Source organism: Helianthus annuus, chromosome 2 (assembly GCF_002127325.2).
Source record: "Helianthus annuus cultivar XRQ/B chromosome 2, HanXRQr2.0-SUNRISE, whole genome shotgun sequence".
In the NCBI taxonomy this organism is placed as follows: Eukaryota; Viridiplantae; Streptophyta; class Magnoliopsida; order Asterales; family Asteraceae; genus Helianthus; species Helianthus annuus.
In genome coordinates this window covers 59575028-59647116 of record NC_035434.2, presented here as the reverse complement: position 1 = coordinate 59647116, position 72089 = coordinate 59575028, and the positions used below count along the sequence as shown (strand labels likewise).

At 39.2% G+C, this 72089-nt stretch overlaps 2 protein-coding genes and 1 long non-coding RNA gene across 12 annotated transcripts; 2 read left to right on the top strand and 1 right to left on the bottom strand.

Annotated features, from left to right (window-relative positions):
• Positions 1–32258: 32258 nt before the first annotated feature.
• Positions 32259–37702, top strand: LOC110919260 (V-type proton ATPase subunit a3-like). 10 transcript variants are annotated; one of them, XR_002581571.2, is made up of 11 exons: positions 32259–32972; positions 33358–33743; positions 33833–33855; positions 33938–34107; positions 34326–34404; positions 34480–34909; positions 35010–35092; positions 35180–35299; positions 35720–35811; positions 36136–36271; positions 36475–37702. XR_002581571.2 is itself a non-coding variant. In XM_022163535.2 (10 exons), exons 4-10 carry the CDS (start codon positions 34082–34084, stop codon positions 36152–36154), a joined length of 849 nt encoding a protein of 282 aa, XP_022019227.1. In that variant the 5' UTR covers positions 32259–32972; positions 33358–33743; positions 33833–33855; positions 33938–34081; the 3' UTR covers positions 36155–36456. The 10 variants fall into 10 exon arrangements, 3 of the variants coding, with proteins under 3 accessions (XP_022019227.1, XP_022019232.1, XP_035839977.1); XM_022163535.2 differs by lacking the exon at positions 36475–37702 and having other exon boundaries at positions 36136–36456; XM_022163540.2 differs by lacking the exon at positions 36475–37702 and having other exon boundaries at positions 33348–33743; positions 36136–36456.
• Positions 37703–42410: 4708 nt separating this feature from the next.
• Positions 42411–45137, top strand: LOC110893907 (F-box protein At5g07670-like). The gene is made up of 2 exons (XM_035981087.1): positions 42411–42525; positions 44515–45137. The coding sequence occupies exons 1-2, from the start codon at positions 42411–42413 to the stop codon at positions 45135–45137; spliced, it is 738 nt and encodes a 245-aa protein (XP_035836980.1).
• Positions 45138–55970: 10833 nt separating this feature from the next.
• Positions 55971–57337, bottom strand: LOC110919255. The gene is made up of 2 exons (XR_002581570.1): positions 57264–57337; positions 55971–56774 (listed from the first exon to the last, which is right to left on the bottom strand). It is a non-coding gene; the product is annotated as an uncharacterized LOC110919255 (long non-coding RNA).
• Between the last annotated feature and the right edge of the window lie 14752 nt (positions 57338–72089).

Genomic DNA, 72089 nt, shown 5'->3' with positions numbered 1-72089 from the left:
CTTGTTCTATTTCTCGACGCAATGTGAACTCTATTTAACTCCCGCTCTCCCTCAACACTTGCGCACGGACCAAATACTAGCGCTATGTACTATATAATGCGTTTTACCCCTACTAAGCGTTCTTGAGATAAAGTGCGATAAATGTGCAAGGATCAAATTAATCACGGGTGCACACGGGATTACTATGGTTAGTGTACGGAGATCGTAATGAGTTTCAATGATGCCATAAAAAACATGGTTAAGCGTGGTAGATACGCCGCTGGTACTTCCTATATATAAGCGTCTTGACCATGTCGACACAGTGTGACACCTATTCACGGGGCAGAGGCGTGTGGTTGAAGCATGGTGGATATGTCGCTGGTACTTCCTATATATAAGTGCTTCGCCATGCCAACCAATGTCTTGTGAAGAAAGTGCCATACAAGTTGAACGTTATTAGACCAAGTATACTATTAAATCTAATTTCGACACACTAAACTACATCGCAAGGCGTAACAATCTCAATCGCAACTCAAAGCGTGTCATCGCTAGACTTTTTGTAAGTCAAACACGCTAGCAATCGCAATATCGCTGGAATCTAATTCGCAAACTCAATCGCGTGCTTCACTCAATCGCTTATTATGAGCATCGCGCTATCGCACATCGTGTGTATCGCTCTATCGCTTGCGTATCGCTCTATCGCTTGTGTATTACTCTACCGCTCACCGTGCATCGCTTAACGTTTATCGCTATCGCTTACCGTTATCAGTGTTATGTTAGCACACATGACCTCGCTTCACGAGACAAAATTGATAGGGTTAAAACATGGTGGATACGCCCCTGGTACTTCCTATATATAAGTGTTTTAGCCATATCAGCAGATTTTCGTGGAAATAGGCCATGTGGGGCTTAATGTCAGTTAAAACTTGTGGTGTTGTTGAATCTAATCAAATCGCATATTCCCATCACTTGCAACGCATCGATCATCGCCTATCGCTTGACGGTTATCGCTATCGCAAGTTTCTTATCGCTTATCGCTTTTCGCTTATCGCCACCGTCTTTGCTTATTATGTTTGTGTTGTGCTATCGAATTTACGTGTACCGCTGACCGCTTATTGCACTCGCTCGTATCACTAAACTGAGTTCGAAAACGACTTCATCACTCAGTTCGCCTTTCAAGACTTGAACCAACCCTTTCTCGTTTGGATCGAGTTATCGCAGATCTGTCTGTACTATGTCAACACATATGACACTGCCTCACAAAACGGAAGCCATATGGTTAAACGTGGTGGATACGCCGCTGGTACTTCCAATATATAAACGTTTTAGCCATATTGTCGAACTTTCATGGAGAAGTGCCATGCGGGGCTGACATTAAAAGTTAAATTTTTGGTATTATTAAAAGGCTTTGTTTACACAAAGTTTAAACCGACCTTTTCTTACAAGACATTTTTCTAAAATTTGATCAAAACCTTTGTACAAAACGAGATTATCTTGTAACGTGGGTGTGACAATCGACTCAAGTTAATGCCGCGTGACGAGAAAATTTTATGAAACGAGTTTTAATCACCTTAAAACCTTTTAGTAACCTAATAAAAACTCCTCTCATAGCGCTAGTGTGAACATCGAAACAGTTTAACGCCGCAATGTGGGAAGATTTTTCGTAAACAAGTTTTTCTCCAAACCTTTTCGAAATTAATCAACTTTTCGCGAATTCAAAACACTTTTGGATCTCTTTTCGTGTGTTGCCATCTTTTGTTATGCAAATCACCTTACTCGCCGCCATCGCTCAGTCTTCGCAACGCTCTCGCTCATCGAAATTCGATTGATCGCTCGCTTATATTGACATTTTTATCGCTACTCTCATTCGCATCAACTCTCGCGACCCTTCTTGTGGATAAATTTCGGGACGAAATTTCCTAAAGCAGGGGAGACTGTAACAACCCGCACGTTCGTGCTACTACTCATTATACTTGTTACGCCTAGCACCAGAGATTCGGATTATAATGTAACTATACCGCTTACATCGCTACTTCGCAGTATTTTCGCATATTACGCATACTTTATCGCGATAACACATCACATCGCATGTACTAACACTCACGATGACGTTGAGTGAGGACCTATTCTACCCTCCTCGATAGCCGTGATGTGCCGCAACGCAATGCATATTCGAAACGCGCAACTCGATTATCGCATCACATAATTTGAAATGTGGATATTTATACGTCCCTTTGTGCCAAATTATAATAAATATATGAGTATGGGTATGAAAATGTGTAACCAAATTATCGCAATGATTATCGAACAAAACGAAACACCGAAACACAACTCGCCGGATGCCCTCGATCGGATGACCAACCGATCGAATGGCCATCCGATCGGATTGCCCTCCGATCAAGGTGTCACCTGATCGGATTGCCATCCGATCCATGGCACTCCATCACCTTTCTCCTCTTCACCTATAAATAGCCTTGTCACATCACTGTTCAGGTGATGTGACAACTCTCATTCGACCAGCATGCTTTGGGGCTATTTTCTCTCGATTTCTCGTGATTCTTGTAAGTTTTCAACCTAAATCTTGTACTTCTATGATCTACACACACTTCTTCATCATTCTCTCTTTTGAATCTCAACTTTTAACCATGAAATCAGTGGATTTAAGGTGTTCTAGGGTGATGTCATCATGGAGTTCTTATGAACTTCAAGCTTTAGCCTCACTCCACCAAGAACAACTCAGATCTGAAGGATTTACACAAGAATAAACAATGTTTTCGCATAAAGCTACACATATTCATGGTTAAAATGTAACACCTCGAATTTTTGTGTCCAATAATGTGTTAACACGTGTCATTTGTTTATACGTGGCATCGATATTAAATAAAGGACTAATTTTGACAAACCTTGAAAGTATATAAATTCGAGGGTTATAAATGTCAACAAGGGTAAATATACTGTATAGTAACCCTAAATAACGCTTGTACCTTCAAACGAATAAATCATAGATCGTACGGAAGCGAAACGCGGAAGAAAGTGAGAGATTACGAGCTACAGGGGTTAACTGTGTCAACATGTTTAATTATACCTCTGAGTGACCCTTTAACGTTCCTAAGGCTTCGTAACAGTATTATACGCTCACTAGAATATACTGTATAAATCCCGCGAAGTTCCGCCTTAAAACGAGAGAGTTATACTCAAATTCGTATGAGAAGGGTTAAAAGCGTCAACAGTGAAAGTTAAGGCTTTCCAAATAATTGATAAACTAACCGGGGACTTAATAATGCGGGTAAATAACACGAGGCCCCTATCGGTAAATAACCGAGGGCCAAACCGCAAAGTTACTCCTTCGAACCCGAAAGGTCAGGTAAATCATTACGAAAGATTTCGTTATTAATTACCAGGATTTCGTAATCATGACAAAAGATTTAAAATTTCTGAATTTATAACCTCTCGCGACCCGCGTGAAGGTTAGGGATAAGTTGAGGCGGGCCGCGAGCTTCCTCTATTACGCGTCTGTTATTTGAATCCCAGGCGACCCGCATTAAAATGGCATGGAACTTCCATGCGGGTCGCGTAAAGCGCCCAGATGCAGAAAGTTGTAACTACTTGCCTTTTGGAGCCTTTGAACGATCAACCACCAATGAATGAGGCATGGGCACCCTACACTTGACCCATATCACTTAGGGACACCTGCCCATGATCCATGATCAAATGTAGACTGAGTTGTGATGATCTTAGGAGCTTTCTTTGGCTATAAATAGCAAACTTATGTGCATAACATTCACACAACTCAAACATACATCTCTGATCATTCTAAGGAGCTCCCAAGCACCCTTCTCTGCTCTATAAGCAAGAAAGAACTTCTGTAAGTCGTTCATAACCATTTTGGTCTTGCATTTCCATAGTTTTAGCCTATAAACATGACCGTCGTAACTAACGGTTGTCATTACAATAACTTGCAAATGGTTCAGTCTTATGACGGATCAAAAGTAGTTTTGAGTAGGTAATTATGTGGGTAATAAACCTCTAAAAGGGTTCCCCCTGATCACTACTCTAACTATGTCAAATATCGAGTCAAACGTGCGGTTAAAAAGTCAACAGAAAGCTATTTTAGCGAATTATGCATAATCTGTAATGTACATACTAAGGAACCTGTTTTGATAATCATAAAACATGATAATAAGTATATAAACTTGTTTGCGCTCGTTTGAATCAACCGTTTGCTATATTGAACCGGTTCGGAGCCGAAAGTCGCAAAAGTTTGACTTTTGCTTTGACTTCAGTTCTGACCCGTTTTAGTGAGGTATAGGTATGCCTTAGGACTCTCTTAGGACCAGGTCACATGTTGGTATAAACCTCAGTGATCGGTTCATGAGTTATCCGAGTCTTTTGCGCATTTCCGTCATTCGCCTAAAAGTTGACCGTAACGGCCTTTTGAAATTTAAAACGAGTATTTCGGACACGTGAACGGACCAGAACCTTGCTTATTAAATTATAAGCATGTCCTTAAAGTTTCACGTCAATCCGAGGTCTACAATGAGAGTTATGCTAAATGGCGCATTTAAAGTAAACTTTAGTAATTAACGGCGCAATTAGCATAACACCTATCTAAACCAAGATTTCGTCACCAAAAACTTTTACCCACTGTATTAAAATAATATTTTGGGAATTTTAAAGATTTTTAAATAATTTTTACCTCGCTCATAACCTGCGGTTATGGCTACGGTTCGGTAAATACCGAATATGCCCTTTTCGGCCAAAACATGAGTTCTACAAGGTCTTTTGACCCGATTCCAGTTGCTACTGATTTTAAATAATAAATAAAGTATTTTAAGCTTTATAAGCTGTTCGGGAAACTCAGATTTCCTGTAGAACTCGAAAAAGCTCTTTAAAAGTCTTTAAAATGACCGAAAAGCCCCTACGGGGCATAATATTAACTTAAACTCGTTACGGGCATCACGGGAGGTATCCTACTGATACCACAACCTCTTTAAGGCATATTGACTTAGGAAATAAGCGTACGACTCTCATGGTTAACCGTTTCGCCTATTGCGCGCACGGTTCGGCTTATGAAACTAGTTTTCATAAATTAGCCGATACGGGCCAAATTATATTATTTGGACCCCAAAATCCAGAGTGTGAACCATAAACCCATATAAAACAAGTCTCTGAACTTGTTGGGTCAAAATCGCACTCCATTCTCGGTTTTCGCCTTTTCGCGCGATTAAACCATATCTATATATATCGGAACCAACCGGTCTAGGCTACGGCCATTATAACGACTCGTTAGGATTCTAAGAGGTTAATTAAAACCTTCGTTCCAGATTAGGAGCCCCAGTAAAAGCTATTGGTGATTTAATCCAAATTAAGGAAATATACTTGCAAAGGTAAATACTTTAACTTATTTCCCCTATATGGGCTTGGGTTACGGTATATTAATACCGCTTGATTGAGCATTGTATTCTTCCATCGCTTAGGTGGTTAACTAAATAATATGATCGGCTCATTTAAACAGTTTTGTTTCTTATAAGCCTTTGGGGGGTTTAATGACCGTTGTCCCGGATATCCTTGGCATCATTTTACGAAATGGCCACGACCATCGACATCCCGGTGTAGGCGTACACCCGGTATATATTGTCGACATTTAATTTAAAAGACGTAGCCGTTGGTTTTTATACTACGGTTTTACGCAATGTGGTGTGTCTATAAATCTTTAACCCGGCATGACCCGGGCTACTGAACGCATAAAAGAACATGTAAAACGTTCACAAGATTTTATTATAATTTTCCCAGGTTATAAAAGAGTTTGTGCCTTGTGCATTCAAATCAATTTTAATAAACATTTTCAAATGTGTCAGTTGAATGTATTTACCAGTGTAAACTGACGTATTTTCCCCAAAAAGATTAAGTGCAGGTACTATACGGAATGGGCTGGTATAGGCGTCCTAAGCATCATACATAGTCTCGCAAACTCGATGCTGCAATCTGAATGAACAATATTTATTACTTTTTGATCCGCTGTGGATATATTCAACTTCTGTAATACATTTGATATTACAACCAGAGGTTGAAGTTTATATATTTATCTTAAGCTTCCGCTGTGCATTTATATAATTGTGTGGTTTGACTATATTGTTGCCAACTACGTCACGGTAATCCCCCACCGGGCCCACTGGTAATACACGTGGAAATCGGGGTGTGACAGGTTGGTATCAGAGCCAACATTGAGTGAATTAAACACTATCCTAATGTGTTTAATCTCAATGACACAATTTGCACATACTTGAGTCTAGACAATAACTTAGGACAAATTCGGATTGATACTCCTTTTTGTCTTTATTTCCAATTCGATTTTTAATAAGTTTTGGAGCAGGAAAATGCCACCTGTTATATTCCGAGGAAGAGGAAGAGGAAGAAGAGGCAGAGGAGAAGTCGTGACACATCACGATAATGAAGCTGGACCATCTGGTACAAGACATCCTTCGATGACACGGAGCGAGGAGCCACAACGACGAAGAGATCTTTACGAACCCGCGAGGCATTCCACTTCGCACAGCTCGACGCCATCCTACCGGCACTCTTTTGGACCAAACTCAGAAAATGATCCCAACAACCCACAACCTTCCTTCATACCTCTACAACGTTCGGTATCGCACCGAAATTACGACGACCCTACTCCCTACTACATAGGTCAGTTTAATCCAGCTGACTACATACAGGAACCTTCAGGTTTTGTTCCATTAGGGCCACAAGATCATTTCTCCGAGGACCATATGGATGAAGATACTGATCCAACTGAACCTGCGCGTGGTACGCCCACGCATCCGATAGAAGTCTCTGATGGGTCATCCTTCCATGGCACGCCCTATCAAGGACCTGACAGTTTCCAAGCGATGTTTGACCGACATGAGTGGTACTACACGCCACCTCAACAGACATCTCAACAACCGCGACATCCACAGGATCCCTCTGAGGATTCACGCTTTGAGGCAGTTACGCCACCACCTCCGCCACCGGCGCAACCAGTAATACCTGATCCGCCAAGGCGTAGGAGGACAAATGCTCGTATGTCTACACGAGGAGGAGGGGGTATCCACTTCAGCACTCCTCGACATTCTAGTAGTAGCCACTATCCGCCACTACAAGAAGAAGGACCTTCAAGTCCTATACAGGAGGCGAACTCCGCACCAGCTGCACAAAATTCGCCACCATTTGGGTATGACCAACCCATACCTGCTTACACAGGTCCAACGGCTTACAACCCGTTCGAACCATCACAAGCACAATACAACTACGGCTATGAGCGCGACCCATATGTGGTGTCGGCAAGATATAATGCGCGCTACCCTGACGGAGCACATGGAAACATGGGACCCCCGGACTACTCAGCTCATGGGTATCCAATACCTCCCAGACCTCCAGTTCCGCATCAAGCGCCACAACCACGTTTCTCTCCTCCTGAACAGGAAGAGATACTCCATCGACTAGATCGTGTGGAAAGAGAGTTCGAGGAAGAAAAGAAAAGCCACCGGGGATTTCTCAAAGGCTTGGCAAACCTACTAAAGGGCAAAAAGAAGAAACGTGACCATTAGCCCTTAATAGTTGTACGAATGTAATTTCTACTTTGAAATAAGTCCCTGTGTGGACAACTTATCGTATTTCAGTCCCTGCGTGGACTTATCTTTTAGTCCTTACATGGACACCTATCTTGTATTAGTCCCTGCGTGGACTTGTCACTTATTTTTAAAACCTCTATGGAGGTATGTACTATTTGAAAGACCCGTTTAGGGCAATATGTAATTGTATTTGAGATTATGGAATGTATGTTATGAGTTTTGTTTTAATATGTATAAAATAAATCAAACCCATTCCTTTTATATTGATCTGCCTAGATAAAGAATCTTAAAAGGTGAAACCTAGCTTGGTGTCTTTTAAGATCCAGTCAAGATGGTACGACCTAATTGAAAAGATTCTGATTCCCTGTTAACCTCTGTACGCATGTTGGCAGTCATGGCAGATGTGATTCGTAAAAAAAAAAATTCACGCACGTCATTCTTATACAATAATCCTTTAAGGATTTCAAAACCCAACTAAATGATTTATAAATCGTGGGTTAAATCACCAATGAAGGTGATCAATCTTATTTAAACATCCATTAGTGATGTAGTGCCTACGGGCCAGTATTATCAAAACATCCATTAGTGATGTAGTGCCTACGGGCCAACCTTATTAAAACATCCATTAGAGATGTAGTGCCTACGGGCCAACCATATTAAAACATCCATTAGAGGTGTAGTGCCTATGGGCCGTAATAATTGTCTTATAACGACAAAAGGCAGTGGTGGTCTATGACTCCCTGTCAGGAAGAGATAAAAGAACTACGGTTCAAATCTCTATGCCTTTGATTCTCTGGAATCTCGGCTAAAATTATAAAACATCCTCGTGATTAGGCTTTATGCCACCAATACTATTTATATAGCTGAAATAGGATATATTCAAATCCTAATATGTAATGAAATAATAAGTTAACCAAATATGGTCTCTGTACCATGGTTGACAAATTATCATAAAAGACAATTATATAATAATCTCCTGAATAAAATTTTGTTATCTTCTGTAACAGATTCAAGTTACAATGGCGGATCCCAACGGAGAGAATAGCCATACTAATGAAGATGACTACGACAATACGCCAGTGCAATTGACAGGCGCACAACTGAAGGCTCTGATTGACAATGCTGTTCAGGCAGCTCTTGACCGTCAATATACTGAGTCCCAAGGCAGAACCGTGTCAAAACCACCCTCTAAACCAAAGACACACTCCAAACCACCCTCTCAACCCAAGAAAGATGACGACAAACACTCGTCCACTGAGAACAGCGCTCATCGCGATAGAGAGTATACTGATGCATCTAGTGCTAAGGGTTGCACTTACAAGTATTTTGTATCTTGTAAGCCCCGGGAATTTACAGGGGAGAAAGGTGCTGTGGATTGCATCACCTGGCTAGATGAGATGGACACTATAGTGGACATCAGCGGGTGTGCAGCGAGGGATGTGGTGAAATATGTGTCCCAGTCATTTAAGGGCGAGGCCCTGGCATGGTGGAGGGCGTTGGTGCAGGCATCTGGTAAGTCTGCTTTGTACAAAATGACATGGGAGGAATTTATTGCTCTTATTAAAGAAAACTACTGCCCTCAGCATGAGGTTGAGAAGATCGAGGCTGACTTTGTGTCACTGGTGATGACGAACCTGGACTGCCAGGCATATTTGACGAGCTTCAATACGATGTCTCGCCTAGTCCCATACCTTGTGACACCAGAAGCCCGAAGAATTGCACGTTTCATTGGGGGCTTGGAGCCTGCAATAAAGGCGAGTGTAAAGGCCTCTCGGCCGACGACCTTCAGGTCAGTTACTGACCTCTCCTTGTCTCTCACCTTAGACGCTGTCCGTCTAAGGACACTAAGGAACAAGGAGGCTGAGAAGAGAAAACGTGAGGATGATACCTCACGAAGATCAGGGAAGAAGCACCGTGGAAACGGTGAAGGCAAAAGAGGGTCGGAGGCAAAGAAGGATGGGCAAACTGGTGAAAGGCCCAACTGCAAGATCTGCAAGAAACCCCACTCTGGGAAATGCAGATTTGCATCAAACTCACAGTCGCAATCAAAGACTCCTTCCTGTGGACTATGCAAGTCCAAGGATCATAAGACCGTGGAGTGCAAGAAAATCAAGGATGCAACCTGCTATGGTTGTAATGAAAAAGGGCACATCAAGAGTAACTGCCCTAAGAATGCCAAGAAGGCGGAAGAAACAAAGAAGTCAAATGCGAGAGTTTTTCGCATGGATGCAAAGGAAGCAGTCCAGAACGACAACGTGCTTACAGGTACTTTTCTCGTAAATAATATATTTGCAAGAGTACTATTCGATTCTGGCGCTGATAAATCCTTTGTAGACCAGAAATTTTGCCAACTACTAAATATGCCTATCAAAACCCTCGATGCGAAATACGAAGTAGAGTTAGCAGACGGCACGATAGAAACCGTCTCGACTGTTCTAGAAGGGTGTGAAATGTCCATTAGGAACCATTCTTTTCCTTTATCTCTACTTCCCTTCAAATTAGCGGGTTTTGACATTGTGCTAGGCATGGACTGGTTATCCCGTAATCAGGCCCAAATCATTTGCGGCAAGAGGCATATAGTGCTAAAGACTCCGAGTGGTGAATCGCTTACCATTCGAGGGGATACGCAGTACGGATTGCCCGAAGACGTATCTATGCTGAAAGCTTCAAGGTGTTTGAACAGAGGCTGCGTAATTTACATGGCTCAGGTGATAATTGAAGAACCGAAGCCGAAGATCGAGGATCTTCCTGTCATTTCTGAATACCCCGAGGTTTTTCCTGAAGAACTACCTGGTTTGCCACCAGATAGACAAGTGGAGTTCAGAATAGACATCATTCCTGGAGCAGCTCCGATAGCAAGAGCACCTTACAGGCTAGCTCCAACGGAAATGAAAGAACTGAGGACCCAGTTGGATGAACTGCTGGCGAAAGGTTTTATCAGACCTAGTTCATCTCCCTGGGGAGCACCAGTCCTATTTGTAAAGAAGAAGGACGGATCGATGCGGTTGTGCATCGACTACCGAGAGCTAAATAAAGTTACCATAAAGAACAGATATCCTTTGCCGAGGATCGATGATCTGTTCGATCAGCTGCAAGGAGCGAGCTACTTCTCAAAAATCGACTTGAGGTCGGGCTATCATCAGCTAAGGGTCAGAGATGAAGATGTACACAAGACTGCATTTAGGACTCGCTATGGTCATTACGAGTTCCTAGTGATGCCTTTTGGGCTCACAAATGCACCGGCTGCGTTTATGGATCTCATGAATCGCGTCTGCAAGCCGTATTTAGACAAGTTTGTCATAGTCTTCATCGACGATATCCTTATATATTCCAAAAACCAAGCTGACCACGAGAAGCACCTCCGTTGCATTCTCGAATTACTACAGTGTGAGAAACTCTACGCCAAATTCTCGAAATGAGAATTCTGGCTACGAGAGGTTCAGTTTTTAGGACACGTTGTGAGTGAGCATGGTATTCAAGTAGATCCCGCTAAGGTAGAGGCAGTCATGAACTGGCAAGAGCCAAAGACGCCTACCGAAATCCGTAGCTTCCTAGGGTTAGCAGGATACTACCGGAGATTTATTGAAAATTTTTCGAGGATTGCTGCGCCCTTGACTTCCTTGACCAAGAAGAAAGAAAAGTACATTTGGGGCCCAAAGCAGCGAGAGTCCTTCGAAATACTGAAGCAAAAGCTAAGCAACGCACCTGTGCTGACATTACCAGAAGGTACAGATGAATTCGTAGTTTACTGCGATGCATCACACACGGGCATGGGGTGTGTGCTTATGCAGAAGGGCAAGGTGATTGCCTATGCTTCAAGGCAATTAAACGTGCACGAAAAGAATTACACCACCCATGATTTAGAGTTGGGTGCCGTTGTATTTGCACTGAAATTGTGGAGGCACTACCTTTATGGTATTAAATTTGTGATTTATTCTGATCACAAAAGCCTCCAGCACCTGTTCAACCAGAAAGAGTTGAACATGAGACAGCGCCGTTGGATGGAGACCCTGAATGATTATGTCTGCGAGATCAGGTACCATCCCGGCAAGGCGAATGTAGTCGCCGATGCCTTAAGCAGGAAAGAAGGGGTAAAACCTATTCAAATCAATGCCAAGAGCATTGAAGTCAAGAACAATTTGATTGAGAGGATATTAGCTGCACAGCGAGAGGCCGTGTTGGAAGCTAATTACCCTAATGAAAAGCTGGGAGTAACTGAGGAGCAGTTGACTCTTAGCAAGGATGGAATTCTTAGGCTGAACGGACGTATATGGGTTCCGATTTATGGAGGACTACGAGATGTTGTTCTCCAGGAAGCCCATAGTTCCAAATACTCAGTCCATCCTGGTGCTGACAAGATGTACCAAGACTTAAAGACAAATTATTGGTGGATAGGCTTGAAAAAGTCTGTAGCCGCCCATGTAGCAAAGTGCTTGACTTGTGCTCAAGTCAAAGCCGAGCACCAAAAGCCGTCTGGCTTGCTACAACAGCCTGAACTTCCCGAGTGGAAGTGGGAATGCGTAACTATGGACTTCATAACCAAGTTACCCAAAACCAGGAAAGGAAACGATACAATATGGGTCATAGTCGATAGGCTGACTAAATCAGCTCATTTTCTACCCATTAAGGAGACATATAGCTCTGATATGTTAGCCCAACTTTATGTTGATAAGATTGTAGCCTTACACGGCATACCTGTGTCTATTATCTCCGACAGGGATACTAGATACACATCTCACTTCTGGAAAAGTTTCCAGCAATCTTTGGGCACGCGTCTAAACTTTAGTACGGGTTACCATCCACAGACGGACGGCCAAAGTGAGCGTACTATCCAAACGCTTGAAGACATGCTTCGTGCATGTGCGATCGATTTAGGTGGTAACTGGGATAAGAACCTACCCCTGATCGAATTCTCCTACAATAATAGCTACCACACCAGCATAAAGGCTGCGCCTTTCGAGGCCTTATACGGTAGAAAATGTAGATCACCTGTTTGTTGGGCGGAAGTAGGAGAGGTCCAATTATCAGGACCAGAGATAGTTTTCCAGACGACGGACAAGATTGTCCAGATCCGGGAACGTCTCAAGGCTGCCCGCGATAGGCAAAAGAGCTACGCTGATCCAAAGCGTAAGGATTTTCACTTCGAAGTGGGTGAAAAGGTATTACTTAAGGTGTCACCCTGGAAAGGGGTGATGCGTTTCGGAAAGAAGGGCAAGCTGAGTCCGAGATACATAGGACCTTTTGAGGTCATTGAACGTATCGGATCAGTTGCCTATAAATTGAACTTGCCTGAGGAGCTCAATGGAATTCACAACGTGTTCCACATCTGCAATCTCAAGAAGTGCTTCGCCGATGAATCGTTGGTGATTCCGCATACAGATGTGCATATAGATGAGAGCTTAAAGTTCATAGAAAAACCTTTGTCGATTGAGGATCGACAGGTAAAGAAGCTTCGCAGAAAGCACGTACCGATTGTAAAGGTCAAATGGGATGCTCGTAGAGGCCCTGAATATACGTGGGAAGTCGAAGCTACAATGAAAGAAAAGTACCCCTATTTATTTGAGTAAATCTCGGGTCGAGATTTATTTTAAGGGGGTGAGGATGTAACACCTCGAATTTTTGTGTCCAATAATGTGTTAACACGTGTCATTTGTTTATACGTGGCATCGATATTAAATAAAGGACTAATTTTGACAAACCTTGAAAGTATATAAATTCGAGGGTTATAAATGTCAACAAGGGTAAATATACTGTATAGTAACCCTAAATAACGCTTGTACCTTCAAACGAATAAATCATAGATCGTACGGAAGCGAAACGCGGAAGAAAGTGAGAGATTACGAGCTACAGGGGTTAACTGTGTCAACATGTTTAATTATACCTCTGAGTGACCCTTTAACGTTCCCAAGGCTTCGTAACAGTATTATACGCTCACTAGAATATACTGTATAAATCCCGCGAAGTTCCGCCTTAAAACGAGAGAGTTATACTCAAATTCGTATGAGAAGGGTTAAAAGCGTCAACAGTGAAAGTTAAGGCTTTCCAAATAATTGATAAACTAACCGGGGACTTAATAATGCGGGTAAATAACACGAGGCCCCTATCGGTAAATAACCGAGGGCCAAACCGCAAAGTTACCCCTTCGAACCCGAAAGGTCAGGTAAATCATTACGAAAGATTTCGTTATTAATTACCAGGATTTCGTAATCATGACAAAAGATTTAAAATTTCTGAATTTATAACCTCTCGCGACCCGCGTGAAGGTTAGGGATAAGTTGAGGCGGGCCGCGAGCTTCCTCTATTACGCGTCTGTTATTTGAATCCCAGGCGACCCGCATTAAAATGGCATGGAACTTCCATGCGGGTCGCGTAAAGCGCCCAGATGCAGAAAGTTGTAACTACTTGCCTTTTGGAGCCTTTGAACGATCAACCACCAATGAATGAGGCATGGGCACCCTACACTTGACCCATATCACTTAGGGACACCTGCCCATGATCCATGATCAAATGTAGACTGAGTTGTGATGATCTTAGGAGCTTTCTTTGGCTATAAATAGCAAACTTATGTGCATAACATTCACACAACTCAAACATACATCTCTGATCATTCTAAGGAGCTCCCAAGCACCCTTCTCTGCTATATAAGCAAGAAAGAACTTCTGTAAGTCGTTCATAACCATTTTGGTCTTGCATTTCCATAGTTTTAGCCTATAAACATGACCGTCGTAACTAACGGTTGTCATTACAATAACTTGCAAATGGTTCAGTCTTATGACGGATCAAAAGTAGTTTTGAGTAGGTAATTATGTGGGTAATAAACCTCTAAAAGGGTTCCCCCTGATCACTACTCTAACTATGTCAAATATCGAGTCAAACGTGCGGTTAAAAAGTCAACAGAAAGCTATTTTAGCGAATTATGCATAATCTGTAATGTACATACTAAGGAACCTGTTTTGATAATCATAAAACATGATAATAAGTATATAAACTTGTTTGCGCTCGTTTGAATCAACCGTTTGCTATATTGAACCGGTTCGGAGCCGAAAGTCGCAAAAGTTTGACTTTTGCTTTGACTTCAGTTCTGACCCGTTTTAGTGAGGTATAGGTATGCCTTAGGACTCTCTTAGGACCAGGTCACATGTTGGTATAAACCTCAGTGATCGGTTCATGAGTTATCCGAGTCTTTTGCGCATTTCCGTCATTCGCCTAAAAGTTGACCGTAACGGCCTTTTGAAATTTAAAACGAGTATTTCGGACACGTGAACGGACCAGAACCTTGCTTATTAAATTATAAGCATGTCCTTAAAGTTTCACGTCAATCCGAGGTCTACAATGAGAGTTATGCTAAATGGCGCATTTAAAGTAAACTTTAGTAATTAACGGCGCAATTAGCATAACACCTATCTAAACCAAGATTTCGTCACCAAAAACTTTTACCCACTGTATTAAAATAATATTTTGGGAATTTTAAAGATTTTTAAATAATTTTTACCTCGCTCATAACCTGCGGTTATGGCTACGGTTCGGTAAATACCGAATATGCCCTTTTCGGCCAAAACATGAGTTCTACAAGGTCTTTTGACCCGATTCCAGTTGCTACTGATTTTAAATAATAAATAAAGTATTTTAAGCTTTATAAGCTGTTCGGGAAACTCAGATTTCCTGTAGAACTCGAAAAAGCTCTTTAAAAGTCTTTAAAATGACCGAAAAGCCCCTACGGGGCATAATATTAACTTAAACTCGTTACGGGCATCACGGGAGGTATCCTACTGATACCACAACCTCTTTAAGGCATATTGACTTAGGAAATAAGCGTACGACTCTCATGGTTAACCGTTTCGCCTATTGCGCGCACGGTTCGGCTTATGAAACTAGTTTTCATAAATTAGCCGATACGGGCCAAATTATATTATTTGGACCCCAAAATCCAGAGTGTGAACCATAAACCCATATAAAACAAGTCTCTGAACTTGTTGGGTCAAAATCGCACTCCATTCTCGGTTTTCGCCTTTTCGCGCGATTAAACCATATCTATATATATCGGAACCAACCGGTCTAGGCTACGGCCATTATAACGACTCGTTAGGATTCTAAGAGGTTAATTAAAACCTTCGTTCCAGATTAGGAGCCCCAGTAAAAGCTATTGGTGATTTAATCCAAATTAAGGAAATATACTTGCAAAGGTAAATACTTTAACTTATTTCCCCTATATGGGCTTGGGTTACGGTATATTAATACCGCTTGATTGAGCATTGTATTCTTCCATCGCTTAGGTGGTTAACTAAATAATATGATCGGCTCATTTAAACAGTTTTGTTTCTTATAAGCCTTTGGGGGTTTAATGACCGTTGTCCCGGATATCCTTGGCATCATTTTACGAAATGGCCACGACCATCGACATCCCGGTGTAGGCGTACACCCGGTATATATTGTCGACATTTAATTTAAAAGACGTAGCCGTTGGTTTTTATACTACGGTTTTACGCAATGTGGTGTGTCTATAAATCTTTAACCCGGCATGACCCGGGCTACTGAACGCATAAAAGAACATGTAAAACGTTCACAAGATTTTATTATAATTTTCCCAGGTTATAAAAGAGTTTGTGCCTTGTGCATTCAAATCAATTTTAATAAACATTTTCAAATGTGTCAGTTGAATGTATTTACCAGTGTAAACTGACGTATTTTCCCCAAAAAGATTAAGTGCAGGTACTATACGGAATGGGCTGGTATAGGCGTCCTAAGCATCATACATAGTCTCGCAAACTCGATGCTGCAATCTGAATGAACAATATTTATTACTTTTTGATCCGCTGTGGATATATTCAACTTCTGTAATACATTTGATATTACAACCAGAGGTTGAAGTTTATATATTTATCTTAAGCTTCCGCTGTGCATTTATATAATTGTGTGGTTTGACTATATTGTTGCCAACTACGTCACGGTAATCCCCCACCGGGCCCACTGGTGATACACGTGGAAATCGGGGTGTGACAGGTTGGTATCAGAGCCAACATTGAGTGAATTAAACACTATCCTAATGTGTTTAATCTCAATGACACAATTTGCACATACTTGAGTCTAGACAATAACTTAGGACAAATTCGGATTGATACTCCTTTTTGTCTTTATTTCCAATTCGATTTTTAATAAGTTTTGGAGCAGGAAAATGCCACCTGTTATATTCCGAGGAAGAGGAAGAAGAGGCAGAGGAGAAGTCGTGACACATCACGATAACGAAGCTGGACCATCTGGTACAAGACATCCTTCGATGACACGGAGCGAGGAGCCACAACGACGAAGAGATCTTTACGAACCCGCGAGGCATTCCACTTCGCACAGCTCGACGCCATCCTACCGGCACTCTTTTGGACCAAACTCAGAAAATGATTCCAACAACCCACAACCTTCCTTCATACCTCTACAACGTTCGGTATCGCACCGAAATTACGACGACCCTACTCCCTACTACATAGGTCAGTTTAATCCAGCTGACTACATACAGGAACCTTCAGGTTTTGTTCCATTAGGGCCACAAGATCATTTCTCCGAGGACCATATGGATGAAGATACTGATCCAACTGAACCTGCGCGTGGTACGCCCACGCATCCGATAGAAGTCTCTGATGGGTCATCCTTCCATGGCACGCCCTATCAAGGACCTGACAGTTTCCAAGCGATGTTTGACCGACATGAGTGGTACTACACGCCACCTCAACAGACATCTTAACAACCGCGACATCCACAGGATCCCTCTGAGGATTCACGCTTTGAGGCAGTTACGCCACCACCTCCGCCACCGGCGCAACCAGTAATACCTGATCCGCCAAGGCGTAGGAGGACAAATGCTCGTATGTCTACACGAGGAGGAGGGGGTATCCACTTCAGCACTCCTCGACATTCTAGTAGTAGCCACTATCCGCCACTACAAGAAGAAGGACCTTCAAGTCCTATACAGGAGGCGAACTCCGCACCAGCTGCACAAAATTCGCCACCATTTGGGTATGACCAACCCATACCTGCTTACACAGGTCCAACGGCTTACAACCCGTTCGAACCATCACAAGCACAATACAACTACGGCTATGAGCGCGACCCATATGTGGTGTCGGCAAGATATAATGCGCGCTACCCTGACGGAGCACATAGAAACATGGGACCCCCGGACTACTCAGCTCATGGGTATCCAATACCTCCCAGACCTCCAGTTCCGCATCAAGCGCCACAACCACGTTTCTCTCCTCCTGAACAGGAAGAGATACTCCATCGACTAGATCGTGTGGAGAGAGAGTTCGAGGAAGAAAAGAAAAGCCACCGGGGATTTCTCAAAGGTTTGGCAAACCTACTAAAGGGCAAAAAGAAGAAACGTGACCATTAGCCCTTAATAGTTGTACGAATGTAATTTCTACTTTGAAATAAGTCCCTGTGTGGACAACTTATCGTATTTCAGTCCCTGCGTGGACTTATCTTTTAGTCCTTACATGGACACCTATCTTGTATTAGTCCCTGCGTGGACTTGTCACTTATTTTTAAAACCTCTATGGAGGTATGTACTATTTGAAAGACCCGTTTAGGGCAATATGTAATTGTATTTGAGATTATGGAATGTATGTTATGAGTTTTGTTTTAATATGTATAAAATAAATCAAACCCATTCCTTTTATATTGATCTGCCTAGATAAAGAATCTTAAAAGGTGAAACCTAGCTTGGTGTCTTTTAAGATCCAGTCAAGATGGTACGACCTAATTGAAAAGATTCTGATTCCCTGTTAACCTCTGTACGCATGTTGGCAGTCATGGCAGATGTGATTCGTAAAAAAAAAAAAATTCACGCACGTCATTCTTATACAATAATCCTTTAAGGATTTCAAAACCCAACTAAATGATTTATAAATCGTGGGTTAAATCACCAATGAAGGTGATCAATCTTATTTAAACATCCATTAGTGATGTAGTGCCTACGGGCCAGTATTATCAAAACATCCATTAGTGATGTAGTGCCTACGGGCCAACCTTATTAAAACATCCATTAGAGATGTAGTGCCTACGGGCCAACCATATTAAAACATCCATTAGAGGTGTAGTGCCTATGGGCCGTAATAATTGTCTTATAACGACAAAAGGCAGTGGTGGTCTATGACTCCCTGTCAGGAAGAGATAAAAGAACTACGGTTCAAATCTCTATGCCTTTGATTCTCTGGAATCTCGGCTAAAATTATAAAACATCCTCGTGATTAGGCTTTATGCCACCAATACTATTTATATAGCTGAAATAGGATATATTCAAATCCTAATATGTAATGAAATAATAAGTTAACCAAATATGGTCTCTGTACCATGGTTGACAAATTATCATAAAAGACAATTATATAATAATCTCCTGAATAAAATTTTGTTATCTTCTGTAACAGATTCAAGTTACAATGGCGGATCCCAACGGAGAGAATAGCCATACTAATGAAGATGACTACGACAATACGCCAGTGCAATTGACAGGCGCACAACTGAAGGCTCTGATTGACAATGCTGTTCAGGCAGCTCTTGACCGTCAATATACTGAGTCCCAAGGCAGAACCGTGTCAAAACCACCCTCTAAACCAAAGACACACTCCAAACCACCCTCTCAACCCAAGAAAGATGACGACAAACACTCGTCCACTGAGAACAGCGCTCATCGCGATAGAGAGTATACTGATGCATCCAGTGCTAAGGGTTGCACTTACAAGTATTTTGTATCTTGTAAGCCCCGGGAATTTACAAGGGAGAAAGGTGCTGTGGATTGCATCACCTGGCTAGATGAGATGGACACTATAGTGGACATCAGCGGGTGTGCAGCGAGGGATGTGGTGAAATATGTGTCCCAGTCATTTAAGGGCGAGGCCCTGGCATGGTGGAGGGCGTTGGTGCAGGCATCTGGTAAGTCTGCTTTGTACAAAATGACATGGGAGGAATTTATTGCTCTCATTAAAGAAAACTACTGCCCTCAGCATGAGGTTGAGAAGATCGAGGCTGACTTTGTGTCACTGGTGATGACGAACCTGGACTGCCAGGCATATTTGACGAGCTTCAATACGATGTCTCGCCTAGTCCCATACCTTGTGACACCAGAAGCCCGAAGAATTGCACGTTTCATTGGGGGCTTGGAGCCTGCAATAAAGGCGAGTGTAAAGGCCTCTCGGCCGACGACCTTCAGGTCAGTTACTGACCTCTCCTTGTCTCTCACCTTAGACGCTGTCCGTCTAAGGACACTAAGGAACAAGGAGGCTGAGAAGAGAAAACGTGAGGATGATACCTCACGAAGATCAGGGAAGAAGCACCGTGGAAACGGTGAAGGCAAAAGAGGGTCGGAGGCAAAGAAGGATGGGCAAACTGGTGAAAGGCCCAACTGCAAGATCTGCAAGAAACCCCACTCTGGGAAATGCAGATTTGCATCAAACTCACAGTCGCAATCAAAGACTCCTTCCTGTGGACTATGCAAGTCCAAGGATCATAAGACTGTGGAGTGCAAGAAAATCAAGGATGCAACCTGCTATGGTTGTAATGAAAAAGGGCACATCAAGAGTAACTGCCCTAAGAATGCCAAGAAGGCGGAAGAAACAAAGAAGTCAAATGCGAGAGTTTTTCGCATGGATGCAAAGGAAGCAGTCCAGAACGACAACGTGCTTACAGGTACTTTTCTCGTAAATAATATATTTGCAAGAGTACTATTCGATTCTGGCGCTGATAAATCCTTTGTAGACCAGAAATTTTGCCAACTACTAAATATGCCTATCAAAACCCTCGATGCGAAATACGAAGTAGAGTTAGCAGACGACACGATAGAAACCGTCTCGACTGTTCTAGAAGGGTGTGAAATGTCCATTAGGAACTATTCTTTTCCTTTATCTCTACTTCCCTTCAAATTAGCGGGTTTTGACATTGTGCTAGGCATGGACTGGTTATCCCGTAATCAGGCCCAAATCATTTGCGGCAAGAGGCATATAGTGCTAAAGACTCCGAGTAGTGAATCGCTTACCATTCGAGGGGATACGCAGTACGGATTGCCCGAAGACGTATCTATGCTGAAAGCTTCAAGGTGTTTGAACAGAGGCTGCGTAATTTACATGGCTCAGGTGATAATTGAAGAACCGAAGCCGAAGATCGAGGATCTTCCTGTCATTTCTGAATACCCCGAGGTTTTTCCTGAAGAACTACCTGGTTTGCCACCAGATAGACAAGTGGAGTTCAGACGCGCTCCCTTCAATCCAACCAAGTTGTGTTTACTTGCTGAACACCGACGGTGAGTATACTCGAACCCTTTTTATCGCATTTTGGGTGTAACATACGTTCCTATTAAATCGAACTTATCAAAACGAATTATAAAATTAAACTGTTTATCACTTGCGAATAACTGTTATGCATATTTACACGTGATGCTAGTTACATATGTGTTAGAACTTATACTCGCAAGGTCCCGCCTTAACTAGTATAGTACTATAGAACCCGACGGGGTCTAGTTAGGATGAATAGCAATCGCAATCGCAGCTCGAGAGAGTTAGCTGGTAGTATCTGTCTTGTATGCATGTATGTTGAGGTATCTCGTTTATGTATTTGGTAATTCGCAACACTTTTTATCTATTTCTCGCTACTATCAAAACTTGTATACTCGCTAATACTTTTGTATTGACGTTGTTTTAACGTATGTTGCAGGTTTAGTCGCAGTCTACACCAAATCAAGCTAGGAAGTCTAGAAACTCACCTATAATCTAGGTTGTCGGATTTGTATTGTTCGAGAGCACAAGAAATCTGTGATAACTTATGTGATTGTATTGATTGTTAGTATGGGATAACAAATGTAATAAATACTGTCGCTTTATAGTTGTTATGGATTCTCTTGAGCAATCTGATACGCCTACTGCCGCGCCCCGATGATTCCGCCATCGGTTGGGGTGTGACAGATTGATTGTAACAACACGGATACTGACTATCGAAAGATTAACAGGACAATTGTGACACCCTAGGTGTCACACCCCGATTTTCACACGTTTCACCGGTGGGCCCGGTGGGGGACTATCGTGACGTAGTTGGTAACATTACAGTCAAACAACACAATATTTAAATGCACAGCGGAAGCAAAAGATAGTTATATTTCAACCGAATGTTGTTGTAATATCATGTATCACAACAGTCGAAATTAATCCACAGGGGATCCAAAATAAATAGGAAACATGTTCAACAGTTGGACATCCAAGCTTGCGGGACTTATTGAGGATGTTAGGAGAAAGCCAGCCTAGTTCGCTTAGTACCTGCACTTAACCTTTTTGGGAAAATACGTCAGTTTACACTGGTAAATACATTCAACCGACACTTTTTGAAAAGGTTTAATAAAATTGATTTGAATGCACGTGGCACAAACTTTTATAACTTAGGATAATTATTTTATTATAATACTTGTAAACGAATTACATGTTCCTTATGCGTTCAGTAGCCCGTTTCGTAGACCGGGTTAAAGATTAATAGACACACCACATTATTTATTCATTTATTTATGCACTGACGGGTGTACGCCTACACCCCGTGCTCAAGTCGTGGCCATCTCATAAGATAATGCCAAGGATATCCGGGACATGGTCATTAACCCCCCAAAGGCTTTAAGCAAACAAAACATTTCAAAACAAAGCATATCAATAATTTAATCTCTATTCGATTAAAGATTCAATACTGGACCAAGCGGTATTCTATATACCGTACCCCAAGCCCGTATAGGGAAATAAGTTAAAAGTATTTACCTTTGCAAAGTATATTTCACAAACAGCAATTGCAAGTAGCTTTTACCGGGTATCCTATTCTGGAACGAAGGTTTATAATAACCTATTAGAATCCTAACGGGTCTTTAATTAAGCCTAAACTTAGACCGGTTAGTTTTAGCGAAAGATACGGTTCGAACGCACGAATAAGCGAAGGCCGGAGTAGAATGTGATTTAGACCCGACAAGTTTGAAGACTTGTATAATATGGGTAATCCAACCACATTATGGACTTTGAGATAAAAACGATAAGGTTTGACCCGTTTCGGCTAATTTATGCAAACTAGTCACATAAACCGAACCGAACGCGTAAATGGCGTAACGGGTAACCGTAAGAGTCTTATACAGGTTTCCTAGGTCAATATGCTCTAAATATGTTGTGATATCAGTAGGATACCTTCCATTATGCCCATAACGAGTTCAATCCCATAATACGCCCTGTAGGGGTATTTTGGTCATTTTAAAGATTATAAAAGAGATTATTTATACTTCTGACGCTCGGGTCTGAAGAAATCAGTAAAACCACTTATTTTAATAGGTTACATCAGTAGGTAATAAGTCTTTATGACAAAAATGGTTTTAAACCCAAACTATGTGTTTAATACGCGTATAAAGTCGTTTTAAGCGATTTCCGGGTTATACTGGAAATCTGAGTTTTCTGATCAGGTTGTATAGTTCAAAGTACTGTATTTATTATTTAAAATCAGTAGCAATTGGATTGGCGTCAAAATACTATGTAAAACTCGTTTTATTTCCGAAGAGGGTATATTCGGTATTTACCGAATCAAGGTCATAACCTTAGGTTATGAGCAGGTTAAAAAATAGTTAAAAATCTTTAAAAATCTTTAAGAATCCCAAAATCTTATATTACATCAGTGTGTATAAGGTTTGGTGTGGAAATTTGGGTTTAGATAGGCTTTATGCTAAGTGCGCCGTTTAATTAACAAAAGTTTTCTTAATTGCGCTATTTAGCATAACTCCTATTCTAGACCTCGAATTAACATGAAACTTTAGGGACATGTTTAGAAATCAGTAACTAAGGTTATTGTTCCTTCACATATCCAAAATTCTCGTTTTAAGGTAAAAAGGGCATTATGGTCAACTTTTAAGCATATAACAGAAATGTGCAAACGACTCGGTTAAACAACGAACCAGTCACAGAGGGTCATACCATCATGTAACCTAGTCCTAAGGGAGTCCTAAGGCATTTCTAAACTCTAATAAAACGGGTCAGAACTGAAGTCAAAGCAAAAGTCAAAGTTTTGCGACTTTCGGTTCCGAACCGGGTCTAAATAGGAAATTGTCGGATCAAACAAGCTTAGTCCAGTTATTATACTTATTATCAAGTTATATGAGTGATAAAATAGGTTACATGCCTTCTACGTTGTTAATTACATGTTAATTCAAAAATTACGCTCCTGTTGACTTTTTCTAAACAACTTTGACCCGACATTTGATCTAGATAGAATGGGAACCAGGGGGTGCCCTTTTAAGGGTTTAAAGCCCACATGATTACCAACTTATAACTACCTTCGATTCGACTAATCACTGGATCATTAATTATTAATCGTTAAGTCAACCGTTAATTACGACGGTTTGACTTTTAAGCTAAAACTAAGTAAAAACTCAACTAAGAAAGGTTAAGCATACTTACTGAAGTCTAATGCACGATTAGGAAGGCTTAGGGAAGACACTTTTGCTCCAGAAAGCTCCACAAATGCAGAAGGAAGGAATGAACACAATGTAGCAACTCATGGCCCTTTTATAGTGTTCTTAAACCATTGAGATCATGACAACTAGGTCTATCATTGTTCCCAGATCATTTACAAGTGTTTCCTAGTGTCTAGGAAAGGTTAGGGGTCGCCCATGTTGCTGAAAATATTTTACAAGGTCGGATAAACTGTTATAACAGCCAACAGTCAAGTTGCTGTCGCTGGGCGCTCCTTACGGACCGTAAGGCAGGACCTTTACAGTCCGTAAGCCTTTGACAGAGGAAAAGTTTTAACCTTTCGCACATTACGGACCGTAAGGTAGGACCGTTACGGTCCGTAAGCTCTTTTCAGAAGCAAAAAAAATAACCTTTCATGCTTTGAACGGACAACTTGTAATGCATGATTTTGAGCCTGGAAAATGTCAGTATGAGGCCTTTTTACCCATGCTTGACTAGTTATGTCTACTTATCTCTATGTATCATTGGTTTGCATTATGATGGAAAATATATACGAAAGATTTATTGAGCATTATTTCATAGGATCCATACTTGCAAATTTGGACATCCTTTATTACTAGTAATCACTGGATTAAAGGTATACTATATGTTCATTAATCATGTTAGGGTCTTGAGATTTATAATAAATTCGTTCAGAGGTATAAATTAACATGTCGACGTGTTTAAAAATCCTGCCATACATCTTTAACTAAATCCGGGTTTATAATGCTTTTATCGTATGACACGTGTCGTTTATTTATTGGACACAAATTTTCGAGGTGTTACACTAGGCAATCCCACATAGACCGTGGCCAGGAGAGATCCTCGGTTCTTAAGGAATGCCCTGCCTCTTACATCACCAACGTGTTTTGGGCTTAGTTGGCTGAGGAGCACATGAAAACTCCACAGTTAAGCGTGCTCATGTAGAAGTAGTACCAGGATGGGTGACCTCCTGGGAAGTCTCCACAGGAGCAACCAAAAAAAAATTCGTGAGTTCCTGGATGGGCAACCATTCGGGGGCAGAGCGGACAATATTGGTGTTGAGAGGGGCCGGATGTTACAAATGGTATCAGAGCCACTCCTGTGCTGTTCGGGATGATGGGGCAAACCTCATCGAGGACGATGAGTCCCTAAGGGGGGGGGGATGATTTTAACAATACGGATACTGACTATCGAAAGATTAACAGGACCATTGTGACACCCTAGGCAATCCTACATCGGCCGTGGCCAGGAGAGATCCTCAGTTCTTAAGGAATGCCCTACCTCTTAAATCACCAACGCGTTTTGGGCTTAGTTGTCTGTGGAGCACATGAAAACTCCACAGTTAAGCGTGCTCATGTAGAAGTAGTACCAGGATGGGTGACCTCGTGGGAAGTCTCCACAGGATCAACCAAAAACAAATCTGTGAGTTCCTGGATGGGCAACCATTCGGGGGCAGAGCGGACAATATTGGTGATGAGAGGGGCCGGATGTTACAAATGGTATCAGAGCCACTCCTGTGTCGTTCGGGATGATGGGGCAAACCTCATCGAGGACGATGAGTCCCTAAGGGGGGGTTGTAACAATACGGATTCTGACGATCGAAAGATTAACAGGACCATTGTGACACCCTAGGCAATCCCACATCGGCCGTGGCCACGAGAGATCCTCGGTTCTTAAGGAATGCCCTGCCTCTTAAATCACCAACGCGTTTTGGGCTTAGTTGGCTGTGGATAGGGGTGTTCACGGTCCGGTTTCAAACCGTGAAACCGTCCAAACCGACCGTCGGTTTGGTTTCACGGTTGGTTTTTTAATGATCTTTCGGTCGGTCGGTTTCAATATTTTCAAACCGTAGCAAACGGTTTGGTTCACGGTTTATAGCAAAAACCAACCATAAAAAACCGGACCGGACCATATGATTTTATTTAATTATTTTTTAGAATATTATATATATATATATATATATAATTATGTTATATACATAGATAACTTCATAGTTCTATTTTCAGTTTTAACTTGTTTGAATTAATGTAAAACATAATTGGGCTAAGCCCATTCTAACGTGTAACTACTGCCATCGGCCCCAAACTTTGTGTTAGCTTTTAAAACCTTAAAAACCTACTCATATATGTTTAGACAACATAATCCAACAACTCCTCACAAACGCTAGTCGCTCCTTTCTCTCACAAGTTGAAGAACACGAGCCCAAGGTTGAAGACGCCGACTATTATGATAATATAATATCCTATATGTTGAACAACTTGTATGGTTTATATTATTTATTGTTCTATTTGCCATTTTTTTGGCAAATAAGGCTCAACAAGCCCAAACCGTGAAACCAAACCGGAACCAAACCGTTATTAACGGTTTGGTTTGGTTCGGTTTAATAATTCTACGGTTTGGTTTTGGTTTACAAAACTCAAAAACCGTCACTAACGGTTTGGTTCACGGTTTGAGCCAAAAACCGCGAAAACCGGACCATGAACACCCCTAGCTGTGGAGCACATGAAAACTCCACAGTTAAGCGTGCTCATGTGAAAGTAGTACATGAGCAACCAAAAACAAATCCGTGAGTTCCTAGATGGGCAATCCATCAGGGGCAGAGCGGACAATATTGGTGATGAGAGGGGCCGGATGTTACACATGGCCTTTGTTTGACAAAGATTTTTACTATCAATCTTGGATCCCGAGACTACACACACACACTCTAAAAGATGGGAAATGGATGATAGTGGTGAATGATGGTGTTGTGGTAGTGATGGAGTGGTGGTAAGTGAGAAAGAAGTGGTTTATCAAGGGATGAGTTGAAGTGAAACCAAGCATCCCTATTTATAGCTGAAAACAGAACGTCCACCACGCCCTGTGCCCGCCTGGCACGGCCCCGTGGCCATCAGTCTATCTCTTCTACATTAACTGCAATGTCAGATTTGTACTAACACGACCCTGTATGTCAACTGCACGACCCGTGGCCAATGTACTTGTTGTACTTCTTTAGATTTTGGAAATCCAAGAGTTGACCACGCCCCGTGTTGCTTTAGCATGGCCCCGTGTTGAGCTTGGATTTTGTCTTTTGTTGTTGTCTCTATCTGCTGCAGTGAATTCCCACCGGGCTCGGCCTGTGCTAGGCGAGCACGGCCCCGTGCTAGAGTTTCTGTTTTTGTTATTTTCTTGGGTTTGGATGTGGATGGGGGCTCGGCAAGTTGGTCAATCCTTCTTTATAGCATTTTATGTTGGTTTTTGCTGTCTTTTTGCCTCTTTTGTTCTTTTGACCTCTTTTAACCCTATTTATTAAAAAGAAACAAAAACACAAGCTTTTTCCAACATTAGTACTAGAAAAGGGTCGCTTTTATGCCGTAATTGATACAATTTATATGTTGTATTTTAAGCACATCACCACCATCAGCCATCCCCCGCCCACTCCACACGAGCATGGACAACCACCACCACAGCCACCCCACCCTAAGCCCGGCAGGTTGGTTCCTGGCCGGAACCCTAGAACGACAGGGCTGTTAGATCGATCTGAGCAAAAAGGAGTCACGTAGGAGAAAGGCACAAGCCGAAAAGTTGGTTCTTGGTCGGAACCCTAGATTTGACACTGTCGCCACCCAGAAACAGTTATTACACCACCGTCGCTGCTATTGGGTGCAGCACCTGAGCTTTGAACCACCACGATGACCACCTATCTAGCTCTGTGTATGCTTTGTTCTTGATTTTTTTTTTAAATTTGTGGATTTTGAAGATACAAGTTGGGTTTGATTCTAGGGTTTGTTTTGGTAGATGAAATCTTTTGATGAAAAGGGGGTCGAGTTAGAAAGAGGGAGAGGGAGATTGAGAGTGAGAGAGGGAACATGTGGAGTGGGTGTGGGTGATGATAGCGGCGGAGGTGGTGGGTGGGTTGGTGGTAGTGGTGGAGAAGGTAGAGAGAAAGAAGGGGTGGGGAAGTGATGATGGCAAGTGGTGGCGGTCGTGGTGGCAGGGGAAAGGGGAGGGGTGGTGGTGATGGTGGCGGCGGTGGTAGTGGATGGTCCAGAGAAGGTACAGAGAGAGGGGATTTCAATTATGTAGAGAGAGATGTTATTATATATAAATAACTAATTACTTATATATAAAATTACTGAAATACCCATACCCTTAGTTGAATGATCTAACTGAGTTTGAGGCGGGGAGCAAAATGGAATAATCATGGTAAACTATTGGAGTAAAATGACTATTTTAAAGGATTGGGGCAAGGCCATTAAAATGATCAAACTACAGGGAGCAAAACGGAAGTTTACTCTTACCAAAATAGTAGAAAACTCAGTTTGCTTAATCTATACTATATTATAATGCATGAGGGAAGGGCATTTTAAGATACCCAAAAAATAAGAACTCCCCCCCCCTTTATTTATAAAAAGACCCCTAAAATGAGGGTAGTTTGGTCTTTTAAACACTATTTATTTTTTAGCCCCTAAACTTATTACACTTAAATCCCTAAGGTTTTAACAAAATTATAGATAATTAGTTACAATTCACCCCTCCACAACAAACTTATATTTTTTTTACTTATTCTTGACATATCTTATAAACTATATTGTTTTAAAAAAATCCAAATATAGCATGACGACCTACACATTTTTATCGATGTTTCGTTAGTTGTCTTGTTCAATATCGACGCACTGGTGATCATTGCAAAGAAGTAGAATAAGTAAATCAATAAATTTATATAATCATCTTAAGAGTTCAAATTATTGGTTATATTGTTATCGAATAATTATGTCATATTTGTAATTGATTATACTAGAAACTATAAAATGTATTATAGTATAAATTAAATGACTAAATATTTGTTATATTATATAACTCCAACAACCAATGTGAACATTCGTTTTTGTATATATATTATTTGACAAAGTAAAAAATGACTAGATATATGCTATTTATTAGCATGGGTTTGACTCAGTTTAGAATGAATATTTCAATTTTGTATAGATATTATTTGACAAAGTCAAAAATGACTAGATATATGCTATTTATTAGCATGGGTTTGACTCAGTTTAGAATGAATATTTCAATTTTGTATAGATAATATTTGACAAAGTCAAAAATGACTAGATATATATGCTCTTTATTAGCATGAGTTTGACTCACTTGAATATTTAGTCACGTGTTAGTATGTGTGTGTGTGTGTGTGTATATATATATATATATATATATATATATATATATATATATATATATCATAACAAACTTTCTATGAAAAAGGGCGGAAAAACAATTTTTAAAATTTAAAACATAGAGTGCTTTAGCCTGTAAATCTATACTATATAAAACATGATATACAAGTGTTCATTGCATAATATCATAAACTCCTAAATACCAACATTAGTAGTAGATATCACTTGGCTTCTCATCTATTTTCAAAATTCAAACCCCATATCATATGGTCGGATGCTCTTTTTCTCCATAGCAGAGGATCATCGCTTTGGCTATTTCCCTCAGTCCATTGCCTTCTTCCTCATCACCAGATCTCTAGGTTATTCTTCACCTTTTTTGGTTATACCAGCTTTCTTATTTTGTCTTAGTACTCTTTCTCTACAGTGATGGTTGTTGAATACGAAGAAACGATGATAAAGATGGTTTTCATGGTACTTCATTGTGGTTGTTGACCATCCTAATGATTGAAGTTGTCCGCGAAGACCTAGGGTTCAATTTTGGCGTAATATGTAAGGCTTCCTACCCCGATCCACATTCCAACCAGTTTGGATAGAAGCAATCACTATGAGATTGAGGATTTACAGCAAGAAAATTTTCCATTGGATGCTTCTAGAAACCTCAAAGTTTCATATTTTGGATCGAGTGCCCTTTCTTGACATTTTAGGGTAAGTAAATGATGTTAAATTTTAATTGTTTTTTTGTTTTGAATCTTATATTGGATTCTAAAGGAGGGAGATGCAAGTAGAGAGAGAGAGAGAGACCAGTGATGGGTACTGCTCAACAAGTAGGATCATGTCTTGAAGGGAAGTAATTGGCCTGCATAAATAATAAGATACGATTAGTAATTGCACATATCGATTTGGGATATGGCGTTCAAAAGTTATAACTTTGTAAAGCTTTAATGATTTATATATATTTTCTGATTTCCTGATTAAGTTTTGTCATTTTGATCAAGATGAGCAAGATGATTGGGTGGTTATAGCCCAAGCCAACGACTTGAGGTATTTCTTATGTAATATAAAAAATGGCTGGGCTCATTGTGTTTTAGATGCGTAAATATCAATGATTCATGAATCGATGGTTGAGTGACGATGTTAATACATAGTGTTCTTGTCATAAGAATTTCATTTTCTTATTTTTTTTCTATGAACGAATTGTTATTAGGTGGTGATCCTTGGTGCACAGAATTTCCTCATTGCCAATGTAAGTAATATATACTCATTTACAATGTTTTCTAATCTATAACTTCAATATTTTAGTGACAATAGATATTGCTTTGCATGGTAATTCTAATTCATTTGAAGTTTTTGTTTGTGCTCATATGTGAGTTCAATATCTGAATCATAATGGATGTTGATTGGTATATATTTATGTTGGTAGTTGCTTGTTTTGAACTTTTGTAGTGTCAGTGAATCGATATGTATATAGAAAATTTGTAGCGATTAGAGAAAATAAGTTATTGAGGAATTTTATATAAAGAAATAGACCTAATATTCCTTGTGTGTTTGTCTTTGTTTTATAGGTGCTCGTACAATATTAGGGTTCTTTGCTGCAGCCTATAGTTTTCCTTATGTTAATGTGAAAACCCAAACTTAGATATGCAGCATGGCGTGGAAGTTGTAGAGATTGAAGTCTGGGACTTTTAGATGATCGGGTCAACTCAATTAATGGGAGCAGGACTTTTAGCTGGACTCGGTCAGTTTGCAAACCCGACATGAGGGAACGTGAAACTCGGTAACTTAGTTAACTATTTAGTTTGTTTATATTAATAATAATTGTAGATATTGGAGAAAATGCAAATAATTGGCCACAATTGTTTGTTAGTTTCAATTAATGATAAAAATATGATAATATCTAAGTTTTGTTTTTAGTTTCCATTTATTTATATTAATTTTTAAATTGAGTTTTTTTGTCCCAATTAATGATCAAAATATGGAAATATCTAATAGTTGTTTGTTAGTTTGCTATATTTGGTGTAATTAGTGGCATTGGTGGAGCTAAAGGACCCGACCCTATATTTGTTGGTGGATCACCATATTACTTCACCAAAGTACAAATAAGAGAGTTATTATTAGGTATGTGCTTTATAAGTGATGCTTTTTAATATTTTTGCTAAACAAATATATATTAGAATGTACCTATGATTCAGTGAAATCTTCGATGCGTTAACAGAGAGATACTGGAGACTCTAAAGGATACGGGTTCTATGTCTATGTGTAAGAGGCGTTAACGGCGAGGTGTTGCTGGCGGCAGATTTGGAGGTTCACACGTATTCAAATTTGAAGGCTTGCACTAGAAACTTAGAAATTTTTAGGTAATGTGTGAAATACATTAGATTTTAAACAATTTTTAGGTAAGGTTTCACGTGTACTCTACATTTATTTGTTATTTTTGTATTATTCTAAATTTGATCTTTAATTTTACAACTTTTACAATTCTAATCATTTTATTTCCATTTTTGTATTGTTTAACTGGGTCATGCTAGCTGATTTCAAAAAGTTATTATCTTCAAAATTCATCCAACTTTTCTTAATTTAGTAGAAAATCTTGACAAGCAATAATCGCCATGAAAACTTTGTAGAATAACAAAGCATGTTTTGTATACTTTAACTAGATCCCACTAGATGGTTATATTAGGTTATTTTGGAGATTTTAGTTCTATAGGAAAATTTGGAGAATACATTACCACTGAAATGGAATCAAACACCGGTAAAGACAATCTTGTCGGTACTCCGCAACATCATACGTCTTCCGAACCAAAAAATTCCACAGCATTCGAAGGTTCCATGACGACCTGCTGATTTGTAATAACTTTTATGTTAAATACTTATTTTTCCTTTTTCGAATATGAAGACTACCAGAAATGAGTGTCACTATGCAATGTGTCACTCCCGCCGCATCGCGCGGGCACCCTACTAGTAAGGTACTATAGATATAGATTATTGGCTTTACGAGTTTGGCTACTTATCAAACATAAGACCCTATACTTTATCTCTAAAATTCTAAAGGTCTACCATCAAACTACTGTCCAATTTTATCTCCAAAATTCAACCTATGTTATAAATTCAAACATGGCAATCAAAACCACTGTCCATTCAAAATTTTCGCTCCAGTTTCAAAATTCAAACCGTATACATATATAACCTAGGTTATTCTGCCCCGACGTTCAAAATTCAAACCATAAAGTCAATCCACATCTCTCTCAAATCCGGAGCTCACAATTCATTATTCTCTTCATACCCTAAATTAGAACAAAATTTGGTAGAGTAAATGGAAGCTGAAGAATTTGATACTGTTTCGGAGTGTGTCAGAGGTTTGAGTGCGAGAAGAAGCAAAGACCCAGTGAATAAATACTCAAGAATAACAACGAAATTCGATGAAGATGTGAAGAATTCAAGCTTTAGAAGCGCAGAGATGATATTTGATTCGAAAGGTGACATCATCGGAAAGAATTAATCTTTTGCTTATGATCTGATTGTCTTGAATCTATTCAAGTACGGTTCAGTTCCTCGATCAAAAGATTCAAGTGTTCGATGAGTGTTCAAGTATGATTCATTGATCCAGACGATTCATTGATCTTCATAGAGATTCTCGAAGCATATGTGCGATTTGGATGATTAGGCATAAGCTAATTGAGTATGATGCTTTGCTATTGGATAAGTTTCTATATATTCTTCAAGATTTACATGGTGAAGATCTTAAGGAAATGGTATGGTTGTATGTAATCTTATGTTTTTGTTACTTTTTTGTTTGATTTTTTTTTTGGGGTTATGGAGTCGAGCATCAGGTGTTCGACAAAATGCCTGAAAGAAAGATGTTTACTTTTTTTTCTTAGTCTATTAACATTAGTGTAGAGCATCAGCTGGACTAAAGATCCAATCACATATTGTTGTAGTTCATATCCCCTTTTCGCCAAATAGGATATAATGTAGTTCCCTTCATCGGATGTCAACACATATAAATTGATAACGTGTTAGGTGAGAAAGAAAGAAGTATTTTCGTTATATAATAGTAAGTTATTTGTTCACAAAAGAAAAGTAAGGAAGAAGTTGGATAACATGACTAACACAAGGTTTGACATAAGTTTTTAACAGGCATAGAAGAATTATGTATATCAAGACGGAGTTGCAAGGATAGTGTATGCTCAGTCACTTGCTTCAGTAGACTTGAACTAGCGAGCATCAATGCATAAGGAGTTGAAGCATTGTCCAATATAAAGTGTTTTCAGCGTGAGCCCGTTCAACAGAGTCCTAAGAGTTGTAGAGTCGTTCACACAAAGCTTCTAGCTGGGCTAAGCTCTCCATTCTTAATTGAAGAAGGGACTTATCTAATTTAAGAAAGCTTACTGTTTTTTAGTTTAGTATATTAGACATATAATTTTTCATGTTCTATGCAAAGCAGGTCTGAAGTTCAATCAACAGAAGCTTTATAATAACAGGCAGCTGAAGAATCTTTTGAAACTCCTCTATTGAAGGATCAGGTACATTGCTATGACGTAAATCCTTTATTCTCATAATATTTTAGCGTAGGTTCTAGAAGTTAATGATTCTGTTTGATTTTTATGTGTAGGATTCAAAAGCTGATAAGAAAAGGTTAACATTTACATAAATTCCAATTTTTTAAAAACTTAAATTTTTTTCAGCATTTAGGATTAATAAATTATGATATGTGCAGCGAGAATAAAGAATTAATTGCTTGGATTTGATTCTATGAGCACCGTCTCCGGGGATGCACATAACAATGCAGAGCTTCTATCATTTAGCTTAAAGAGTTTATTGGCTGCAACAGGTTCATTTTCAGTTAAAAGCAAGCTTGGAGATGGTAGGTTTGGTTCTGTTTACAAGGTATAGTTCATTAAGAGAAGTTCATTGATGGACATATGTATCAGATGTAAATTATGCTTGACTCATCGTTGTAGCTTTCTCATCAAGTTTATATATATTTAATAAATGATCGTGAGCTTCACTTATTGAGCTCGCGCAGGCTCTCGAGCTTAAGAAAGCTTATTGTTTTTTAGTTTAGTTTATTAGACATATAATTTTACATGTTCTGTGCAAAGCAGGTCTGAAGTTCAATCAAAAGAAGCTTCATCACAACAGGCAGCTGAAGAATCTTTGGAAACTCCTCTATTGAAGGATCAGGTACATTTCTATGATCTCATAATATTTTAGCGTAGGTTCTAGAAGTTAATGATTCTGTTTGATGTTTATGTGTAGGATTCAACAGCTGATCAAGGGAAACAAGTGAAATTAGGGTTCCTCACTTGTCTTGTGTCCAAAGGAAGATCTTTGGCTTTTGAAAGAATCTTATTCTGTGCTACAAGAGGAAATGTGTTTCTGAGGCAATCTTTTGTCGATGAAGTTGTTATTGATCCTAATTCAGGAGAAAAGTTTAAGAAAAATGTTTTTGTGGTTTTCTTTTCTGGAGAAAGAGCGAAGAGCAAAATTCTTAAGATATGTGAAGCGTTTGAGGCAAATCGCTATCCTTTTGCTGAAGATTTGGGCAAGCAAGCCCAAATCGTACTTAAGGTATCCGGGAAGCTATCTGAGCTGAAAACAACAATAGATGCTGGACTATTGCACCGTGCGAATCTGTTGGAAACCATAGGAAAACAATACAAACAGTGGAGTGTTCTATTAATAAAGCGTTCGTCTTTTCATTTGTAACGAGCAGAAAATACTCTCATATAGCTATTGTATTCGTCACACGTATTTCTGATACAAGTTCTTGTGTTTGAACAATGAAGTAAGCGGGGATAGGGAGGTCCAGAGAACTATGTTAGAACTACTTAATCAGTTGGATGGTTTCAGCAGTGATGAGAGAATTAAGGTACTATAGAATGAAAAACAACCGGTAGATGATAGGAAGTTTCTAAAAAAGTAAATGTTACTCAAAGTGAGATTATTGATAATGCAGGTGATAACAACAACAAATCGTGCTGATATTTTGGACCCTGCCCTCATGCGTTCTGGACGATTGGATCGTAAGATTGAGTTCCCTCATCCTACTGAGGAAGCCAGGGCCCGGATCATGCAGGTGTTTATATGCATCGTTAATTGATCTTATTAGTTTATGTTTGTTGAAACTACTGTTGGGTTAAAACAGTTTTTGTGGAGAAAGTAGTGGTTGAAACCACTGTGGGGTTAAAACTGCGGTTTGAAACCACTGTTTGGATTAAAACCATGGTTTGAAACCACTGTTGGGTAAAATAGTGTTTTATGAAGAAAATAGTGGTTGAAACCACTATTGGGCTAGAACTGTGGTTTGAAACCACTGTTGGGTTAAAACAGTGGTTTGAAACCACTGGTGGGTAAAACAGTGTTTTATGAAGAAAACAGTAGTTGAAACCACTATTGGGTTAAAATTGTGGTTTGAAACCATTGTTGGGTTAAAACAGTGTTTTGTGGAGAAAACAGTGGTTGAAACCACAGTTTGTTTGATCGTATGATAGAGAAGCTTCAACTGAAATCCTCATGGGTAATTTCGTCATTCCGTATCAAAGCTAAGCGAGATCCTACCGTACTTCCTAAAGACAAGTCTCAGGCGAAGTAAGTCTTCAAATACATTCCGTATGTTAAGTTTTTCATTTGTTTTGCTAAGAAGATCCCATTTAGGTAGAACTGTTACTATCAGAAAAGCAACTGATGACATAATTAAGCCTATTATATCAAGTTAATTATGGCAAATTATTGTTAAATGTTCCGTTTATGCTTCATAGTTCTGTGCACCACATGCTTATTGATACACATTGGCTAAGGGTCATCTGTAGAGTCAATAGACTTTGATTTCATGGTTTTTCTAAGTTGTTATATTGATTAATATGTTATGTAAATATGATGATGATAAAAAGATTTGAACTTTTGGTCATACAGGTGCAAACAGAAACTCTAAATATAGCAAAATACGATGAGCCGATAGGAAAAAGAATCTTACAAGTTATATCGCGTCATCGGATATGCAAGCTGGTGATGGGAATTACATTCTTAAAATCATCTTCAATCTATCTCTGTATGTTCTTGATTTGTGTTCTTGAATGAGCCCGAGCCTGAGCTCGGGCCTAAAAATATATATTTAATAAATGTTCGTGAGCTTCACTTATTGAGCTCGATCAGGATCGCGAGCTTAAACAAACTAAAAAAATGTATAATCATTCGTCATTTAATAAAATGTGTTATTCATGGTTTTCTAAGAAACGACCCGTGTTTGCACAGGTTCAGTGAGAGAGTTGGTTCCGTGAGAGATGACACGGTTCAGTGAGAGAGTTGGATCTTAGAATTGAGATGAGAGAGTTGGATCTTAGAATTGAGATGAATTGATTTCAGAAATTGAGATGAAGAGAGAAGAAAGATTGCAATATCTATACACCTATTTATACTTTCTATTAAAATATATTATGGATGGTTTTCTAAGAAACGACCTGTGTTTGCACACCTCTTACCGCTAGTAAATATTAATATGAGAACTGGAATGAGAACTAAAATGAAAAGTGTTCTTATCCTGTTCATCAATGTGTATTACCGTCCACCTGGATCGATGTCATCTCCCTTTTACCAGTTGGTGCTCATTTCTCAACTACATAATCTTTTCATACATGTTTTCCTTTGCTTCTCTGCCCTACTGATGCTACGGTGCGAGTTTTCCAGTGAACATCCATCGTTTGTCACCAGATTCGTCGCTGGGTTAGAGGTGGTGTGAGGGTTTCTTTGCCAAGCTCGATGCCCTTAAAGCTGGGTGGCGATGGTGTGATGGTGGCCATTCATTTGATGGTATGGTGGTGGCCGTGGGGTTGGGCCTTACTCCAAGGCGTTCTTGGTTAGCAGGTAACTCCACAATCTAATTAGCGTCATATTGTATAACAATCTCTGGTTTCCAATCATTTACTGTGTTAGCATTTAATAGCTGATGATGCTTTGAGTTCTGGTGTTTGTTTTGTTATAATTTCCCCAGATTCCAAGCAAAACGGTACCGTTTTACCTTTTGGTTTTTAACCAAAACTCACCAAATAGTTCTTACTACCTATTTCAAGCATGCATACATCAGTTACTAAAATAGAAATCTGGATGATAACTTACCACAAGTTTTTTATCAACTAATTTTTTTTTTCTGAAATTGCGTTTAATTTTGTTACATCGTTACTTTGCTTTTAAAATCTACATGAAGAGTGCTAAGTTATCTTGGTTAGTAAAAAGGTATAGCGAAGATTTCATTTTCTTTGGCCTTTTTTGTGTAGTACTACAGTTGGATGATTACTTATAACCACCATCAACGAATAAGAGGCTCACATTTGATGGGATTGTGAAAGTCCCAATTGGTGCATACACAAAGTATGGAATCATCATCATCATCATACTCAGTAAATCCCACCAATGGCAAAGCTAAGGTAGGGTCTGAGGAGGGTAAGATGTAGACAGCCTTACCTCTACCCCATAGGAATAGAGAGATTGCTTCCAATGAGACCCCCGGCTCGATGGTAGTTTTGCATCAAACCTTGGACATAAGGCACATAACACTCGGCAATTAAGACAAAGGCCAATTAGTGCATGTACCCCATTGTCTTTTGGCTATCAACGCCACCACATGATGCATGATTAACCATCCCCCTCTTTTAACACTATTTTCACAAAATTAGTAAAATAACGTTAAAATTAGTGCACTTGATGGCACCAAACTTGACGATACATTTAGTCTCCCATGATGGTGTCCTTTGGTTCATCTGAAACACTCTTCAATCCATCAGTGTTGCTGCTAGAGACTTATTTAAGAGCTGTTATATTGTGTTGCTCCAGTTACGTTAAACTCAAAAACTTGGAATCTGTGATGGTGCAAAGTGTATTTTCTCAGTTCATTGTTTTGGTGAGGCAATGGTGTTGGTTGCAGTCACAATGACCTTGCATTTTGAGCCTTTAGATTGTTATATGTGAAACTGCAAGCATGAAAAGTTCAGTTCTATAAAACTGAATGCATTACAAGTTATAAAAGGGTTATTACTCAACTTTTTTTTTTTTTTTTTTTTGTAGTTTTAGCTGCTGTAATGCAACCCTATTTGATTATGTTGGCAGTATTTTTGTAGTTGTTTTACTACTTTAACGCAACCAAAGGTTGTTTGGCTGCATTGTAGTTGTTTTAGGGCTGTACCTATCTAAAGAAGATTGGTAGCATTTTTCAACTGCTGTATTGCAGCCTGTTTAGAGTCTATATTGGTGCATATTAGTTGGTTAATGTGCATAGAGTTTTCTTGAACATGAGGCTATGATGAGTAGATAGATTTAATTGGAAAATTTTTGAAGCTCAAACTTTGGCGTGGCAAAATTACAGGATGGTAGGTTTTCACTTGCAACCTAATTTGCAGCCATGATAATTTGATTCTTTTACAAACTCTGAGCGTCATAGTGTCACAAGTTATTATTAATATCTATTAATAGGAGAACTTAAATGGATAGTGTTCTTATCATGGGCATCCATGTGTATAAATCTTGGTCGTCCACTTAGATCGATGTCATCTCCCTTTTCACCAGGTGGTGCTCATTTCTTACCTTTGTTGCATACATCCTTTCATGCATGTTTTTCTTTGCTTCTCTGTTTTATCGATGCTCTGATGCGGGTTTTGGGGCGTCGGTGAACCACCATCGTTTGTCACCGGCTTCGTCGTCGGGTTTGAGGTGGTTTTAAGGGTTCTTTGCCCAAACCCAATGACCTTAAACCCTGGGTGGCGATGGTGTGGTGGTGGCCTTCGGTTTAGTTCTTCACCAATCAAGCTGCCACAGGTTTTGTCGCAAGGTTAGCTCTTTGCCAAAATCATGAACCCTAAGTGGTGATGGTGTGGTGGTGGTCGTTGGGTTGCACCTTTCTCTGAGGCGTTCTTGGATGCATCTACTCCAGTGACCTGTAGTAAAACTGTACTATCTCTTGCTGATTGTTTTTGTTGTTTAGTGTTTCTGGTATGCATATTTCCTGTGAGGCTATGATGAGTTAGTATCTGATTGTTAAATTGATGATGCACTCTCCTTGGCATGGAAGGGTTAAAGGATGGCAGTCCCTTATTTGCAACCTTCTCTGCCGCCATGGTGGTATCGTTTCCTACTAGAGTCTGAGCCTAAGGGAAACAAAATATAATTTTCACTTTTTCGGGAGCAGAGGTAGTAAGGTTTTATGAATGGTCAGCTAGCTGTAGAAGTTTCCAACTATCCATCTATATTTGGATATTGCAGGGGGGTGAAATATTTCGGAAGAACCAGCACCATTTAATCCTAGGTAGTCAAGGCTCAAGGTGCAAAGGGTGAGCTTTTCGCCTAAGTGTAAGAATCTGAAGAAGTGAGGGCCCAAGACAAGCAAGTGGCACATGTATTCCAGGCCATTTTTAGTTGTTTTAGGGTGGTTTCTGATCGATTACAGGCCATTTTTAGCTGGCTCAGACCAATTTAGGTTATTTCTGACCGTTTTTTGTCCGGTTCAGCCAGGGTGTCAGACCGGTTCACTGAGCGCCTAGGTGCTCTCAAAGCAGTTTGGCTGAGCTTCACCTCACCTCGGCCCCTCACCACGCGCCATTAGTGCCTTTGCTTACTGTGCTTTAAGTTACTCTTGACCGTGTTTATGTTGTAGAGGTTTTTGGAACTCCTACGCGAAAAGAGATAAAATGCATGAACCCATATTTTACTGAATTCGGGTTCCCACAAATAAAGCCTCATCCATGGCACAAGGTATGCTTCTTTTATCATAGATAAACAATATTTAAATTATAGTTATGTGAGCAACTGTCTGTAGGTTTTTCCAGTATTCACCCAATTGAAGATGCACTGGTGTAAGTTCTAAGTTAGCATCTCTAAACCAAAAAATAAAAACATTAAAAATTAAAAATAGTAAATTTATAATTAAGAGGGGCAGTGGTGAAGTAATGATTTTTTTTTTAACTTTGAACAGCAGTTAGAAGGTTGTGTGCATCTGTTCTTTGATGAACTAAGAGATCCCACTATCCGTCTTCTTAACGATCAACTGCTTCCTCCATTCTTCAATTTTAAACTCCAAGGTAAGTTGATTGGCTAACTGGTAGAAATAGATTAGTGCTGAAAAGAGTCATCTTTATCATTGGTGAAAACGGTTCATGTTGGGTTGACTCGCTAACACATTTTATACAATTTTATATAAATAGTTATTGTGTTGGCTACAATTAAAAAACTAGATTATTAGTTTATTACAACAATCTAAATCTATGGAACATAGGTGTTCATGATACTGTTTGGACGAAATTTATAGGCCAAAACATAAAAAAACAACAAACCAAAATGTACATTCTTTCTTGAAATTAACATTACCATTATGCCCTTGCGGAAATATTTCTTTCTTGAAATTTGAAAGACGCCCTTTTAACCATTCTATTGTTTGATGTTCAATAATAAAATTATAAAATTGGACCGGTGTCAAATGGGGCATATGGATTTTGTGTTCGTTATGTTTCAGTTTTAGGGCGCTATATTTTTCTCTGTTTGTTTGCGTGTGTACATATGATTGGCTGATTGAATCTTATTTAGGGTTAACTTGGTTAAGTTAAATGGAGTAGCCATGTGATATAAGATAAGATACATGTGATTTTTGTGTGTTAATTTGTGTATATCTACTATTTTGTTTGCGACATGGCGGTAGGGATGGGCTTCGTGCATATTTGCACTCTCTTGATGATGTTGTTACCGATGCGGTAACCTTCTTTTTTTGTTTATAATACAAGATAAGGCGGATAAGTCAATTAAGAATTGTCGTTATGTTAACAATGTGATTGATAAGTATTGGATTTAAATGTTATGCATAAAGCATTTATACTGCATGTGTGTTGACTAAGAATCCGGGGATTCCATCTTTTTTTCTTTCGGCATTCTACCAGTAGAGCCATCATTCTTAAGTTTTTTTGATAGAGTTTTTTTTTGGAACACCACTACTGACCTCATAATTTGCTAACATGTATTGCATTACAACTATTGCGGATGACACGGCCTCTATTACTGTTCTGAATGGCCCGCCATAACCCAACAACATGAGCGGTCAACCCAATAACTGGAATGGCCCACCACCGCCGCAAAACACCGAAGCAATACTGCGATAACAGCAACATAGGCAGTGTGGACAAATACTGGATGCAACAATCTGAAATGGAACTGATCTGATATGTATCTTGTCCTAAACGTTACTATGTCCATTTAATACAGTTTGTATGTGTATATACATCGTATAAAGTCCAATTCACATGTATTAGAGAGTCGAATACATCGTATACGGAACACAACAAAAACATATCGTAAATCGTGCAACGCGCGACGATGAATAACACTAGTTTATTTAGAATAACAATTAATTTAGACTCTTCACATGTCTAGAGGGTCGGCCTGCTAGTGTAATTGGACTGGGCGACGGCTTAGGGCCTCCAAAATTAAAATAATAAATCTATATTTATATAAAAAGAGAATATTATATTTACGGTGATATTTGCTAACATTAATACAAGTGTAGTATGGTGATAAGAACAAGATTTGGTTTTAGTAGAGGGCTGGGTTTGAATCCCACCTGCTACCCATTTTCAAAATTATTAATCATCACACTCACTCTTTTAGTAAAGGGTTATAAATGCATCCTTTTTAATCACCTCTCTTAATTTAATAAGCTAAAATATTTTGTCCACACACTACAAGAAGTATATATCATTAGCGGCGACAGGCCAAATGTCGCCGCTATTGGTCGATCCGCGTCCCGGTGTCTGAAACCAAACCCCAGCCGTTGATCAAAATCCTGATCTAACGGTTGGGGATTTAAAAGGTATTAGCGGCGACAAGATCATGGTCATTAGTGGCGATATTTCTCTCCGCTAAAAGTATGTGTCAGAACTTTAAACCCTAGCCACACAGACCTTATCTCTGGTCAACCCTTTAGCGGCGACAAAGAGAAATACCGGCGACACAAGATATGTAACAAACATTAAAACCAAATTTCCGGGATGGTTTCTCCATAAGGTATAATACATATATAACACACATTACTCTACACTTGCTAGGTAATACATATATAACAAACATTATTACTTTATATTTGTTAGGTCCATTCGATGAAAACACAAAATTCTCCATAATTCCACCCAGAGTTGTATGCTCTTTCAATTTGTGCGAAAATGACTGCTTACACTTACACTACTTGCATAGTCAGCGGTGTTAGGTTTAAGACACTTGAACGTGATGCAAAATGCGCAACGCAAAACTCTGGGGTGGAAGTGGTTGGAGAGAACGGTGTGAAATTTTATGGCCAATTAGAAGAAATTATTGAGTTGCGTTATACAAATGATTATTCAATTGTCCTATTTCGATGCAAGTGGTTCGATACTCGAAGGGGTGTAAACCAAGACAATAATATCGCTAGTATAAGCACTAGTATATGCACTGAACATGAATGGGACAAAAACGATCAACTTATATTCGCTTCGCAAGCCAAACAAGTGTTCTTCATCCACGAAACGTCTCGAAACCAAAAAAATGAACACAGGTGGGTAGACGAAAATGTTAATCATCGAAAACACAAGAAAAGGTGCCAGTTTCTTGTAGTGACAATTTTTAACATGATACATCCATGTAAAACTTTATTTAAAAAAAAATAATCGTTTCTAACTAATAACAATAGTATACTAAAAATAAGTAGCATGTTTTAATTCCTTTTACATATAAGAAAGTTGTTATTTGTTAGGTTAAACTCTTTTGACCAACCTATATTTGATTTACTTAGAGTTAAATGCCTGGTTGGTCCCTGTGGTTTGCAAATATTGCAGATTTGGTCCTAGTGGTTTACTAATTACAGAGTTGGTCCCAGTGGTTGCAAATTTTACACTCGGGTGATCCTTATCACTAACCCAGATTAATTTTCTAAGTTAAATATATGCGAAATGACTAGATTGCCCCTGAATAACAAAAAAAAATAAAAATAAAGATGGCCACCATCATCTTCTTCCTACTCTCTCTCTCTAAAACCCACAACCATAAGGCCACCCTTATCTTCTCCAATCACCAATCATCACCGTCATCTCCCCACCCAGCCCCCAATTTTTGACAAACCACCACTCACGCCACCACATAAAACCACCTCTGCCACCACTTGCAATCGAATCTTATCAACTGATTGTATTTCCTCTTCTTCACTCCATCGATCACACCGTTTCTACCGACACATCGTAGTAGATAAACTCGACTGATTCAACCACTGAGAGATGAGGGAGATCATCAGCATACACATCGATCAAGCCGGAATTCAAGTCGGCAATTCATGTTGGGAGATTTACTGCCTCGATACATTTTAGTTCGGTTTGAGTAAATCTGTGTGTATGAATCAATACATTTGTTGAATCTGCTGGTAAAATACTGTTCGATTTTCGTTCTTTTTGAATAAATCTGTGTGTTGAATTGATTTAGTTTGTGTTTTGGTGAATTTTCTACCAAATTTTGTTCAGTTTTCGATCGTTTTGAGTAAATCTGCGCGTATGAATCGATTTAGTTTAGGTTTTGGTGAATTTGCTGTCAAATTCTGCTGTATCAAATTTGTTTTCTCTTTATGATCCGTACTCTGTTTTCGTTTGACGATTCTAAATTTTGTAGCTGGTTCTAAATGGTAGTGGCAAAGATGAGGGTAGCCTATGGTGGTGGGTTTGAAAGAGAGAGGAGGAAGAAGATCAGGTCATCTTTATTTTTTATTTTTTTTTATTATTCAGGGCAATCTAGTCATTTCGCATACATTTAACTGTGAAAATTAACATGAGTTAGTGATAAGGATCACCCGAGTGCAAAATTTGCAACCACTGGGACCAACTCTGTAATTAGTAAATCACTAGGACCAAGTCTGCAATATTTGCAAACCACAGGGACCAACCATGCATTTAACTCATTTACTTATTAGATCCCAATATTATTTGATTAGGGAAATCTTCTAGTTTATATAACGGTTAAGTGTTTTATAAGTTTTTTCCTAATATATTTCATGTCAGATACGATACAAACTGAAATTACGAGCCTAAAAAATTAAAAAGGGTCTCGAAATTTTAATTCGCTTTGGGCCCCCAAAATTCTAGGACCGGCCCTGCACATGTCACCTTAACATTATAGGTTATAAAGGTACCGAAATCCCTAAAATGCCCCAAGATAGAATAGCCCCGGTTTGGTAGCTCAAGATTATACCCTTTTGATCGAGATGCTGTTTAAAAAAAAAAAAAGATTATACCCTTTTGGTTTATGAAGTTTTGACTGCTATACTCTCAAATCTTACAAAAAGTCAGCTTTCTAGCTGTTTAGTTTGTAAAAGGTGGTTAAAGATTAGTGGTGGTTTAGTTAAGTCATTGAGATTATTGGATTGGGATTTTCTTGATTCGGGTAGACTCGGTTTTCGTTTTCCTAATCTTATTGATGTTGATATTGTTCAAGCTTGCATAATATCCCCTCGGAATTCGGGTATTTGTTTGAGTAATCAATTCGTGTCGATTCATGTTAATTCGTTTATATCCGACAATGAGTGTGTTTGGAAGCCTGATTTTTTGAGCATTCGTGCGGTCGATAGAGGGGTTCGGATTCTAGCTCAAAGTTGCCCTAATTTAAGAAGGCTTGTGTTGTGTGGCGTAAGCTTAGAAGGGTTAGTGTCTATTGCAAATGAGTGTTTGGCTTTGCAGGAACTAGAGTTATGTTCCTGTACAGATTTGGATCTAAAAGGGCTTGCAGGTTTTAGGAATTTACAAATTTTGAAACTCATTGGTTCGGTAAATGGATTGTATGATTCTGTGATATCGGATATTGGGTTGACTATCTTGGCTCAAGTGTGTCCGAGGTTGTTAAAGCTTGAGCTTGTCAGGTTGCGAAGGGAGTTGTGACGGGATTAAAGCGATTGGCCAATGTTGCCAAATGATGGAAGAGTTAACCCTTTGCGATCATAAACTAGAAGATGCGTGGTTAGCTGCGTTGTCGTATTGCACGAATTTGAAGACGTTAAAGTTTCAATCTTGCAAATTTATCGATCCGAATCCCGGGCCTAGTGAGCATTTAGGTTCTTGCCCTACACTTGAAGAGTTATATTTGGAAAGGTGTCAGTTGAGAGATAAGCAAGGGCTCGGAGCGTTGTTTTTGGTGTGCGAAGCTGTTCGGGACTTGGTTTTTGCGGATTGGATAACAACGCATTCAGTGCTGCAAGTGTTTGTAGGTATGACTATGATCTTGTTATCCCCGCATGGCGTGCTTAGTATTAGTACTCATATCAACACATTAAAAAAATTAAAATGTGGTGAACTAAAATAGGGTTATGTTAAATACACCCTGAAGTCAACCATTTTTTTTTTTTTACTTTTTACTCACAAGTCAACTTGTTGGCCGTGTAATAAATGCTGACAACATAGCCATGTAGATAATAGACTAGTATTATATATTATCTCTCTTCATAATCTTTTTTTTTTAAACAACCTCTTCATAATCCTTTTATTTTTACAATAATTCATACCACAATAAGTTTTATATTTTTTAAAGCTTTTTTAATTGATATTTATGTTTAAGTAATTTAGAAAGAATTATAATTTTCTGTTAGTTTCTAATATGATTTCAAACTAGTTTTACCAAGTACAATAGCAAGTGATCCTTATTTGTGTGACCAGATGCAACCCCAATTGAAAATTCGGACGTCCACTTAACATACATCTAAGCACCAGAAAAAACCAACCTGATGAAATTTTTTTGGTGCCCTCCACGAATAATGTCATTCCTCATGTATCACATCTAAATTAATTACATGAATCATAGCAAAAAGCAAACACATATTTATAAATTTCAGTTCTTTGTGCAAAGAGGTCAATGAAATGGGCTAGATAAAAAAATATTAATATTACAAAATAATAACAAAAACCAAGCATAAATTTATAAACTGTAGGGTTCTTGCAAATAGGGATGAGCTCGGTACCGAACCGGTACCGAAAATCCCCAAAAGTGGGTACCAGTACCGAATATACCTGGTACGGTACGGTTCGGTACCGGTATTTGAGGGTAAAAATCGGTAAATACCGGTACCGAAAATCTCAAAAGTCGGTACCGAATCGGTACCGAAACTGTACCCGGTTTGGTAAATTTGATACTGATACCGGTTCAGTACATTGTTGCAAAATAATAGTACATAAATGTTAAATTTCGTGTCTTAAATACCTGTAATTTATCCATGTATTTATGATGTACTTTTTCGCCGGAACCGCCATTTGATTTCGCCGGAGCCGCCATTTGATTTCACCGGAGCCGCCATTTGATTGCCAATAAGTTTGGTGTAATCGTCCATTCTTTAAGCATGTCAGGCAGTTTCATTATTTTCCCTGGTGCACTGTGATTGTCGACTTCGCACTAGTCATACATGTATAGGTGGCGTCTAGAATTATATACCAAACTTTATCGTCGTGAAAGTGGTTTTGTAGATCTAGGTGATTAATCGTTTTAATGTTTGCACGTTTACTGTTTTATTAGAGACTCGTTATTTATTTATGATTAACTTTTTCACTTTCGTATTTATAATAAAATGTCTTGATTATTTATTTATTAATATTGATATTAATACTAATAATAGTATTAACAAAATATAAAAAATAAACAAAAGTATTATAAAATAAAATAAGATAAAAAACATAATTATTACTTTTGACTTTATAATAAAACATAATTATTACTTTTAGCTTTATAATAAAATAATATAATAAAGTACCCAAAGTTTTTCATCTTTTGCAATTTAATCTCAACACTTTTTTTACTTTCAACTTAACTCTCTTATATACTTTTCATCTTTCATAAGTTCTCCGTTTAACGTGTCATTCTAAATTTCCGAGTTAACACGCCACAACGTGCGTGTGGGGTTCAACGTTTTTTCATCTATTTTTTTTTCCTGTTTGACATGTCTGTCGTAGCGCGTCTATTTTTCCCCGTGTGATAGGTCTGTCGCAATGTGCGAGTCAGAGATCGACTTAGTTATTTTTTTCTCGGTTTTACACACAGGCTCGTGGTCATGTGAGAAACATTTACCTTTCATCTAACATGATATATAACTAATGAATCCTCCGCCGCATTGCGGCGGGTGGTAATTCTAGTAAAATAATATAATAAAGTAGTTAATCATTACTAAATTATTACTAAATTTGACTTTTGGGTATATTAATCTTTATCTTGGGTATATTTATCACACCCCCTAAAATAATGCGTTTTGCTTTCTAAACTTTAAAGAAACGATTGCAGGTAAAGTCAGACTTGCATTTATTTATGACCTAAAGCTATAGTTGTTCTTGGTATGCTAACTTTTTTTGAAAAATAAACTTCATTAAAACAAACCTTCGACCCAAACGGGCAAAAGGCCAAACAAACAAACACACCCCCGACCCAAACGGGCAAAGAGCAAACAGATTACAACATATACAAGGGAAATTTACACCAGTCCTCCCATATAATATACTAACAAGGAGATCTGTTTTCCACCCATGCATAACCCTTAGATTTTAACTCCCCAATGATGTCACTCGAGCTACATTTCCTTTGATTAAAAACCGTATCGTTTCTATCTTTCCATATACTCCAACAAGCTATAATCCCCAACCCGTATATGATTTTCTCCGCCATCTTGCCACTCTTCATGAGCTTGTGACTTTCTAAAATGTCTTTGAACTCAAAAAAGAAAAGTGGCGGAATATTGTACCAATCACTGAAAACCGATCACACCCGTAAAGCCACCGAGCACGCAGTGAATAGATGATCCACCGTCTCCTCATAGTCGCCGCATAACGGACACAAAACCGAGGGGATATCCACATTCCTTCTTCTTAAATTGACTCTCGTAGGAAGTCTGTCTAAGTTGCCTCTCCAAGCCATAATATTACATTTGATGGGCACCCATTTACGCCATATAAAGTTAGCAGGGTGGCTTATATCTCTTTCCGCTATCATAGACTTTTAGACCGACTTCACCGAGAAACCAAACTGTTTATCATCAAACCAAAACCACTTGTCCTTTTCGCTGGAAAGACTAACATTGCTAAGAACCTCCATGCACTCCTGCCATTCCTTTAACTCCTCTTCGGACTCTGGTTGTCTAGACCATTGCCAGGTATGAACTCCATTTCCTTGATCCGCTTCAATTCTCTCTCCAACCCTGCATGATTTAAACATCTCTAAACCAAATAAAAGCGACCATCTATCCATAAAAGGAAGATCGCCCATCCAGGAATCAATCCAAAAACGAATATCGACCCCATTCCCCACCTTACCCAAGATCAACCTATTTAATCCCCTCCCATTTAATTCCATTTTATACAACAACTTAACCACGTTTTTCCAACACCCAGCGATGTTGTCGTTATACGGCAAAAAGCTCCTATGGTTTGCCTTACCATGGCAAGCTTCCACCATTTTACACCAAAGATGATGATTTTCAGACCTATACCTCCATCCCCATTTAACAAGAAGAGCCCCGTTGACCTCTGTGAACCTTTTTATACCCAACCCTCACTTATTTTTAGGCCAAATGACCCAATCCCAAGCCACCCAGTTCATTTTATAAATATTGCTAGACCCCGCCCAGAGGAATTTTCTCATTTTGGCTTCAAGAGTCTTTATAACCCCAATCGGCGCCTTATATAACGAAAAATAGTATATAGGCAAACTTTCCAACACCGAATTAATCAGAGTAAGGGGCTGTTTGGTAGCCTCTTAATGACCATTCAGATGCTACCTCTTAATGGTTTAAAACCTCTGAATGAATAAGAGGTAACCTCAAGTCTGAATGGTTAAGAGGTAACCTCTGAATGATAAATCATCACATGTCACATTCTTCTATCTTCTCATTGGTAAAATTCTTAATGGTTCCATTAAGAGGTAGCCTCTTAATGACCATTCAGAGGCTACCAAACAGCCCCTTAGCCTCCCCCTATCGATAAAGTTTTAGCTTTCCGCATCGACAACCTTTTATCGAAAACCTCTATAATAGGCGTCTAGTTGTTAATTCTATTCATATTATTACCCACTGAAATACCCAAGTAGGTAAGCGGGATAGAATCCGCCTTGCAACCAATCACATTACACATATCCAAAACTTCACCATTACCCACACCCAACCCGTAAATGTTAGATTTTTGAAGATTGATTTTTAAGCCTGAAACTAAATAAAAAAATTCTTAAACATCTTGCCACGTTCTTCACATTTTCCCTCTCCTATTCCCCCAAAAGGAGAGCATCGTCAGCGTAAAAAACATGGGAAATAATTGGCCATTTTTTGGGGTTTTAACTCCTCTGAATAAACCTTCGATCTTAGCTTTGCACAAAATGTTAGAAAGACCTTCCATGACCAATAGGAATAACACAAAATGTTAGAAAGACCTTCCATGACCAATAGGAAGAGGAACGGGGATAACGGGTCACCCTGTCTGACCCCTTTGGAACAGTTGAATTGAAAAGTAGGGGATTTGTTCACTAGAACCGAGGATTTAGCCGAAACTAGGATTCCTTCGATCCATTTACACCATAAAACTGAAAAACCCATTTGCCTCATTATATCTAAAAGAAAACTTCAATTTACATTATCATAAGCTTTTTCGAAATTGATTTTTAAAAGAAAAGCCTTTTTTTTCTTTTTTAATCCAAGAAATGAGCTCATTAAGCATTAATGGGCTGTCCAAAATGTACCTCCCTTTGAGAAACGCCGTTTGATTCTCCTTAATGATAGATCCAATAACCATTTTTACCTCTGAATGATAAATCATCACATGTCACATTCTTCTACCTTCTCATTGGTAAAATTCTTAATGGTTCCATTAAGAGGTAGCCTCTTAATGACCATTCAGAGGCTACCAAACAGTCCCTTCCCCCCTATCGATAAAGTTTTAGCTTTCCGCATCGACAACCATTTATCGAAAACCTCTATAATAGGCGTCCAGTTGTTAATTCTATTCATATTATTACTCACTGAAATACCCAAGTAGGTAAGCGGGATAGAATCCGCCTTGCAACCAATCACATTACACATATCCAAAACTTCACCATTACCCACACCCAACCCGTAAATGTTTGATTTTTGAAGCTTGATTTTTAAGCCTGAAACTAAATAAAAAATTCTTAAACATCTTGCCACATTCTTCACATTTTCCCTCTCCCATTCCCCCAAAAGGAGAGCATCGTCAGCGTAAAAAACATGGGAAATAATTGGCCGTTTTTGTGACAACCCTCACTAAACCAGGTATCCGTACAATTAATTAATCTTAATTACGTGCTTAATGACTGTGCTTGATTACTACTGACGACGTAAACTGCTTTCTGATTTCTGTAACTTACATACATATGCATCACATTTCATATTGTCACTCCATTCATTACACACAAACCTTAGTGACAAACATGATGCACAAAGCACAGTTAGCATAGTTAAGCGGATAACTCAGAAATATACTGACAGTGCCAGTACACAGACAGACAGTGTTTTGAGACCCAGTATGGGCCAGGGACAAAGTCCTACACTAGTATGGGTGTAGGGATGTGAGGACCATAAGACTGTGTCACTAGGTATTAACTCAGAAAACTCATTTTAAGTACAGAATTCTGCAATTTCAGCAAGGATTCAGCTTTTAACATACTCGTATTATACAGAGATTTGACTAAATGGTCCTGAACGCTTTCCTAAGTGTTGGAATTAATTTCATTACAAAAAGATGCATGAAAGACACTATACGGTACAATTTAACACTTTAACGGAACAGTACGTAACCGAACAACCAGACATTACCCGGGACACCAAAATTTTGTCAGAAACATTATTTTACTATTTTTAACTAATTGTGGTCTCAAAAATCCCCACACACTATAACAATATATCATACACTTACTACTTTAGAAAATACCCTTAACCTCCTAATTATTTACCCACTAATTATCAAATTTTACAAATTACCCCCCCCCCCAACAAATCTCGGTCATCATCATCACCATATATCCTTGGATTTTTTTTATTTCCTTAATTGTGGTTGGCCAAGAATCTTTGTAATCATTCCTTTAGGATTAAGTAGAGTGGCCATGTGCGTTCCAAGAAATCTTATATCATCACAACCTTCACAAGTTCATTTCACCTCCCTCAAGCTCACTCTCTCTCTCCCTCTCGGCTGCATACATCCGCCACCACCACCATCACTTCAACATTCACTCCTTTGATTCATTTTCAGGTCCAAAACAAGTGATAGAAGGAACCTTGTGAAGCTTGGAGCTTGGAGTCTTGAAGAAACATCACCCCTTGCATTCTCACGCATTTTCATCATCATTTCTTGTTAACAAGTTCATCCCTAGCCCTTGTGCTAGTTGTAAGTCTTCGATTTAACTTTTGGTCACTTCTACGTTAATTGTTCGAAACATTGTTGTTTGAAGTTTAAAATAAGATCACAAAGAGAAAGTGAACAAGGAACCTAAACATGAACTTATATAATGATAAAATCTGGTTGGATTATGTTGGTATAAGCATGCATGTTGTTGGATCATTGATTTCTCGTTAAACCCGTTGTTAGAACAATCGTTGACACGTTTTAGTAACATTTACACTCTAAAAAGCATGCTGATTAGTATTTTCAGCCAACTTCAACAGGCTGTAACTGGATTATTATAAATCGAAAAACTGAATTTCTGAAGCCTAAAATATGCATTTTTGAAAAACCGATCAAATGGCACTGGAATCGTAATTTTTCGAGGTGGTTTACTATTTTTAAAGGACTGTTTTTGGACAGCAGGTCAAGCTGTGTTTTTGCTGCAGAAAAAGTGTGTTGTATTCGGAGTTATAACTTAAAAACTGAGTAGAAACAGCTCATGGAATTTTTACTGTAGATGGTCACTGTTGTCGCGGTGATCCTCCAACTGGAATTTCGTCAACTGGACATACGATTAATTTTTAGTTAATTATTCCGTAGACTGCAATCAGAAAGTGATAAATCTGATTGCAGTCCGGTAAATGAATTTGTATAAAATATTGGTACTGAACTGGACCCCGATATTTTTACACAATAAAATTTGGGTCGTATATGACATTCTATAAAAATTTGGGAATTTTTGGAAAAGGTTAACTATTTTATTAAATTGCTCGAAAACAGTCCAGTTTTGACTAATAAAGCTGAATGACATAAGTAGTATATTGCATGTCTAATTGTCGGGTTGGTTATGTGAGAACGATCTACGGGATATATGTAAAAGAAAATGATATGCAATTAAGCATGGACACCTCCATTTACAAAGGAGACTATGGCGAAATTTTCCGGAAATCCTAACACTTAGTAAATATTTTCGAGACGAGTGTTTACTAGTATATTTTAGATTTTGTTTGCAAAGATAAAACTCGTCATAATATTTATCACAAAATACAAAATATCATAGGTTGGTTTTATACATAAAAATGATTAAGAATATATTCTCAAAAAGGGACTTAAAAATATATTTCCGACATCCCATTCTTGGGAAGGAAACCGTATATAAGATACTATGGAAGTGTTGATACTAGAATATTGAACGAACAAATATCCCAACGCGACACATGATTAAGTTGAAATATTAATTATTTTAACACATAATTATCACTCGGAATGATATAAGAAACATAACTTAAAACCTTAAACTCTAAGCCAAGGCACGGTCCGTTCATCTAATAGACATTAGTACGTTGTAGGTTATCGTGTAGCAGACAGAGTTTGAGATACGGTTCAAGACGCACTACAGTGAGTTCATATCCCCCTTTTACTCTTAACTATTTTTAGTTTTATACTTCGGGAGTGGAATACATTTTACAATTTATTACGGACATTTATACATGGTATGGTTAGCTTAAGGAGGGTTTTTACTATGCGATCAAGTGAGTGGTGGGCATGACACTTAAGGCCATTAATCCTCATTGTAGGACCACGGGACATGAGTGATAGATCTATTTGGGTGTAGCGAGCCCACACCCATGAGGCCGGGGCGGCCCATAGTGGTGACTATGTCTTCATACCGGAGACAAATTTGCTAGGTTTGAGTCTTCCTGCATCATTTCACACATACTATTGGCTTTGCAACCCAATGGTGATCAGTTTTTCCTTATTGCTACATACCAGGGACTATTTTACATACAGACATACTAAACGCTTTATATACACAGACTTATACATGATCTCGCTCAACTTTTTTTGTTGACTTTTCAAACTACATGTATTTCAGGGAATTAATTGGATCTGGCAAGTGTTGCATGTTAGTCAAGCTGCGTACTAAATAAGGATGTCATCCAGGGTTGTAGGGTTTGGGAAGTGTAACTCCTTCCTGGACGAGTTGCATGTCTCTTATCCTCGTATTGTTGGTAGTCTTTCGTTGAGTCTTATGAACTCATTTTAAAACAAGTCATGGTTTGTAATGTATTTTGTGGTTGATGTTTTTAAGACAATATGTTATGCATTTTCTAAACTATTTTAATGGATGAACATCACGTATTTTTATCATATAGCATTGTTGTGATTGTTGCTATGGTATTAAGAAGTCACACCAAATAAATCCACGCTTCCGCAAAAGTCAGGGTGTGACAGTTTTTTGGGGTTTTAATCCCTCAGAATAACCCTTCGATCTTAGCTTTGCACAAAATGTTAGAAAGACCTTCCATGTCCAATAGGAACAGGAACGGGGATAACGGGTCATCCTGTCTGACCCCTTTGGAACAGTTGAATTCAAAAGTAGGGAATCCGTTCACTAGAACCGAGGATTTAGCCGAAACTAGGATTCCTTCAATCCATTTACAACATAAAACCGAAAAAACCCATTTGCCTCATTATATCTAAAAGAAAACTCCAATTTACATTATCGTAAGCTTTTTTGAAATCGATTTTTAAAAGAAAAGCCTTTTTTTTTCATTTTTAATCCAAGAAATGAGCTCATTAAGCATTAATGGGCTATCCAAAATATACCTCCCTTTGAGAAACGCCGTTTGGTTCTCCGTAATGATAGATCCAATAACCACTTTTAGGCGATTTGCCAGAATCTTAGATATATTTTTGCTTATCACCCCGATCAGGTTTATCGGACGATACTCACTCAGGCCCACCGGATCCTTGTTCTTCGGAATAAGCTAGCGTTATGAAAGAAGAGCTACATCCCACCACTATAGAGCCTTTGCTGTAAAGGGAGACCTATAAGTTATAAAAATCCAATTCAAATAAATTCCAATACCTTTTGATGAATTTGAAATTGAAACCGTCTGGTCCGGGGCTTTGTCAGAACCACATTCAAACACTGCACTTTTGATTTCTTCTTTGCTAAAAGGAACCGTCAGAGACGCCGCCTCATCCTCCGATAAACGCTTAACATTATGGCAGATGAGTTTAGGTTTATCCCTTATTTTTTCCTCGAATGCCCTCTTGGTATGCTAACTGGCTAACTGCTTTATTGTATATTTTTTGGCCCAATAACATATAAGATAGAAGTATGGACAATGGACCGTTATTGTCTTGAGTACAAATGTGTGCGCCCTCTAAATTCGGAATCTTTTTTCATTCTTTTTCCAAATATGTTATAAGTTGCAATGTCGTGCATTGACGCATCATTTATGCCACTTCTCAATTTAGTTACATGTTGATTCTCGATGACTTGTATTTAGCAATTGGATGAAAGTTAAATTGGATGAAAGTTAACTGAAGTTGAGGTACATGAAACACATCCTTAGACTAATGCGGCATTAGTCTAAGGATGTGTATCATCTTTATGTTTATGTATGCAAGTGAAAATCCGTCGAAATTGGTATGGATTAAATTTTTAGTGCTTTTTTTCCTTTCTTTTTTGACATGGTGTATAGGAGAGTGGCGTCTCTGTCTTTGGAAGGATGCTCATTACTTACAATGGACGGTTTTGAGCCTGTAGTTCATTCATGGAAAGAAGTTAAAAGACTTAAAGTAGTTGCATGTAACAATATAAAGGACAGTGCGATGTCACCTGAATTAGCGACGCTTTTTTCTCTTCTTAAATAGTTAAAATGGCGTCTGGATTCAAAGTCTATTTTGTCATCAGGTCTTGAGGGTACTGGAGTATGGCAGAGAGGTGGAAGAAGCTTCAAGATTTGATCTTTTTTTTTCTTTTCGGTTTTTAACAGGACACAACACAGAGTATGCTTGTTCTACAGTAGCGGTAGCTGTGTTAGGATTTAGAGAACAAGTGTATTACAAGTCACCATACCTTCTTTATCTTGTTTTGTTTTGTTACTTTTTCTTCCACATTTAGTTAAAATCTTGACAACTCATTTTTGTTACGGGTGAAAATTTACTGGTTTGCACTTAGATCCAATACTTGATTACACCCAACAAATCACTACAGCTGACAAAAGGTCTACAAACTTGTAGAGGAAGAAATAATTTTCATGGTTCAAATGCTAGCAAAATTACATGTTGAATAACTATTTCTTATTGTATATTTTAGGGTGATGTTAGTATGTATGATTTTAATGAGCTAAACTATTGTTAAAAGTTTCTTATCATGGTTTAGGTCTCTTCGGTCTTCAAATAAATATTATAACTTTTTATTGACTTTTTTTAAGAAAATGCAAGTAAATTTAAATGAAAAGCACATGTTTAGAAGGAAACACTTTTTGAACAACAGTTTATGTAAAACAAGCAAGGAAAGCTACTAGCACACAAACAAAAGGAAAACAAGCAGCACCAACCATCAACAAAATAAACAAACCCATTACAAAGAAAGCACCAACTTTGCTAATGCATTACATAATGTCTGTAAACAACAACTAAAATCGAGAACTAAGTATACTTTAAACAAAATAAACATCAGTTAAAAGAAATCAACCTCTTTAAATACTTGGTACATAAGCCTCTTCGAAAAAGTCACTCCCGACCCATGCAGTTCCTTTAAATCCCCAATCGCCCCAGGAGTTTCTCAACTGTACATTCACGCGTGTAGGATTCATAGATGCAACATAGATTCCCGTGATGAACACGGAATGATCAACGAGATAATCTTTTTCAGTCGAGGCTCTTTTCAAATAAACGGTTTCTCCGAAGTTGTATCCGCCGCCTTAGCAGTTGTTAGTCTATGCATGTTGCATGCCCCTAGCATCGGGTGTTGTGGCCCACCTTCACAAAAATTACTTATAAGGATTTTCAGGATTGTTTCCTTTGTACGATATATCGTCAAGTCTTTGATCAGGTATGGTTTGTCGGACTTGGCTAATGATTCGAGTTTTTTTCACGCGGAGATAATGGAATTGTTGAGCTTCAATGTCATATAGTCCATACTCGCTTTCAGTAAGAAAGACTCTAAGTCTATCTACATATTGACAACCAAGATTAAGCAAAGGTTAAGGTGATAAAATCAGACTTTTGCACTCTTCTGGTCTATGCATACGATAAAGAATGGTCACCATTTGTGCTGTTGCATAACACATACAGTAAGGTGTGTCAAGCTGGTCCCACACTTTTTCAAAGTAGTTGCCAACCGTGCACGAATACTCGGGTACCCTGTAAAATTAAATACTGTTAGCATCAATGTAGGGCCTTGATCTCATCCGGTTTTAGAAACTTGGAATCGTACTCTCCTTGTTTGCGAATCATTCAAACATCAAGATTGAAAAGAAGGTCAAAGGATATACTTGATTATTCATTTATATTATTAAAATCACCCCGAAGAATAAAGAACATCATTAAGTTTGATCAACCAAAATTTAAGAACCCGAAAAAAACAAAAAAAAATCTATATACAAAGAAAGCGAAATTAATTAAAGGATTTTTGATAACTTTCAACCAATATTCAAGTAGGTGTGGATCTATATGTGGGCGAGGGTTTGCACGGGATACCCTTCAACTTTTATGTGACGAAGTGCAAATTTTTTTTAGTCTTCGTTTTATATATCGGAGATAGCTTAAGTAAATGTTAGGATACCCCTAAGTGTAGGTGAAAAATGAAATGCGGTTGACGGAAACGAAATTTTCCGGTGGACGGTAACTTACTTGCAGCGACCAAGTTGAAGAAGATGATGAACCGCCCAAGACATTTTATGTCCGTTATTATGAATGTGGAGCATCTAAAAACAATGAAACAACTAGAATAAATTACTTCACTACTTGTTAAACCAAATCATAATAACCACTTAAAAAGTAAAAAAAAAAACCTTGTGTTTACCTTTTTTTTTTATGAAAGTAGTGTAGTCCACTTGTACCACATATTAGTTTCTTAAAAAGTTGTATGCGTTTCTTTGTAGAAAGCAACTCCATATCATTGTAGAGTGGAGCTCCATACTGAAATCATTAACACAACAACTTTAAGCATTCAACTAATATTGTGAAACAACAACTCTAAGTCTATTAAATTCATATAATCGATAAAATTGGTCGTTCTCACCTGCCGAACAAAACTTCGTCATTGATACAACTGACGGTGGATAGAAACTGGACGGCGGAATCTGTGGGGTATCGGCTATGAAATGAGAGAGAGAGCGATTTAGGGTTTTGTTTTGAACTGAGGTAAAATAGTAAAAGAGTCCACTCTCTATCCCAATTCCCAAATCCTACTTTTGATAATTTTATTTAATAGAAATTCTTAACAACGGGTACTAAACAGATATTGTTTTTGTTTATTTTTTTTTGAACGACACAAAACAGGTATTTAACTTGTTTATAATAAAAATTAACCTAAGAAAACGGGAAAAAACCATAGAGAAGGAGAGTTTTATGTTGGAGTAATGTGGGAAGTTGGGAAGGAAATGAAGTGTTATAATTATAAATATAATTTATGAAGGAGCAGAAAATCCGAGATATCCATGGATTGTCACTATCGTTGTACCATGTAGAAGGGCTGAAAAGGACAGGGATCAGGTAAAATAAGGTGGACTCAGTCAATAAAGGAAGATTGGTCAAAGCTAAAACTCAACCAACCAATCAGAAAGCATTTCTTTTTTGTTTTCATTTTCTCTTTGATCATCTACTTTATTTCTTTCACATTATTTTGATTAGAGTTAGCTGTCATTTTCGTCCCTTTGTTTTGTTCACTTTTGCCATTTCAAGCAAATTTCAAAAATGCACGACATACTAGAAACATGCCACTTCAGTCCAAAAATTAAAACTCACTTAAGTCAGACAGGTTAAATGAAGAGTATTATTGTCAATTCATTTTACGAGCAATTTAAGTAGGGTCTTATTATTTATTATTGAGACACTCTTTCTCTTGTTTTAACACTATTAACACGATTTGTATAGAGCTATAGAGCTAGACGGGTCGTACAACCTTTTTAATTTATTACAAAACTGATGCGTGTCAGATCTTGTCGAACGTGTTGAACCTATACGCCTCGTATAGGTCTACATTGTTCGTATAGATCCCTTCGTATAAGACTCGTATGGACCTTTATACTCCTCGTATTGTAAAGTTTCTTTTACATTTTTTGTACGATTATTTATAGTTTTAAGAAAGTTTTATAAAAAATTATTTGTTTTTTAGATTAAAAACATTCTTAAAAATTTTTGGTGTAGTATAGGTTCAATATACGCCTCTTAAGTGTCTATAAGTGTATATCTAAATTATAATGTATAAGGGAATGAAATTTTAACATACCCAACAATCAACAACTTTTTTCAATTTAATGCATAAGTTACAACTTAAAATTGAGGGTAAACTAGTGTTTCAAACATTAAGGCTATAGGGTGTGAGGGGCATGGTTGGGTCATCAATCGTCATATAGGACCATTAATGGATTGCTACACCATCCCCTTGTCTCATCCACCATGATTCCCGTGGATTAAACTATGGCAACCTTGGGCCTCCTTTCCTTATTCAATATTTCCTTTCCTTTTCACAAAAATAAATTAAAATAAGATAACAGTGGTTTGAATCATGACCACCCCCTTACGGTAGTAGTTTTGGATGATGGATTAGAAGTAGGTGACAAGACGCTGATGTGGAGGGTCATGAGCACACCTTAGCCTAATTAAACTTTAATCCCTCATCTTAATTACACTTTAATTTCCTCATTTTTTTTTACCAAATTACAGATAATTAGCTAGTATTTACATTTCATCCTCTAACAAAAAGCTAATTACCTCCACGATTTTTAAACGGACATAACTTATTTGTAAGTTAATATTATTTATGCCACTTCTCAATTTAGTTCAGTTACATGTTGATTCTTGCTGACTTGTATTTTATCAATTGGATGAAAGTTAACTGAAGTTGATGTACTTGAAACACATCCTTAGAGAACAAGTGTATTACAAGTCACCATACCTTCTTTATCTTGTTTTGTTACTTTTTCTTCCACATTTAGTTAGAATCTTGACAACTCATTTTTGTTATGGGTGAAAATTTACTGGTTCGCACTTAGATCCAATACTTGTTTACACCCAACGAATCACTACACCCTTCAAAAGGTCTATAAACTTGTAGAGGAAGAAATAATTTGTTGAAAAGAATATGTTGTTAAAGAATGAATCATTTACTACATGAAATTCTTTGAGCCCAATAAAGCATTTCATGGTTCAAATGCTAGCAAAATTACATGTTGAATAATTATTTCTTAGCTAAACTATTGTTAAAAGTTTCTTATCATGGTTTAGGTCTCTTCGGCCTTCAAATAAATTACTTTTGTGGTGACCTAAAACTATGTAAAAATATTGTAACTTTTTTTATTGACTTTTTAAAGAAAATGCAAGTAAATTTAAGTGAAGAGCACAGGTTTAAAAGGAAACACTTTTTGAACAGCAATTTATTTAAAACGAGCAAGGAAAGCTACTAGCATTACAAACAAAAGGAAAACAAGCAGCACTAACCATGAACAAAATAAATAAACCCATTACAAAGAAAGCACCAACTTTGCTAATGCATTACATAATGTCTGTAAACAATAACTAAAATCGATAACTAAGTATACTTTAAACAAAATTGTAACACCTCGAATTTTTGTGTCCAATAATGTGTTAACACGTGTCATTTGTTTACACGTGGCATTGATATTAAATAAAGGACTAATTTTGACAAACCTTGAAAATATATAAATTCGAGGGTTATAAATGTCAACAAGGGTAAATATACTGTATAGTAACCCTAAATAATGCTTGTACCTTCAAACGAATAAATCATAGATCGTACGGAGGCGAAACGCGGAAGAAAGTGAGAGATTACGAGCTACAGGGGTTAACTGTGTCAACATGTTTAATTATACCTCTGAGTGACCCTTTAACGTTCCCAAGGCTTCGTAACAGTATTATACGCTCACTAGAATATACTGTATAAATCCCGCGAAGTTCCGCCTTAAAACGAGAGAGTTATACTCAAATTCGTATGAGAAGGGTTAAAAGCGTCAACAGTGAAAGTTAAGGCTTTCCAAATAATTGATAAACTAACCGGGGACTTAATAATGCGGGTAAATAACACGAGGCCCCTATCGGTAAATAACCGAGGGCCAAACCGCAAAGTTACCCCTTCAAACCCGAAAGGTCAGGTAAATCATTACGAAAGATTTCGTTATTAATTACCAGGATTTCGTAATCATTTCAAAAGATTTAAAATTTCTGGAAACCAAGCCTCTCGCGACCCGCGTGATGGTTAAGGCTAAGTTGAGGCGGGCCGCGAGCCTCCTGTTTTACGCGTCTGATATATGAATCTTAGGCGACCCGCATTATAAACGCATGGAACTTCCATGCGGGTCGCGTAAAGCGCCCAGATGCAGAAAGTTGTAACTACTTGCCTTTTGGAGCCTTTGAACGATCAAACACCAATGAATGAGGAATGGGCACCCTACACTTGACCCATATCACTTAGGGACACCTGCCCATGATCCATGATCAAATGTAGACTGAGTTGTGATGATCTTAGGTGCTTTCTTTGGCTATAAATAGCAAACTTATGTGCATAACATTCACACAACTCAAACATACATCTCTGATCATTCTAAGGAGCTCCCAAGCACCCTTCTCTGCTCTATAAGCAAGAAAGAACTTCTGTAAGTCGTTCATAACCATTTTGGTCATACATTTCCATAGATATATCTTATAAACACAACCGTCGTAACTAACGGTTGTCATTACAATAACTTGCAAATGGTTCAGTCTTACGACGGATCAAAGGTAGTTTTGAGTAGGTAATTATGTGGGTAATAAACCTCTAAAAGGGTTCCCCCTGATCACCACTCTAACTATGTCAAATATCGAGTCAAACGTGCGGTTAAAAAGTCAACAGAAAGCTATTTTAGCGATTTATGCATAATCTGTAATGTACATACTAAGGAACCTGTTTTGATAATCATAAAACATGATAATAAGTATATAAACTTGTTTGCGCTTGTTTGAATCGACCGTTTGCTATATTGAACCGGTTCGGAGCCGAAAGTCGCAAGGGTTTGACTTTTGCTTTGACTTCGGTTCTGACCCGTTTTAGTGAGGTATAGATATGCCTTAGGACTCTCTTAGGACCAGGTCACATATTGGTATGAACCTCTGTGATCGGTTCATGAGTTATCCGAGTCTTTTGCGCATTTCCGTCATTCGCCTAAAAGTTGACCGTAACGGCCTTTTGAAATTAAAACGAGTAATTCGGACGCGTGAACGGACCAGAACCTTGCTTATTAAATTATAAGCATGTCCTTAAAGTTTCACGTCAATCCGAGGTCTAGAATGAGAGTTATGCTAAATGGCGCATTTAGAGTAAACTTTAGTAATTAACGGCGCAATTAGCATAACACCTATCTAAACCAAGATTTCGTCACCAAAACTTTTACCCACTGTATTAAAATAATATTTTGGGAATTTTAAAGATTTTTAATAATTTTTACCTCGCTCATAACCTGCGGTTATGGCTACGGTTCGGTAAATACCGAATATGCCCTTTTCGGCCAAAACATGAGTTCTACAAGGTCTTTTGACCCGATTCCAGTTGCTACTGATTTTAAATAATAAATAAAGTATTTTAAGCTTTATAAGCTGTTCGGGAAACTCAGATTTCCTGTAGAAACTCGAAAAGCTCCTTAAAAGTCTTTAAAATGACCGAAAAGCCCATACGAGGCATAATATTAACTTAAACTCGTTACGGGCGTCACGGAAGGTATCCTACTGATACCACAACCTATTTAAGGCATATTGACTTAGGAAATAAGCGTACGACTCTCATGGTTAACCGTTTCGCCTATTGCGCGCACGGTTCGGCTTATGAAACTAGTTTTCATAAATTAGCCGATACGGGTCAAATTACATTATTTGAACCCCAAAAATCCAGAATGTGAACCATAAACCCGTATAAAACAAGTCTCTGAACTTGTTGGGTCAGAATCACACTCCATTCTCGGTTTTCGCCTTTTCGCGCGATTAAACCATATCTATATATATCGGAACCAACCGGTCTAGGCTACGGCCATTATAACGACTCGTTAGGATTCTAAGAGGTTAATTAAAACCTTCGTTCCAGATTAGGAGCCCCAGTAAAAGCTATCGGTGATTTAATCCAAATTAAGGAAATATACTTGCAAAGGTAAATACTTTAACTTATTTCCCCTATATGGGCTTGGGTTACGGTATATTAATACCGCTTGATTGAGCATTATATTCTTCCATCGTTTAGGTGGTTAATTAAATAATATGATCGGCTCATTTAAACAGTTTTGTTGCTTAAAAGCCTTTGGGGGGTTTAATGACCGTTGTCCCGGATATCCTTGGCATCATTTTACGAAATGGCCACGACCATCGACATCCCGGTGTAGGCGTACACCCGGTATATATTGTCGACATTAAATTAAAAGACGTAGCCGTTGGTTTTTATACTACGGTTTTACGCAATGTGGTGTGTCTATAAATCTTTAACCCGGCACGACCCGGGCTACTGAACGCATAAAAGAACATGTAAAACGTTCACAAGATTTTATAATAATTTTCCCAAGTTATAAAAGAGTTTGTGCCTTGTGCATTCAAATCAATTTTAATAAACATTTTCAAATGTGTCAGTTGAATGTATTTACCAGTGTAAACTGACGTATTTTCCCCAAAAAGATTAAGTGCAGGTACTATACGAAATGGGCTGGTATAGGCGTCCTAAGCATCGTACATAGTCTCGCAAACTCGATGCTGAATCTGAATGAACAATATTTATTACTTTTTGATCCGCTGTGGATATATTCAACTTCTGTAATACATTTGATATTACAACCAGAGGTTGAAGTTTATATATTTATCTTTAAGCTTCCGCTGTGCATTATATAATTGTGTGGTTTGACTATATTGTTGCCAACATCGTCACGGTAATCCCCTACCGGGCCCACCGGTGAGACACGTGGAAATCGGGGTGTGACAGGTTGGTATCAGAGCCAACATTGAGTGAATTAAACACTACCCTATTGTGTTTAATCTCAATGACACAATTTGCACATACTTGAGTCTAGACAATAACTTAGGACAAATTCGGATTGATACTCCTTTTTGTCTTTATTCCCAATTCGATTTTTAATAATTTTTGGAGCAGGAAAATGCCACCTGTTATATTCCGAGGAAGAGGAAGAGGAAGAAGAGGCAGAGGAGAAGTCGTGACACATCACGATAACGAAGCTGGACCATCTTGTACAAGACATCCTTCGATGACACGGAGCGAAGAGCCACAACGACGAAGAGATCTTTACGAACCCGCGAGGCATTCCACCTCGCACAGCTCGACGCCATCCTACCGGCACTCCTTTGGGCCAAATTCAGAAAATGATCCCAACAACCCACAACCTTCCTTCATACCGCTACAACGTTCGGTATCGCACCGAAATTACGACGACCCTACTCCCTACTACATAGGTTAGTTCAATCCAGCTGACTACATACAGGAACCTTCAGGTTTTGTTCCACTAGGGCCACAAGATCATTTCTCCGAGGACCATATGGATGAAGATACTGATCCAACTGAACCTGCGCGTGGTACGCCCACGCATCCGATAGAAGTCTCTGATGGGTCATCCTTCCATGGCACGCCCTATCAAGGACCTGACAGTTTCCAAGCGATGTTTGACCGACATGAGTGGTACTACACGCCACCTCAACAGACATCTCAACAACCGCGACATCCACAGGATCCCTCTGAGGATTCACGCTTTGAGGCAGTTACGCCACCACCTCCGCCACCGGCGCAACCAGTATTACCTGATCCGCCAAGGCGTAGGAGGACAAATGCTCGTATGTCTACACGAGGAGGAAGGGGTATCCACTTCAGCACTCCTCGACATTCTAGTAGTAGCCACTATCCGCCACTACAAGAAGAAGGACCTTCAAGTCCTATACAGGAGGCGAACTCCGCACCAGCTGCACAAAATTCGCCACCATTTGGGTATGACCAACCCATACCTGCTTACACGGGTCCAATGGCTTACAACCCGTTCGAACCGTCACAAGCACAATACAACTACGGCTATGAGCGCGACCCATATGTGGTGTCGGCAAGATATAATGCGCGCTACCCTGACGGAGCACATGGAAACATGGGACCACCGGACTACTCAGCTCATGGGTATCCAATACCTCCCAGACCTCCAGTTCCGCATCAAGCGCCACAACCACGTTTCTCTCCTCCTGAATAGGAAGAAATACTCCATCGACTAGATCGTGTGGAGAGAGAGTTCGAGGAAGAGAAAAAGAGCCACCGAGGATTTCTCAAAGGTTTGGCGAACCTACTAAAGGGCAAAAAGAAGAAACGTGACCATTAGCCCTTAATAGTTGTACTAATGTAATTTCTACTTTGAAATAAGTCCCTGTGTGGACAACTTATCGTATTTCAGTCCCTACGTGGACTTATCTTTTAGTCCTTACATGGACACCTATCTTGTATTAGTCCCTGCGTGGACTTGTCACTTATTTTAAACCTCTATGGAGGTATGTACTATTTGAAAGACCCGTTTAGGGCAATATGTAATTGTATTTGAGATTTTGGAATGTATGTTATGAGTTTTGCTTTAATATGTATAAAATAAATCAAAACCATTCCTTTTATATTGATCTGCCTAGATAAAGAATCTTAAAAGGTGAAACCTAGCTTGGTGTCTTTTAAGATCCAGTCAAGATGGTACGACCTAATTGAAAAGATTCTGATTCCCTGTTAACCTCTGTACGCATGTTAACAATCATGGCAGATGTGATTCGTTAAAAATCACGCACGTCATTCTTATACAATAATCCTTTAAGGATTTCAAAACCCAACTAAATGATTTATAAATCGTGGGTTAAATCACCAATAAAGGTGATCAATATTATTAAAACATCCATTAGTGATGTAGTGCCTACGGGCCAGTATTATTAAAAACATCCATTAGTGATGTAGTGCCTACGGGCCAACCTTATTAAAACATCCATTAGTGATGTAGTGCCTACGGGCCAACCTTATTAAAACATCCATTAGAGATGTAGTGCCTACGGGCCAACCTTATTAAAACATCCATTAGAGATGTAGTGCCTACGGGCCAACCATATTAAAACATCCATTAGAGATATAGTGCCTACGGGCCAACCATATTAAAACATCCATTAGAGGTGTAGTGCCTATGGGCCGTAATAATTGTCTTATAACGACAAAAGGCAGTGGTGGTCTATGACTCCCTGTCAGAAAGAGATAAAAGAACTACGGTTCAAATCTCTATGCCTTTGATTCTCTGAAATCTCGGCTAAAATTATAAAACAACCTCGTGATTAGGCTTTATGCCGCCAATACTATTTATATAGCTGAAATAGGATATATTCAAATCCTAATATGTGATGAAATAATAAGTTAACCAAATATGGTCTCTGAACCATGGTTGACAAATTGTCATAAAAGACAATTATATAATAATCTCCTGAATAAAATTTTGTTATCTTCTATAACAGATTCAAGTTACAATGGCGGATCCCAACGGAGAGAATAGCCATACTAATGATGATGACTACGATAATACGCCAGTGCATTTGACAGGCGCACAACTGAAGGCTCTGATTGACAATGCTGTTCAGGCAGCTCTTGATCGTCAATATACTGAGTCCCAAGGCAGAACCGTGCCAAAACCACCCTCTAAACCAAAGACACACTCCAAACCACCCTCTCAACCCAAGAAAGATGACGACAAACACTCGTCCACTGAGAACAGCGTTCATCGCGATAGAGAATATACTGATGCATCCAGTGCTAAGGGTTGCACTTACAAGTATTTTGTATCTTGTAAGCCCCGGGAATTTACAGGGGAGAAAGGTGCTGTGGATTGTATCACCTGGCTAGATGAGATGGACACTATAGTGGACATCAGCGAGTGTGCAGCGAGGGATGTGGTAAAATATGTGTCCCAGTCATTTAAGGGCGAGGCCCTGGCATGGTGGAGGGCGTTGGTGCAGGCGTCTGGTAAGTCTGCTTTGTACAAAATGACATGGGAGGAATTTATTGCCCTCACTAAGGAAAACTACTGCCCTCAGCATGAGGTTGAGAAGATCGAGGCTGACTTTGTGTCACTGGTGATGACGAACCTGGACTGCCAGGCATATTTGACGAGCTTCAATACAATGTCTCGCCTAGTCCCATACCTTGTGACACCAGAACCCCGAAGAATTGCACGTTTTATTGGGGGCTTGGAGCCCGCAATAAAGGCGAGTGTAAAGGCCTCTCGGCCGACGACCTTCAGGTCAGTTACTGACCTCTCCTTGTCTCTCACCTTAGACGCTGTCCGTCTGAGGACACTAAGGAACAAGGAGGCTGAGAAGAGAAAACGTGAGGATGATACCTCACGAAGATCAGGGAAGAAGCACCGTGGAAACGGTGAAGGCAAAAGAGGGTCGGAGGCAAAGAAGGATAGGCAATCTGGTGAAAGGCCCAACTGCAAGATCTGCAAGAAACCCCACTCTGGGAAATGCAGATTTGCATCAAACTCACAGTCGCAATCAAAGACTCCTTCATGTGGACTATGCAAGTCCAAGGATCATAAGACTGTGGAGTGCAAGAAAATCAAGGATGCAACCTGCTATGGTTGTAATGAAAAAGGGCACATCAAGAGTAACTGCCCTAAGTATGCCAAGAAGGCGGAAGAAACAAAGAAGTCAAATGCGAGAGTTTTTCGCATGGATGCAAAGGAAGCGGTCCAGAACGACAACGTGCTTACAGGTACTTTTCTCGTAAATAATATATTTGCAAGAGTACTATTCGATTCTGGCGCTGATAAATCCTTTGTAGACCAGAAATTTTGCCAACTACTAAATATGCCTATCAAAACCCTTGATGCGAAATACGAAGTAGAGTTAGCAGACGGCACGATAGAAACCGTCTCAACTGTTCTAGAAGGATGTGAAATGTCCATTAGGAACCATTCTTTTCCTTTATCTCTACTTCCTTTCAAATTAGCGGGTTTTGATATTGTGCTAGTCATGGACTGGTTATCCCGTAATCAGGCCCAAATCATTTGCGGCAAGAGGCATATAGTGCTAAAGACTCCGAGTGGTGAATCACTTACCATTCGAGGGGATACGCAGTACGGATTGCCCGAAGACGTATCTATGCTGAAAGCTTCAAGGTGTTTGAACAGAGGCTGTGTAATTTACATGGCTCAGGTTATAATTGAAGAACCTAAGCCGAAGATAGAGGATCTTCCTGTCATTTCTGAATACCCCGAGGTTTTTCCCGAAGAACTACCTGGTTTGCCACCAGATAGACAAGTGGAGTTCAGAATAGACATCATTCCTGGAGCAGCTCCGATAGCAAGGGCACCTTACAGGCTAGCTCCAACGGAAATGAAAGAACTGAGGACCCAGTTGGATGAACTGCTGGCAAAAGGTTTTATCAGACCTAGTTCATCTCCCTGGGGAGCACCAGTCCTATTTGTAAAGAAGAAGGACGGATCGATGCGGTTGTGCATCGACTACCGAGAGCTAAATAAAGTTACCATAAAGAACAGATATCCTTTGCCAAGGATCGATGATCTGTTCGACCAGCTGCAAGGAGCGAGCTACTTCTCAAAGATCGACTTAAGGTCGGGCTATCATCAACTAAGGGTCAGAGATGAAGATGTACACAAAACTGCATTTAGGACTCGCTATGGTCATTACGAGTTCCTAGTGATGCCTTTTGGGCTCACAAATGCACCGGCTGCGTTCATGGATCTCATGAATCGCGTCTGCAAACCGTATTTGGACAAATTTGTCATAGTCTTCATCGACGATATCCTTATATATTCCAAGAACCAAGCTGACCACGAGAAGCACCTCCGTTGCATTCTCGAATTACTACAGCGTGAGAAACTCTACGCCAAATTCTCGAAATGTGAATTCTGGCTACGAGAGGTTCAGTTTTTAGGACACGTTGTGAGTGAGCGCGGTATTCAAGTAGATCCCGCTAAGGTAGAGGCAGTCATGAACTGGCAAGAGCCAAAGACGCCTACCGAAATCCGTAGCTTCCTGGGGTTAGCAGGATACTACCGGAGATTTATTGAAAATTTTTCGAGGATTGCTGCGCCCTTGACTTCCTTGACCAAGAAGAAAGAAAAGTACATTTGGGGCCCAAAGCAGCAAGAGTCCTTCGAAATACTGAAGCAAAAGCTAAGCAACGCACCTGTGCTGACATTACCAGAAGGTACAGATGAATTCGTAGTTTACTGCGATGCATCACACACGGGCATGGGGTGTGTGCTTATGCAGAAGGGCAAGGTGATTGCCTATGCTTCAAGGCAATTAAAGGTGCACGAAAAGAATTACACCACCCATGATTTGGAGTTGGGTGCCGTTGTATTTGCACTGAAGTTGTGGAGGCACTACCTTTATGGTATTAAATTTGTGATTTATTCTGATCACAAAAGCCTCCAGCACCTGTTCAACCAGAAGGAGTTGAACATGAGGCAGCGCCATTAGATGGAGACCCTGAATGACTATGATTGCGAGATCAGATACCATCCCGGCAAGGCGAATGTAGTCGCTGATGCCTTGAGCAGGAAAGAAAGGGTAAAACCTATTCGAATCAATGCCAAGAGCATTGAAGTCAAGAACAATTTGATTGAGAGGATATTAGCTGCACAACGAGAGGCTGTGTTGGAAGCTAATTACCCTAATGAAAAGCTGGGAGTAACTGAGGAGCAGTTGACTCTTAGCAAGGATGGAATTCTTAGGCTGAACGGACGTATATGGGTTCCAACTTATGGAGGACTACGAGATGTTATCCTCCAGGAAGCCCATAGTTCCAAATACTCAGTCCATCCTGGTGCTGACAAGATGTACCAAGACTTAAAGGCAAATTATTGGTGGATAGGCTTGAAAAAGTCTGTAGCCGCCCATGTAGCAAAGTGCTTGACTTGTGCTCAAGTCAAAGCCGAGCACCAAAAGCCGTCTGGCTTGCTACAACAGCCTGAACTTCCCGAGTGGAAGTGGGAATGCGTAACTATGGACTTCATAACCAAGTTACCCAAAACCAGGAAAGGAAACGATACAATATGGGTCATAGTCGATAGGCTGACTAAATCAGCTCATTTTCTACCCATCAAGGAGACGTATAGCTCCGATATGTTAGCCCAACTTTATGTTGATAAGATTGTAGCCTTACACGGCATACCTGTGTCTATTATCTCCGACAGGGATACTAGATACACATCTCACTTCTGGAAGAGTTTCCAGCAATCTTTGGGCACGCGTTTAAACTTTAGTACGGCTTACCATCCACAGACGGACGGTCAAAGTGAGCGTACTATCCAAACGCTTGAAGACATGCTTCGTGCATGTGCGATCGATTTAGGTGGTAACTGGGATAAGAACCTACCCCTGATCGAATTCTCCTACAATAATAGCTACCACACCAGCATAAAGGCTGCGCCTTTCGAGGCATTATACGGTAGGAAATGTAGATCGCCTGTTTGTTGGGCGGAAGTAGGAGAGGTCCAATTATCGGGACCAGAGATAGTTTTCCAGACAACGGACAAGATTGTCCAGATCCGGGAACGTCTCAAGGCTGCCCGCGATAGGCAGAAGAGCTACGCTGATCCAAAGCGTAAGGATTTTCACTTCGAAGTGGGTGAAAAGATATTGCTTAAGGTGTCACCCTGGAAGGGGGTGATGCGTTTCGGAAAAAAGGGCAAGCTGAGTCCGAGATACATAGGACCTTTTGAGATCCTTGAACGTATCGGATCAGTTGCCTATAAATTGAACTTGCCTGAGGAGCTCAATGGAATTCACAACGTGTTCCACATCTGCAATCTCAAGAAGTGCTTCGCCGATGAATCGTTGGTGATTCCGCATACAGATGTGCATATAGATGAGAGCTTAAAGTTCATAGAAAAACCTTTGTCGATTGAGGATCGACAGGTAAAGAAGCTTCGCAGAAAGCACGTACCGATTGTAAAGGTCAAATGGGATGCTCGTAGAGGTCCTGAATATACGTGGGAAGTCGAAGCTACAATGAAAGAAAAGTACCCCTATTTATTTGAGTAAATCTCGGGTCGAGATTTATTTTAAGGGGGTGAGGATGTAACACCTCGAATTTTTGTGTCCAATAATGTGTTAACACGTGTCATTTGTTTACACGTGGCATTGATATTAAATAAAGGACTAATTTTGACAAACCTTGAAAATATATAAATTCGAGGGTTATAAATGTCAACAAGGGTAAATATACTGTATAGTAACCCTAAATAATGCTTGTACCTTCAAACGAATAAATCATAGATCGTACGGAGGCGAAACACGGAAGAAAGTGAGAGATTACGAGCTACAGGGGTTAACTGTGTCAACATGTTTAATTATACCTCTGAGTGACCCTTTAACGTTCCCAAGGCTTCGTAACAGTATTATACGCTCACTAGAATATACTGTATAAATCCCGCGAAGTTCCGCCTTAAAACGAGAGAGTTATACTCAAATTCGTATGAGAAAGGTTAAAAGCGTCAACAGTGAAAGTTAAGGCTTTCCAAATAATTGATAAACTAACCGGGGACTTAATAATGCGGGTAAATAACACGAGGCCACTATCGGTAAATAACCGAGGGCCAAACCTCAAAGTTACCCCTTCAAACCCGAAAGGTCAGGTAAATCATTACGAAAGATTTCGTTATTAATTACCAGGATTTCGTAATCATTTCAAAAGATTTAAAATTTCTGGAAACCAAGCCTCTCGCGACCCGCGTGATGGTTAAGGCTAAGTTGAGGCGGGCCGCGAGCCTCCTGTTTTACGCGTCTGATATATGAATCTTAGGCGACCCGCATTATAAACGCATGGAACTTCCATGCGGGTCGCGTAAAGCGCCCAGATGCAGAAAGTTGTAACTACTTGCCTTTTGGAGCCTTTGAACGATCAAACACCAATGAATGAGGCATGGGCACCCTACACTTGACCCATATCACTTAGGGACACCTGCCCATGATCCATGATCAAATGTAGACTGAGTTGTGATGATCTTAGGTGCTTTCTTTGGCTATAAATAGCAAACTTATGTGCATAACATTCACACAACTCAAACATACATCTCTGATCATTCTAAGTAGCTCCCAAGCACCCTTCTCTGCTCTATAAGCAAGAAAGAACTTCTGTAAGTCGTTCATAACCATTTTGGTCATACATTTCCATAGATATAGCTTATAAACACAACCGTCGTAACTAACGGTTGTCATTACAATAACTTGCAAATGGTTCAGTCTTACGACGGATCAAAGGTAGTTTTGAGTAGGTAATTATGTGGGTAATAAACCTCTAAAAGGGTTCCCCCTGATCACCACTCTAACTATGTCAAATATCGAGTCAAACGTGCGGTTAAAAAGTCAACAGAAAGCTATTTTAGCGATTTATGCATAATCTGTAATGTACATACTAAGGAACCTGTTTTGATAATCATAAAACATGAT

Coding starts and splice junctions, on each gene's coding strand:
- LOC110893907 (XM_035981087.1), top strand. CDS start 42,411: ATGACTGCTTACACTTACACTACTTGCATAGTCAGCGGTGTTAGGTTT. Junction 42,526..44,514: donor GGAAGTGGTTGGAGAGAACG/GTGTGAAATTTT, acceptor TGGTTTATGAAG/TTTTGACTGCTATACTCTCA.
- LOC110919260 (XM_035984084.1), top strand. CDS start 34,082: ATGGTAGGTTTGGTTCTGTTTACAAG. Junction 34,910..35,009: donor GAGTGTTCTATTAATAAAGC/GTTCGTCTTTTC, acceptor TGAACAATGAAG/TAAGCGGGGATAGGGAGGTC. Junction 35,093..35,179: donor GCAGTGATGAGAGAATTAAG/GTACTATAGAAT, acceptor TTGATAATGCAG/GTGATAACAACAACAAATCG.